Raw genomic sequence first — 72,089 nt, forward strand, 5'->3', positions numbered from 1 at the left:
TCCAAGTTTTCCTCCTAATGATAAACAGGTGATATTGGTGGTCACCTGCCCTGAGCTCCATCTTCATCCTGATGAGACTATACCCATCTCCCTTCACTTCAGTGACTATTAGTGATAGAAATCCCCCACTTTTCCATGCCTAGAGACTCACCGAAGACTCAAACATTTACGTTGTCTAGTATTTTTAATACCTTTTCCTGGATCATGTTTGTTTTCAGCCTCAAAGTACTTAGAGGAATGCTGCTAAACACTCAGAGCACTTGTGGCTCTTTGCAGTGTGGAAGGGTTCCCCCTTACTCTGCAGCTCAGAGGGAGTTAATACCTGTGTCTCTGGGGGATGCTGCCACTGCTGGTACAGCCAGAGCTGTGAAACTGAAGTTCTGCACTATCTGCCTAATACATGTATTACATGTATTCACATTAGTTGTCCTTTAACCTGCCATCTCCTCTGCCTCCATTGTAAACAGTATTATTCTGTGTCTTCCTTTTCTCCTACATCTCCCTGGGTGGTTTTCATTCTGTTTCTTTCTTTTGCTTCCTTAAAACTAAATGGGTCCTGTTTTCCTAGTCACCTAAGTTAGGACACTAATTCTCCAATATATTCACCTATTTATATATACATAATATATATATAAGTATATAATTTATTTTTTTTTAAGGAGAGAATGAGGAAATGAATGATATAATCAACAGAAGAATCTGTTTCACTGTTATCGGGACGGTCACTCTAGCTTTCCATCAAGAATACCCGATGTTATATAGTTAGTGTCACAGAACTGATGAAATGGGACCATTACCTATTTGAGGTCTTCTCAAGTTTTCAAGTTCTAGCACATCTGTAACAACATAAGTCTTAGATTTTTAGATTTTGCTAAGCCTGTATGTTTACTTAACATCATTTTGGTTTTCCTTTGACAAGGAAGTGAGACCAAGGCAAACTGTCCTTGAAATGAACCAAGTAAATGGTGCTGTTGTTCTTTCATGTGAGGTAGAGTAGCAGATTTCTGCTTCATGCTTTGTTTGTTGTAGGAACTCCTGACACAGTCAGATGTTTTCTAAGCAATCACTAATTCAGAGCTAATCTTCTCCCACGGCATTTGCAGGTCCTACTCATCTACTAACAATGTTTGAGCGTCAGTTCCCTTGCCAACTAGAGTCCTCTGTCCCTATTGAAGGAAGAGCAAAATATACCCCTCATTAACTTGCCCAGAATCTTTTGTGATATGAAACATATTTTCTAGTGCTTACAAAAGCTATTTATGAGTTCTCAGGCCTGATTACGTCAAACTATGCCACCGTTTCTGAAATGCTCGGAAGAAGGAAACACAGTGGGACTTATGCAAAAGCATGTTTCTGGCTCCTGACTGTAAAATCACAACAAAAACCCAGAAGATCTACGTCAGAGAAACAGTTCCCAGGAGTCCTGAACTCTTTTGACTTCCATTTTTCCATACCCAGCTATCCGAAATGCAGCACCATCAGGCTAAGAAAAATCACAGTCTTGGCTTGAAAGAAAAAATCAAGATAGGAACAAAAAGGTAACAAACAAAGGCATGATAAGTATTTTATTTGCCTCCTGGATTTGCAAAACTGATGTTTTCATGTCAAGATACTTTTTACTGTCATTCTAGTGATCAGAAATTTAAAATAGGACAAATGTGAATACTGAAGATTTCTGTTTCTGTGGGATTTTGAGGCTTTAAAAAGCAGAACACTTGATCATAGCTATATCAAAGGATATAACGTAGCTGTAACATGGTACTGCATAATACTGTGTAGAAAAATTGCGTCTTTCAGTTTGACCAGGAAAAGGAAGAAAAGAAAATGACTCTAAACAAGAAAGTCCAGTTCTCCACCATGCAGCATCACTCACACAGCATCTGCTTCAGAAATACATCCAATAGCCTACTGCCAGAGAACAAATATCCGTGTTAATCATAAACCACAGATGAGAATTAAGAAATTAGCTGTGGTTTCCAGGGTTGAATTCAAAAGACGTTGCTCAGCCAGGGATTATTGCCAACAAAAACAATTAAGTTCATTACATAGAGCTGGCATGCAAAACTAAAACAGCAACTTTCCAAGGAAGATCATACTGCCTTTGAGGCTCTCTGCAGGATATCTAGTTCTGTTCTCAGAAACTAACAGGATTATGTTAGAGAGAGAGAGAGCAGGCTGCTGTCAACATGACTACTGATACTCAACATTTTGATGTCTGTTTCCCTCTACATATTTCAGGATTAGGAGAATGAGACATTTTCTTTTCCTTTCTTTTTTTTTTTTTTTTTTTTTTTTCCTAAACAGAACATCCTAGGAACACCAAGAAGTTCCCTATGTGTAGGAAATGTACATTCTGTAGTATATAACACATATGATTTTATAGAGTATGTTAAACCTCCTTTATATGCAGATATATAGCTGATGCCAGGGAGAACTGAAGGAGAACCTGACTGAAGCTCTGTGCAATTAATTCATTTCCCAGCTCCATCACAATCATCCATTCACTGCAAAATCAGAATTCACTTTCATAATGTGAGCTACTCGTATTGCTATTCTTAGAAGAAAAGACTGCTGCACTTCCATGTAGGAGCACATAGACGTCCTAGGCTTACAGGTGTCCACTCACTGAGGGGCAGTTGTTTTATACTGCTAACATTAGCATATAGGAGATTTCTTATGTTCAACATATGGTTTGTTATTATAGCTGAGCTGCTGAACTGCTGCTGAAAAGGGCTGTCCTGCTCCTTTGCTGTCTGGTTTTGCACAGTTTGAAGAATACAGCCATAAAAGGGAGTTGGCTGAGTTGGTTGATGTATCAGAAAGTTCTTTTCAAAACTTTGTATCTTTTTTTAAGGATTCATTTTAACAGGACCTACACACGAGCTGACTCTACATGAGGCCAGGGAATCATGGGATTTGAAACAAGAGATGGGCACAGTGTAAGACACAGTGGATCAAGAGAGTGTGACCACCCTTCTTGGCAGCTCCCAGGTACTAAATTGACATGACTGCACTGCCGTATCACCGCTTCAGCATCTTCTGCGAAACAGGTCCTGGTGCAAAACTGGCAATATATGTCCAAAAACTTTTGAGCTCATTATGATTGTTCCATCTGGCCCCAAACCAGCACTGCAATACTCCTTCATCTACATAAGTGATCAATACTTTTATCTCACCTACTGCATATTGGAACCAAGAACTCATTTGATAAGCATCTTTTTGCTACAGATAACATTTCATGAATTTTAAGAGAAAAGTATTTTATAACTCAATTTGTCCTCTTACCAGCCTTAGTGCTCGAAATCAGCCACACAATTTTTTAACTTCTTTGAGCTCAGGCTTTGAACTTTTACTTCATATTGACTCAAAACAGAAACGTCACTATTCCCCAGAGAATTTGTGAAAATATTTTCAGTCTTAATTAAACTTTCAATTGCAGTAAGACTGAATGGCCTTGTTTTTACTCTTGTCTGAATTTAAACACTCTGATTTTCCAACTGTATTAAATTGCAATGTGATCTAAAATGCGACGTGGTAAAGGCTAAATAAAACCTGCTTAACATTATTTTCAAGAGAAGTGATGTGATAACTTCTCCCAGGTAATCCCACGGAAACTATTTTTTTCTCAAAAGTTCTATTCTCAAGTCAGCAAAAGACGTTAAAGACTTTTCAGTGATGTAGCACTTTTTGCCAGGGACACTTCTAAATTATCATCTTCTTTTACATGACATGGACAATAACTATGCATGAAAGCCTTGCTCCATTTTTATGCTACCTGCCTACACACCTTTTTGTACTGATATACTTTTCCATATAAAGAACTAGCTCTGTTACAAAACAACACAAAGAATGCCTCCACAGCCAAAATGAGGATTCCAGTCTTCCATAGCCCTCTTCCTAAAGAGCTGTTGATTAGCTTCATGAAAATACACCAGGTCAAGGTTTTAAACAAAAGTCTTTTCTTTCCTGAGATAATGGGAAATGAAAAAGAAGATGGTAAAAGATAATCATTAACTCAAATATTCCTAAACAGAAAAGTTACAGACTACTCCTAAACACCAAGACCAGGGAAATTAGATGGCTCAAAATTATGCTGCTTGGACCTCACCTTTCTCACACATCCTTGCCTTAGAGAGAATCAAGGAGTGAAATAACAAGTGAGTACTGTGAAAGATGAAAATTCCAACTGATGATCTCTCCCTGGTTCAACTTTGTTTAGAGGCATAAAATTAAAAGTTGAGAACGTTACCTCCTTTTGTACAGAGAAGATATTTGTGAAAGTTTTTATCTTATTTTTGCAGTGAAAGGCTCCAATCATGCCTTTTCCATTGTCTCACTGACACATGCAAGATCTAGATGTCAAAACCAGAAAGAGAAGATCAGAATTCCTCCATGCATACAGGCAGCAAATAAGGGTGCAGATCAGATAAGTGACAACATAATGATCATCCTCGAAGTAGTATGGATATGGAAAAACGAGAAAGACTTCAGTCTCCTTTCTACATTAATATAACATTAGGGCAAGGGCAGCTTGGTTGCTGCTAGCCCTGCCTGTTCCAACATTATTTGTGAGCCCTTCTGCACATCAGATAGAACAACACCAAGGGCTGAACTGGAATACAAATCACTCTTTGGGGACATACCCAAGTTAATGGGAGAAAGATGGCACAGGTATTCTTGCTTTTTGTTCAGTTTCATGATTTAATGTAATCAAATGTTTCCTTGTTATTGTCTTCCTCTATAGTCTCCAGTGTGAAAACAAGAGCTCAGGTTTGTCTCCTGATGTTATTTCTTTGCATTTCAGTTCTTCTGAGAACACTGTTTTCTTTCCTCAATTTCTTTAACAGAGTCTGCTTTGCCCTTTGGAGTGTTGTTAATTGACTACATGTTTAGCCTTCCTTTTTAATTTTGGAGACCTCCTCCACCAACCTTACCTGGCCCTAACCTTCAAAATACATAAAGAATAAGCTAACATCTTTATCAAGCAAGAATTTTCCCAGAAACTATAGACATAGTAAAGTGGTTTATTTTGAGCAGATGCATCTATGCATTTTGCTACTTTTGGAATTGGTGGTCATTTAATAGAAATACTGAATACCCAGTGCTCACTGCAGTCACTACGACTTTGAAAAGTCCTACCAGTTTGTTGACAATGCCAATCCTTTAAGGACCCAGACATCCTGCAAGGCAACGTGCTGTTGATAGTATTTAAGCAAGGAGGAAAGGCCACATGCACACAGTTACAACCAAGCAGGTACGTAAGGGATGGCTGGATTACAGCTTCACAACACAAAGCTGAAAACAACTCAAGGGTAGCGAGCACAGAACAAGAGTACTCTCGGCAAATAAAACAATATTAAAATCATTAAAAATATTCAAAATAAGCAGAGCAAACTCCAAGCCTTCTAACCCTTTACTGACACGGGCAAAGTTGCTTGACTTCAATCCTTGCCTAAGGATCTCCATAGTAACTGCCATTAGGGATTTTCAAAACATTTTATGATTTATGATTTATACATGATTGTTTACTTTACAGCGTATCTTCCTCAAGGGTTTTACTGAGCATCATTTCCTTGATTTTATTAATAGAGAAACGGTGTGCTTATGTGCCTTGTTCAAAGTACTTATACAAAGTCCCTGAGGACTATGAATATCGCTGCTCAAAGTCTAGAAATCTGTCCTCTTCTCCCAGAGATACTCTTCAAGTGAATGGGTGCAGCAAAGCAACTGGTACGGCACAGAGGTGGAGGACTGGTATGCTGGAATTTCAAACACTTGGGACACTTTCTGTGCCCCTCAAGGAAACTTAAATCACTTAAATATATGTGGTTAAACAAAGTACGGATATATAAATCCCCTTGGTTTATTTCATCGACATGAGTGCAGACAGGGTAAGTTGGTGAGAAGTGTATGTAGAAACTCTCACTGTGGGTAAGTGAACGGAGTCTGAGAAACTTTAGGAATAACATTTTAAGTCTCTTGCTAGGTTTTGAGAAGAAAGCCTTGCCACTTCCTTGTGATGTCTATGTTACACTCATAGTGCGAAATGGCTGAATTACTTAAAGTTTTGCGCATTTCTTTACATGACTGCCAGCATAAACATTCTATTACAAGAATCTTTCCTCTCCGGCACTTTATGTAAGATCAGGCTGGCATTTCTTCTAGAACTGGTATGAACCATGGCTCTTCAGGCATCTGGCTATCCTAGTAGCAGACAAGAATTCTTCAGTGGACATTTCAGTCAGGACCCCACCATTTCTTACTGATGCAATTATCAGATTATGCCAGATGACATCAAAACAAAGCCAGCAGCTGCCATACGTGCTCTGCCCCTGCACAGAGAGCCCATTCACCTACATGTCTGCCATCAGCTCACTTTCAGCTGTCTTCTGAAAGGTAATGATAACATGGGACTAAAACGAGATCTCCTGGCCCTCAGAAAACACTTACTCAATCTTGGATTGCTGTTATCTTTCTCTTCATTTAGCAACTTTCTGGCATTCTCCACCAAGGAAAGTAGAAAAAAAAATATACAGATATTGATGGCAGACCCCTCTTACTTCTTTCCTGATTTTGTCTGGAAATAAAGCTTGGAAATTGTCTTTCCTGACAAGCTTTCCTTGAAGAACCACTTGAAGTTCCAAAAGTGATAACTGAGAATCACTTCACTGGTTTGTGCATCCTGAGCCAGGGCAATGCCACAGGCCCTGGATGTTTGAGGAGCACTGTCCTTTGGTCACACAACAGAAACTCGCATGAGGATCTTCGTGGCTGTTTGCATACATGGTGACATTTATCTCTATATTCAAACTGTCAGTCTGGACAACATACTCCCTTGCTATGAACCCACTAAATTGTACCAGTAAGCAGCAATGACAGCATATTGCAGAAGGCTCAGGATATTACTCTGGCCTTACTGTAGAAGTTTTCAGTGAAGTGCATTGCAGACACCTCAGCTCACCTTGCCCTGTAGCAAGTCATTTCAAATCAGTGTGACTATAATGCTTACTTCTTCCACTATCAATTTTTACAGTGAAATCTTGTCAGGGAAGGGACAGTCACATCCTGCAGAGGGTCAGCATCAAGCACAGTGACTCTACAGCCAACCCAGCCTCCCTGATCTTGATTAAGACAAATTAATAAAAATGTTTGTTTAGCGTTTCCATCAACCCTTTCTTCTAGTTAAGTTGAAGAGATGAAGGAAGTGTGAACTCAGCCTCAAGAATCGAAACCAGGCTGAACAAACCAGATGATTCCGAATCAGCCTTGCCTCTGGCTGCTGGCTGAGAGCTCTCTGTTCAGCTCTGCTGGGGAACAAGAGGAAGTAAAGGCACACTGGTGGGTGAGGAGAAGAGAATGGGAAGCAGGCCAAGGAAGGGACCTTTCCTCTGTTGTGTAATCCAGAATGCATGCTGTAGTGCTAATAGTGAGATGAGAAGTGCCTTCCAGCCTCCAATCATCCTGTTGGTGACTTAAACAGCGCGTGAGTAAGATTTATGGGGAAAGATTTATATACAAGCGTAAAGAAAAGTACACAGCCAGAATGCTTAAACAAATACAATAATACAAGTAACCTTGAAACATACAGCCTTATGGGTTTCTTGTTTAACTTTGTTGGTTTAGTGAGAATATTTTTATAAACCTAACTCCACCTATGCAACTATATAAAATTAACTTACAGTTGTTAGAATCAGCACTTGTTCAATAAGGAAAAAAAGAAGCGCAAGTTCTCATCTTATCATTGTGGCTCTGGTTTTTTTTTTTTTCTCCAGAACATTCTTTTGTGCTTGCTCCTGGAGCTGAGGTGTAAGTGCCTAATAGCACAGTGTGACACCAGAATTGTTAAGGGTTTTTTCTATCATCCATCGTTACTATGGTGGCATGCTGCAGCAAACTGCACTCTGCTGGCACCAGACACATGAGGCCTGAGACCACACTGCCTAAGAGGAAGTTTGGGAAGAAACCAAGGCTCACTCACGTCCCAGCTCCTTCAAGCACAAGGGGGTAGATCTTCAGTAGGGTCAAAGCATGTTCAGGATGACCTGTGCTCTCTAGTGAGTGGAAGAGAAAGACCAAGAGTCTGCCTCCATCCCTTCCTAAGCACTACGAGAAACAAGTCAACAGGCTAAAAGCACTATGATAGGAAAAACATCCCAAAGCTATGTCAAGTGCTAAATGTCTTAGCTCTAGTTATATTATAAACACTGTTTTTGTATCTGATGTTCAGACATTAAAACACATCCTTCCTCTCCCAAAAAGCTTGCTCTGCAAAGCCACTTCTCATTGCTACACATGTAGGTAGGAAATTGTGCTCTGAGTTACTGTCACAGTTGTTTGCAGGATTCAGGTAACCAGATCAACTCACAGAACCAGCAGGTCTCACGGAAAGCTGGGAAAAACCATTGGCTTAAGTAAGCAGCACAGCCAGCCTCCACAAGGCAAGGCTGAAAAAGGCACTCAGTGGGCTGAGCATTTAGGAGTGAGCTCTGCAACCCTCTGAAATGGAAGTCTGTAGGCCAGAAATAAAGTGACCTGAGCTGACACAATCGTACACAAGCTTCAGCACTTGCCTTATAAGTCTCAGACCTGTGTAGCAACCTCTCGTACTGAGCAAAAGCCTCACTGGAAACAGAGAAAGAGCAAAACTTCCACTACAGTGCACTACAGGTTTGCAGATACCTTTGCTGAACACTCACCTAGCTTCAGTGTTCTGGAGCAACTTGATCAATATTTTATCCCCTTCACCCTCACGTATCACCAATCTTTTAAATGTGGATTCTCTAGAAGAGTCACCTGATACTTTGTGCCTAGACTATACCTCTACCTTCTATAAATATTGCTTTTGAGAGCAGTGGATTGTAGTACGCTATTGTTACTGCTCTACCTCAATGAGTTACATACAGAAGGCGGGTAAAAAGGGAGTCTGGGCTGCCCCGGATAAACACCTTTGAGCTGCCAAAACTCCAGAACATATGTGTAAGGCTCCTCTTCAAAAACAGCAAGAAATAAGAGTCCAAGATCAGATGCACCTTAGTCCTTGGAACATGGGGCCTCACCTCGAGCACAGCTCAGTTTGGGGCATCTCAGTACAGAAAGGACATCAAGGTGTTGGAGAAGGTCCAAAGAAGGGCAACAAGGCTTGTGAAGGGGAACTGGGACTGTTTAGTCTGGGGAAAAGGAGGCTGAGGGGAGACCTTATTGTTCTCTTCAAATACCTGAAAGGTGATTGCAGTGAGTGGGGTTGGTTTCTTCTCATGGTGACAGGATAAGAGGAAATGGCCTCAAGTTGTGTCGGGGAGGTTTAGGTTGGATATCAGGAAACACTTCTTTACAGAAAGGGTTGTTAAGCACTGGAATAGGCTCCCCAGGGAGGTGGTTGAGTCACCATCCCTGGATGTATTTAAAAAGTGTTTGGATGTGGTGCTCAGGGACATGATTTAGCGGAGGGTTGTTAGGGTAGTTTGGTTAGGTTGTGGTTGGACTTGATGATCTTTAAGGTCTTTTCCAACCTGAGCTATTCTATAATTCTATGATTAATGGAGAAAATCCCCCTGGATTAAAGCTGTCCGGGAATAACACATTCACACATGATTCCAGGTTACTTTCCCCATAGCTCTGCAAGCAGTGCTTTGGCTTGGGTGCTATAGGTAAGGAAAGATGGAAACCATGTCCTTCTGTGCTGCTAAAGACGTTGGCCTTATCTGCGCTTTGTGCTTGTACTGGCAAATGAAGTCAGCTCAATGTATTCCTTTTTTAACAAAGAGAGATATATTCTTGGATAGTCTACAATGCAAGTGTGGTTAGATCAACTTGAAGGTGTCTGAAGTTGGAAAAGCTACTGTCCTTTACCATGCAGCTCACTAATTCCGGTATGAATGCATCCTCTATGGGGGATGTCTACTATCACCACTTCAAAATAAACAAATGTAACAGCACCAGTCTATAAAAAAGGGCATTTTCGTTTTGAGACAGCAGGGAGCCCTAGGAGGTGTATTCACTGTCAAAAGTTTTGGGAGATGTGTGATTGCTACTCAGAAATGACTATCAGACCTCTACTGTTTTCCGGGCACCATCACTCTCTAAAAACAAGTTTTTTATGAGATTTGCACCCATGTCCTTCCTCTTTCCCTCTTCCCCGATGTTTACTCTGTGACCAACAGGAGACTGGAAGCCATGCCTATTCCCACAGAGAGCAAATAAGAAGAGCTATCAAGAGCACAAAGATTAGGTATGACCCAGAAAAAAAAAAAGAAAAAAAAAAAAAAAGTGGTCTATTTTTCTGGATTAGTCAGTACATGCATGGGTTGAACTTATAAATATGTGCTCATATTTCTTCATTTGTTCTGAAACTGTCTATTTGATTTGGTATTTTAAAATAGACAGATTAATCCACACTGGCACTGCTTAGCCCACGACTATTTGTATTTCTACTTACAAATTTTTCCTTCACAGGATGATTATCTGCCCATAACTATAGACAGGCTTCTCATTTTAACTTGTTTCATCTGTACTAGCACCAGGAAGCAACAATTTCCCAAGCCATATTTGACTCATGCTGCTTGGAATTAGCGCTTACTAATCCTGCTCGTACTCCAGAAGTTCAGAGAGGGGTATAAAAACTTATTTTCTGTTTTGAAAAGCATGCTTTCTTTCTTAGGTTAGTTTTCTCTCTGATAAATTATTAATTCAGTCACATGCTGTCCTAGGGTCCTATAAAGGACCCATTCTTCTGCCACAAAGACTAAGATTTGGCTCATTTTGGTTGGCTGCCCAAACATCTAAAAGTCCCCAAAGTTGCTGCTCCTTCCTCCAAGTAAGGAAAGCCTTTACTTCTCCAAACTTCTTTCTGTGAAAGAACAATACCACTGGGCATTTCTTGTGGAATTTACCACCCAGACTGTGGTCATTTGCCACCATGGGTGGTCCATTTGGCAGGTGCAGCAAATTTACCTCAAAAACTCCAGCCCTGCCGTAAGTTCACTAGTGTAGTTTTTCCAAGATATTTTCAGCCAAACTGTTGTTGGAAGATCTTTGAACCAGGAATTAAAAAAAAAAATAAAAATTCAGTAGTGATGCAACCACCCTGCAGGATACCTAAGAGAGATAAATGCAAGTTTTAATCGAGTGATAGTTTCCCCCTTACCTTCTAGCTGAACAAAACTGGAAAAAACCAGCAGGTGTAGGACAGAGCTAACAGCTCAGCTAATCTTGATGCTGGCTGACTAATACTTCTGCTCCACTTGTTCTCTTAACCAGAGCGATTTCTTGTGAAAAAAGAGACAGTTAACAGCTTTGCCGCTTATTTATTTATCAGTGGAGAAGTGGAACTATAAAATTGACTCGTTCTGTCATGTCTAAAGGTCAGTGACAAATAAATGTTTTATTGTCTATAAATTATAATACATGCTCATATACATATGTGGATACCAAAATCCAGAGAAATAAAATATCAGATGCATCAGACCTCAAACCCTCTTTAACACAGGGCACAGAGAGAGCACAGGCAGATGAGCAGGAGATACACCTGACAGCGCAGCAGATGCAAACCTATCTGAAGGAAGTCCCACACTGCCCACGCCCACCAGAATGTGGCCCTTTGTTTCCACTGGAGGTCATACTATGTGCAACAGTAATGCATTCCCTCTCCAGCACCATCCCAGATGACCACAGATGCTCAAATTGTGCTACCTGGCTGCAGAAAGGGAAGAGTTATTTGGGTGGCTTAAAGATGTAGAACAGGGTCTGTATTACAGAAACTATTTATGTAAGAAGCAGCATAGAAATGACTCAGTAATCAGCTCTGTAAAGAAGGCTTGGATCTGTATAGTATTATATAGAACCTGCTGCTGGCCAAAGGCAAAATAAATAGATAGATAGATAGATAGATAGATAGATAGATAGATAGATAGAAAGATAGAAAGATATAACAGGCATTGGGTATTTATAAGACAAAAGCACACAAGAGCAACAAATAGCAAACAACTAAACTATGATATCTGTTGCTACATGAAGAAGTCTGGAAAGCTGGGAAGGAATGACTTCCTTTCTGAGGTCTAAACCACAGACCTTAAAGATGAGGAAGAAGAGGCAGCTGGGGAGGAAGCTCTTTATTTGATTTGTGTGCAACTCCTGTATTGCACGTGGATTGTCTATTGATGATATGGTTTCTGTGCATGGTTCCATAAATCCCTTTGACAGCAAAAGGCACATATCTAGAATACACATATATCCATGACACAAGAGAATATGGCATATGCATTGCAGCAATAAACACATGCTGCCAAGATATTTCAAGTCATTAAGCTTTATCTGCAAAGAAGATACTCCTTGGAGTAGTTTATATTAGAAATATTTAATATGTTCACAGTACAAAAAACAATTTTTGTTCACTGGTAAAGAATGTGATGATAACCCATTTCTTAGTATCTATATCTAGCATCCATTGAGTGCTGTATAAAGCTCATATGAGCTATACAGGAATTTGTATGCAGGGGCTGAGCATTTCCTGGGGTTAATTAATTATTATTAATTAATTATTGTTAATACAAAGCTTTTGAGAATGCTCACAACATCCTTGTCAGCAACAGTGTTGAAGGCAATTGATGCTAGTATTGACAATCTTCTTCTGTATCCTTTAGGACTGATTAGCAAATTTCTCATTAGGAGTGGGCCCATTTTTCCAAGCCATACAAAGACACAGCAGACAGCCCCATACTTAGCAGTATGAGGATTCTTCCCTACTCAGCTCCAGTGTGATGCTTAGACAGTGTGACACTGTCACCTTGGACATCACAGTGTGATGTCCAAGGTGACAGTGTTAGAAATGCAAAGATCAACTCTTCCTACAAAAGTTTAGTTTTCAGTAGTAAATATCAAAGTTTCAAAGTACTTTGGATTATTAATGGTTTGGCATTTTCAGTGTAGCAGATAACAGGAATAATGTGCCAAGCCAGTAGAAAACTCTCACATCAGAACACAATACATTTATTTTTGATTCTGAGCAATTTTCAGCTCCTGCTGGAGGAAAAAAAAACAGTAGGACAAAATTACGTGGAAGGGCAATAGCATAACAGCCTTTTCCCCACACATAACACATAGCTGGCTTATCTTACTGCACGTGGTTTCATAATTACAGAACCCGGAAAATAGAAGTATTACATAGTCAGATAGGAATTAGGTGTAACAAATAAAGTTTAGAGCTTGTTCCTGGTGATATGAAGCAGAAGTTTAGATGTCTTCCATACCCACCTATCTCATCTGAAAGCATTTATCCTGCTAATGCTCTAACAGCCCCACCAAGCTTTAACTGCAGATTTGGGCCAATCATAGAATCGCTTGAGTTGGAAGGGATCCTTGAAGGCCATCTAGTCCAATTCCCCTGCAACAAACAGGGACATCTACAGCTCAGTATGGCCTTAAAGTCCTTCAGTAGAGTACCTTGCAAGTGGGATAAGATATGGTGATGAGAACCATCATCACTATCTCCTCTTCTTTTGGCTACTTTCTGCTAAAAGCAAAATGGCCAGATGAGGTGCTAACCTCACATAAAGACTCCGGAGTCTGCATGCTGCATGGACAGAGGATCCTCATACAAAGCAGTAACCCAGTCAAGCTGTAGCATTCACATCAGTTTCCTCATACTGTTTGTCTGTGGGCTGAAGGCAGATCAGCTTCTTTCAGTCTCCTCCAGAAGGGCTACAGAGGGGCTTAAGACCTATCAGAGCAGTAGGGAGGGACTTATCCCACATTATAACTCTCTCATATGGGCAGGCACAGCCCTAACAGCCTGCAGGGCTCGTGGTGGAGCAGAGGATTGAAAGGAGAAACCCTTCTGTCAAGCAGGATCACTACTGAGCTCTGAAACTGCCCCCACCATTCCTACAGGCCTGGGCATCTTCCCATCCTTGCCCTTCACTCCCCTGCAGCAGGCTCCATGGTGGAGCAGGCTGGCTGTGCATAAACTGCCCAGGGTTAGGACTCAGCAGGGAAACCAGCTCCTGATACCATGTCTGGCTTTACTCCATCAAAATGCTAACAGCAGTTGAAGAAACAAATTTTGGAGCAGGTACTAAAAAAAAACCAACCTAGAAATTACTAAATAGAAATCTTCCCAAAGAGGCCATGTAGCCTCCAGTGGTCAGTATTAAGGAATTGCAAAAGAGGTATATTATATTATCTTCAGTAGTACTGTCTCATAAAAGAAATCAAAGAATCATAGAATCACAGAATCATAGGGGTTAGAAGGGACCTTTGGGGATTATCAAGTCCAGCCCCCTGCTCAAGCAGAATATTGGACCATGATCACAACCTGGACAAGCTATCACACTGGCTTTGGCTTCCATAGAAGTCAAAATAGAGTTAGATGTTATTTTCAGGGAAAAGACAGAACTTTACAATGTGGTACTTCCCATACACCTGTAAGACAACAAATGTTTATTCCTTCTGTTTAGGAATAAGATGTCACAGCTGAAGCCACACTGAGGAGAGCGGAGTCAAGTAGATGCTGGCAAACTCATGAAACAGGCAGTGCTATCTATAATCTCATGAGAAAAAGTGATTTTTAAATGGGCTGTGTCGTGCAGCCTTGAACTATATTAGCTGAGCATCTTCTAGGACGTAATCGAAACAGCTTAAGAAGGCAATCAGGTCTTGCTCAACTGTTACTCCTGACTTTTGCCTTATTGAAAAAGATGAGAGCTGTGGGGTTTGGTTTGGCTCTGTGCTGTGCAAAAGCTGTTCCTTAAAAATTGTAAAAGTTGGATAAGGCTATTCATATGTAGCACTCAGTAGTGAGAGAGCCTCTCAGGGTTGGCACTAGAACAAACACAAGACCCTTCTATCTATATGTGCTGGTAATAGCTGTATTTGTTGAAATACACTGTGGAATTCACTGTGAAATACACTGAAATTCACTGTGGTGAAGCACCTCCTTCATCCTTTCAAATCGCCAGATGCTAAAGCAATTAATAAATGCAAGCACCATTTGGCCTCCCATTGATGTGAGCATTTCATATCAAAGCTCTAGGCAGTGTGAAGGGCAAAGCCAGACACTCCCTGAGTGGATTAGAAGAGTTTAAACACTAGTGAGCATAAGCTGTGAAGAACTCACACTGCCAATATTGCTGTGAGCTGCCAGCACATTCCCAAGGATATGGTGATACTGGAAAAGTTTGACCCAAGGGAAAATTTTTACCTGTCTCTGTTAGAAAGGCTTTTTTTTTTCTTGGCATGTAGAGGGCACCATCAGAATTGTGAAATGAGCAAGATTTTTTGGTACTTTGAATGTATATTCTCTGTACAATCACACTATTCCTGAACAGTCAAAATCCAGTCTGTCACAAACCCAAACAAGAATAAAGCTGGGTTGATACGTTTACTACCTGTTTTCATTCCTTGTAGTTAACAAAACCAGTTACTAGGCAGCAGTGCACATATACCCTAACTGTCCCAATGCTTTTATAGCTTTGGTTACAGGAAGGGCTGAGCACCAGAGGTTTTAAAGTATGAGTGGGTATTTCTGGATCCACTACAAGCACTACACCAGTGATTTATTAGTGACATTTTGTTACAGGAGCTATATTGGAACTTCATCATTTTGGCCCATTACTGCTTTTCTCCATGCCATCTCCAAATGTTCAAGTTTTTCTCATTTCGCCTTTTATATTTGCATTTGTGATTGCTTACAGCATGCATATCATTGTGACTCCATTTGTATTAAGTCTCTAAAACTTTTCTTTCTGTGAGTTTCAGAGGAAAAAAATTCCTTTTGTTGGGGAAAAAAAAAAAAGCCCTGAAAGCCCTAGGCTGAAGTCATCTGCCAGCACTGGGAGAGAGCAAAGAGAGGAAAAGTCTGCCAAGAAATTGAGCAGCTTTGAAAGGTAGCACCTCTATAATGACGATACTACTCAGCTGTATATTTGCTACAAGCCCCGCAGTTCAGGCCCCAAGACAGTGCAGAGCAGACCAAAGCAGCCATTAGGTGGCTCCGTGCTCTAGGCTTTTCCATTAGACTGTAGCAACATTGTATTTTTAGTTCAATTGCGATTAAAGATTGTCAGCTCCTCTAACTTGTTTCCTTCCTCAGCCTACAAGAAAACTTTCCGAACAAGCGTTAAGAAGTCCTCTCTTTTATGTTTTAATGGGCAAGGAAATTTTCCAGTTACCTCAGCTATTTCCCAAACCCAGAGGGACCAAAGTTTGGCAACTTCATAATATCAGAGAAAAGAATAATGATACATGTTTTGCATCAGGTGCCAGCATTATGGTGTTCTCAGGGAATAATGGGGACAACGAGCACACGTACCACTGATCTAAAGTGGCTCTTAGGAAACAATGTTAGAGGTCAAAGCTAAATCTTCAGATTTTACTTTCATACATTTTTTTAACCTCTGTCTCAAATAATTATCTAGAGAGATATTAACAGAAAAGGTGGGCAGCAGGAGACTGGAAAGGGCGGAGTCAATGCTACTCTACCGCAAGAGTTCTTTTTGGTTGCAGAGCTGCTTATGTGGTAAAACCACCCGGTCACTGCTATGAAGGACTGACCACAGTGTCTAAAATGATCCTTCCAAGGCACTCAGGCCTTTTCTAAGCAGCAGACGACATGAAATAAGCAGGTACGGAGGGACCACACTGCACCTTGTATGTACTACCTCCATCAAACAACCTGTTCTGTGCCTCAGCATGAGAAGGAGACACAAGGGGACACAGCAACAAGAAAGTAATGACCGCTGGAAGAAAGCAGACAGAAAAAAATGATGAATAAAGAAAAGCAGCAGCTGTACAACACCTATGGACAGATGAGAGAGGAAGTGCTGTGCTCTTCCCTGCTTTTCTAGAACCCTCAGAGACAGTAGATTCAAACTGGATCAACACATTACTAGATTTCTGTCATAGGGCTGTGAGTGATGAATACTCCTGGTCATCTTCATTGCAAAGCATGGAACTGAAAATATGTTTCTTCTTTGCAACCTTCAAGAAATAGACCCTTAATAAGTATATGCAAGGTGTATGCTTTTGGTTCTTGGTAGTTGCAGACCAATGGATAAGGACACGTGTTGTGTTTTGAGTGGTCTCAATACTGTACTGACATTTGAGTAGCTCTTCAGAAGATGCTGCATCCACACAGTATGTACCTTAATACCTGCAACTAATACATTAGAGGAAAAAATAACAGTACAAAACCCAACAATAGGGTATGAGAGTGCTTTTATTAAGACACTACAATACAGTTATTCAGATAGTCACAATATCAGTTTCTGCTGGGCCTGCATGGTATCAAAAAGAAGCAACTGCTCAGCTTCCATCAAAGGTATAGCTCTGCTGAAATCAATAGGCAAATCTCTAGCCCTGCCACAAGAAGAGGCTTAGGACTGTACACACCACAAACTATAAAAATATTTTTAATAAAATAGATTGAACTTTCACTGTGTACAGAAAACAAACCTATATTTGACAGCAAACAGCAAAAGTGAGGAGACACCTACATCATAAAAAGTTAACAATTGTGTTTATCAGACTTTAAAATCACAAAGGTAAGTTGCAGTTTCATTAATGAATTGTAATCAAATCAATTTTTTTTTAATCAGGAGCTGAGAACTGATATTTCAGCAACAAAAAGACAAGTCCAAGATTTTTACTTCTTACAGATCCACTTGAATCAAAACAGAATATATAACATATACCTAAAATTAATTTATGGATCTTTAAGCTGTGTGTAACCTCTAAGATCAACCAGTCTGACCTTTCACAAAACACAAGCCAAATCTTTTACCCAGCAGTCTTAGTACCTAACAGTATTTGGATAGAGGGACTAGAAAAGCAGAATTTCAGTGCTATTCTGTACCAGCACCTAAATGCTATGGCTGGTATGAGCAGTTGTGAGTAGTTGTGAGTTCAAACTAACGGCCAATTTCCACTAGAGAGCTGTGTATAATAGTGTTCATTTCACTTAATAAGGAATTATCTTGTTCAGTGCAAATGTCTGCATTACTGCGATGTCAACCCAACAGCCTCCAACACTGGCCAGGAGGTGTGTAGCAATTGGAACCCAGCAGTGGTAGAGATGAGTTACCACACTCTCCATCTTCCAAAACACTCACTGAAAAGTCCTGCAAGGGCTACTTCATGTGTCAAAAATGTTTTTGTTCCAGTTTATCCAGCTGAACAGATTGTTGTGGTATTCACTGAAGCACGAAAACTAAACCTCTGCTGCTGTAGTAATGGTAGGGTCTTGCAGCGCAGCCAAAATATGGGTCAAGTTTATACCTACTGTGTGCAGTTGGAGCGCTCTCACTTTGCTGGGCAGCACACTGTACCTCAACTGCAAAATCACTCTGGTCTAATTAAACAGAGCAGGTAGGTAGCAATGGAACTGTATGGAAATTTATGGATTAGTAGCAAAACTTACTTCTTTCATTTTTTCACCAAGCCCTTCTCAATTAAAGAATTTACAGTCGAACCTCAAGACTCACGTCAAAGAATACGCCATGCAGGTTGAGTCACAGACTCATTGCGCATTTTCTTTATTTGGTGATAAATCAAGTACTTGTTCTCCAGCTTCTGTATACTTAAGGCGTAGCACAGTTAGGTCTTCAGCGTTGCTGCATCTCAAGGTTTCAACCTCACCTTAAGTATACAGTGAATAACAAAATGAAAATGAAATCTCTAATGCTCTAACGTTTTCCTGATTTACTTCCTGAAATATGTAGAGAAACATGTAACTTGTGTAATGGTACAAATTATGCTAAGAGGGGAAAACTGCGGTGTGGCACAGTGGGACAACCCAGTCTCGAAACATGAACAGAGAACCATGAACCATGAAGTCTTTCCTTTTTCTCTTGCACTTTTTTCCATGTAAAACTGCTGAAGAAGTTGACTTCAACTTGGAGCTGCAGACACAAATAGCTCTTTGAACATTAGGAAAAAGCCAAATTGCTACCAAAACAAAACAAGGGATATGGAAGTCTTTTACTTGTGATGTTAAGAGCCAGTGTTGGAATCATTGGTGGACACCTTCATGAAGCGTAATGAAAGCCTGTAGTACTCTGTGATGAGGCACAGTCCAACTAGAAAAGAAAAAGAAAAAATCATAAGAAATGCAATGAAAGGGAAATGAAAAGGGAAGAAGAGCTGAGTTGTTTCAGCATCTAAAAGGAGGCACTGCCTGAAATTCCAACATGCTTATTATATATAAATTTGTGGTCCTGAAAATATCCTTCATGCTACAGTGTCATTGTACAACTCTGTAACTGCCAAGTGCCAAGTGTATCAAGTGTTGCAATCATTCACGACCACTCAAGAGAGCAGAACGAGTAAAGGCTCAGAGTCTTCAAATGCACCTTTTAATTTAATAGGCCTAGATATGTTTTTATGCTGGGTTATGGGACATGTGTCTTTGATGGAACTGTACAGCTGCTGGAAGAAAAATTACCTTCCCAGTGAGCTCCAGACTGGACAGACTACCCAGACTTTGGGAAGCAATCAGAATATCGCCATCACCTACAGAGGCCTCACAAAAGCTGCCGTATCTGACTATGGAAGGTGGACTTTGTAACATAAGTTTAGGGGAAATTGAGCTTATAGTGAATGTTCAAGGTTCTATAAGCAGATAGCTTGGGTACAGTCTTCCCTTTTCTTTCTTTGTCTTCTAGGTGAGAAATTCTGCACTCAGTGAAGCAAATTACATTATCTGCAAATACCATCATGATGAATCTAGCAAATTTGCTGTGGTCATGGCAGCTGCATTCTTGTGCGTGAAGCCTCCATCAGGAAGGAGTTCTTAACTGTGGTAACAATGCCAGATAAGCCCCTGCCCAAGAATAAAATGCAATCAGATCCACAGTAAACAGCCATGAATTATGAAGCAATGTTGGGCATTATTTCTCAACACCTCTCTTTTCTGTTCTTAAAGGCACAAACATAAAAAGGGGTGTGAGCATCTAGATTTTACAGATAAAAAAGTGCTGAATCCTATACTGAATCTGTTCCTGAATCTGGAAAAGCATTAAATTTCAAAATTGCAGAAGCAGCACTTGTTACAGTGATGAACACTCTTCAGAGCAGTCTATACAGACTCTCTGCGGACTCTTGCAAGAACTACTTTAGCATTATCAACATTTCAGTTTTTTATGTCTTGTCTAATATTCCACCATTTTTTTTTTTTTTTAATAGCCCCCGCTGAGAAATAAAGTGAAACCCAAGCATTTTCAAAATGGGACAACTTCTGAATCAAACTAACTTCTGCAGTAGCCCTGCCTGTGGCAGGGGGGTTGGAACTTAATGATCCTTGCGGTCCCTTCCAACCCAAGCCATTCTATGGTTCCGTGATTCTATGAGTTAGAGGGGCAGTTTCCCTCTTTTATTTTACTAATCTGTGGTCTAAAACTAAAAAAGGTATACTTTCTGTGGAAGTGGTCATTGGTGCACTTTAAAGGTGACTGAGACTAAAGAGATGAAGGAAGATGAGGAAAAGGAGGCTATCATCCTCCTCCACATTCTGCAGCGAAGGCAAGAATTGTAAGAATTTCATATTTCTATTATCTTCACCCACAGCAAACAGGCTAGGAGGTTTAATACCCTTACATAGAGAATGTTCACCTGCAAGTATTTAACCATTTCATGAAGAGCTGAATAGTTAAAGAAAGTAACTTACCACGATTCAGTACTTACATTTGGTAACGTGGAAGTCATTAATCATAGAACACTTGGTAGCTGAAGTTGTCAGACTTGATTCTGAAGTTGTATCTTCCCATCTTTCGCTTGCACTGGAAAATGACAAGGCTCACAACTGCCACCACAAAGCCAAATACAGCAACAACAATGAGGATGATATATCCAACTCCCACACCACGCTCCTTCTCTCTCTTTGAATCAGATGCTAAAAGAAAAAAAAAAAAAAAAAGAGGTGAAAGACAAAAGCTTTGTAATTCCTAAATCTTTTTCTTGGGTACAAAGCTAGTCAAGCAGTATAACCTTGCCTACAGATTAGCCAATAGAACTGTGATATCACATTGATACAACATTTTAAAGAAGGTGATTCTCATGGAGAAGTCCAAGTTCTCTTTTTTATGTAAAGTGCAGTGTCCCTACAGACATTATTAGTATGGTATACCTTGGGAATTTGACTCTACAATATTATGAAAAAATAAGAGTTAAAGGATGAGGATTGGTGACTTTGAAATGCTATCTTACTTTTGTAATGCCCCCAGAGATGAGGTCTTCTTCCATCTTAATCCTGCCTCCATCCATCTATAGTTATTAAAAATGTTGATTTGCTTTTACCTACCCATGTAATCCTTCTTTAAACACAAAACATTTAAGGAAAGATTATCCATGCGTGCATGGTCTCTAGGCAGCAGAGATCTGGCCACTGCAGTCAATGGAGCCACACTGAAGGAGTCACCCAACTCTGTAGCCTGGACATTTAGTGACACCTGAGAAGCCCGAGGGTCTCTACAATATCTGCACACATTTACCTGATTCACATATAGGCACTTCCTCATCATTGTTCAAATTTGCAAGCAGATTCCCCTCTCCTATAACACTATGTCTCTATTTATGTTTGTGTCTATGCTCTTTTACGCTTCTGATTCATTCTTGTGTTTGATGTACGTACAAAAAAATTTCTGTTTTCATATGCTTCCAGGATAACTCTCATCTACCCATGCTCCTGCACAGTACATAGGGTGTGCAGAAAACAAGGAATGATACATACGTGTCAGTAATTAGAAATAGGATCTAAGGCAGAGGATAACAGTCTAAGTGACGCAACATCCAGGACATCATTCTAAGACAGACCAAGGCAGTATTGCACAATACATTTATTTTTAGTTAGAATGTTGGTACGTAAAAAAAAAAAAAGACAGGCAGTGGAAATGGTACCTTGTAGCCCAACACAGACAAAACAGGACTTCCTGCATCAGTGGCCTTTTCTATGTGGAAGTATTATAGGTAGATGTACAGATAAATTATTTCATGTTTCACTGCAGCGGATTACCTGCCACAATAGCTCATATTCCACTTCAACACAGAGCAGAAAATCATTGCCTGTAGAATCATGGAATCTCTAGAGTTGGAAGGAACCTTTAAAAGCCATCTAGTCCAACTCCTCTGCAGTGAACAGGGACATCCACAGCTAAATCAGGTTGCTCAGGGACTTGATACAGCCTTGCCTTGAAAGTGCCAAGGGGTCAAGGCATCCACTGTATCTCTGGGCAGTCTGTTCCAGTGCCTCATCACACCTCATTGTAAAATACTTTTGCTAATATCTAACCTAAATCTACCCTCTTTGAGCTTGAAAACATTTTCCCTTGATCCATCACAACAGACCATGCTAAAGACTCTGTCCCCTTCTTTCCTTTAGCTCCCCTTTAGATGCTGAAAGGGCTCTATGAGGTCACTTCAGAGCCTTCTCCAGGCTGAACAGCCCCAGCTCTTTCAGCCTGTATGTCTGGCCTCATATTTAAAATGCAATGTGAATATCCAGTATGGAAATATAAGACAATATCTTGTAGCACCAGGCTGCAACAGCTTTGTCTAGGAACTGATAACATGCAAGCCAAACAAAACTCCCATCTCTGCAGGTCCTTTTGTGCAATGGCTGCTTTGCTATATTAGAAGTGTTTCGGTGTCTCCAGTGCAAACGGGAGTGAGCCTTACATGATGCAAATGCTGTACAAAGCTGTATTCATTGATAAGTTTTAAAAAAAGAACTATTGAGAAATGAACACTGAAGGCCTACTCTAACAGACTCCTACCTATACATAGAGGAAGAAAAATTAAATGTGCTGAATCAGAGTCAGTTTCAAATTCCAAACAAATATTGTGGCCATCACAGTATAGGAGAAAAAAATACCCCAAATCCATTACCAGCCCACAGTCAGAAGAGCATGAAGCAATTGCAAAACAGGCAATCAGTGAGAATGGAGGATGACCTCTGTCTATTCCCAGTAGCCATGCATTAAAACTATGGTGTTGGTGTGTACAAATACTCTCAGTGAGTGCTTTGTGCCAATACATTATGAATACAAATGGCTGGAGGAGGCCAAATAATTGCAAAAGTTAACAGCAGCGGTTGCCCTTTAACACAACTCAGGATAAATGCAGAAAAGGCAGAAGCATAACAGATTGCTTGTATGCAGAACTGGCGTTGACCGTCTGTTAACCTATGCTGCACCACTCTTCCAGGTTGACTAAAGTGCCATGCGTCGGCAAGGCTCTCCACCTTCCCTCGCAGTAATAATGAAGTCAACATCAGGAAGTTTAAGGAAACACAGCAACGCAATCTCTGACATCCTTTGATTTAGAAATTCAGAGCTCAATATAATTGTGACCTAAGTACAATGTAAACACTAGAAAAACTGATTGCAATCTAAGTCACAAACCACTTTCGCACTCTGCTAGTTTAATTGCTGCTTGATTTCATGGCTGTTGTACTTGCTGCCCTGTGAAATAGCTACACGTTTTTCCTCTCCTTTTCATTCCCTTGACAATTTGATAGTCTCTTTGCCAGAAGGCACACACTTTTTCATGATGCCACAGGGCTTCAGCGAGAACTGTTCCTCAGAAAAATATGTCGAGGATTTTGTTTCATAGGTTTTCAGGTTCCTTTGCAATGAAAAAGAGTCTTAAGATGGTGGTTACTCTCTGTACCCCTTTCTGCAAACATCTATTCGTAACTCACCGGCAGATTTACACAGAGGACCCCAGGATGTTCTGTGGGTAGCGACGATTTCACCGATTTTCAGGGATCGAGCTGCATGGCATCTCTGCAACAATCAATTCAGCAAGTCGTGACTAACGGATAACACAAAACCTTTTGGAGAGTCTGTGAAAGCCCAGTGCTATTCTGACCCACAGAAGTTTGTGTTTCTTAGTGTTACGCTTTGTTTCACTGAAGCCAGTAAATCAAAGTTCAAAGGAAATGGCACTAGGGAAATACTGGTTTAAAATCTGCAGTTAGATAGACTGGAAGACATGGCTGTGAACAGATTTCTCATAGATAGTCTCTTTCTTTCTGTTAACTCTCTGTTTTGGAGAAACTTTACAGGGGAATAAAGCTTCTCACTCTGTCTATGTGTGCAACACACAGCACACTCCTCTTCTGCACATCTCCTTGGCAGTGCCCTTCAGTTTGTTTGCTGTCCTGTAAGACACAATCTAAAAGTCTGTACTGGGAACAGCAGACTGCTGAGGTTATTCAGAAGATACTGTGGCTTTCCCAGAAATGCATATAAATACAGAGAAACATAAGAAAACAAGGAAGTGCAAGGGTGTCTCACCAAGCTTGACTGCACAAGAATGTCTCACCAATGTTACCAGCCTGGTTACCCTGAGGCACCTCTATAATCCACTGCCAGTAAGTGTCCATAGCCAGGCCAGCCCACCAAAAAATACCCCTGTAGGTGTAACTTTGGTCTATTCTTGAGCAGCTTTCCCATTCAGACAGATCCACAGCTAGACAATACGCTCACACAGCTATTCCCTGGTGTCAGTGGTTCCGTGGTTCCTGCTGGTGGTGAAGCAGCCTTGTTCCACCAAGTGCATGGGTGGTGGCAGCACAGCTTTCTTCTTCCCATCCAAAGTCATGTTTGCTACTCATTTCTTACCACCATACTCCCTAATTTTTTAGAGCACCTTACTCTCTTCTCCAAGAAAACAAGGAATAAAGAGTAAATAAGATTACACAGAGCAAGTAAGTCTACTACTCAACTCAAACCCAAGCAGCTAAACTGCTCTATCAGCAAACCTACCAGAAATGCAACTGTTTGATTCCTCACAGAAGCAATACCAGCCAGTTCAGATCCTGTCCTGCCCATCCCTCTTCTTCCCTTGCCTCTCACCTTCTTCCACATCCTTTCTCAGCTCTGCAGGACACTGCTTGTGCAACTGTTCCACGAACCTGGGGAAGGATCCAGCTCCCCACAGTGGGGCATAGCCTGGGGGTTGCTCATACACTGATACTTGATGCTCTAAATCAGCTGTGAAACCATCTTTCCATCTGTCAAATTTCTCAACCCTACTTATTTTATTTTTATCTTTTTTTTTTTTTTAAATCTGGGGGAAGCTTTATAGCTTGAGGAAGGAAACTAGTATCTTCAGCTTGCCGTTTTTAATCTTATAGGAAGAGATCATTTACTTTATAATGAGCTTAAGCTGAGTTATTTAGAATAGAGGAAGGTGTTAAACAATGGAGGAGTACCAAACTCTTAATGAAAACATCCTCAGTGGGAGAAAAATAAAAAAAAAGAAACAGGAAAGTTGGCAGACAGGAGGGAGAACTCCTGTGTAAAGGGCATAAAGGGGAAGAAAAAATAAAAAGAGAGGAAAAAAAGTTATCAGCAAAGCCTGATTATTATTATTATTTCATTTTCATGGTATCAACACATTTTTGGATTAAGCAGTGTGTAATCTTCATGCAGAATTAAAAGGAAACGATGCTTTGAAGCACTGGAGGAAGACAGTTAGGAAGTGAACTTTTTATGAAAACACTGTATGATTTACTACTCATAAAAGCAGCAGAGTTTTTAAAAGCCCTGTTAAAATCTATTCGATTCACAGCCCTAGAAACTTAATGTCGTGGTGCTTCCTCTCCTAGCACCTAAACCCTGACCTGAAGGAACAAATCTCATGGGGAAGAAGAAAGGACAGAAAGGCATCCCAAATCCATTTGCTTAGACATTCTCACTGAAACTGCCAATATGGGTGGTAACTGTTTGTGACATGCCTATGTGATCTGACACATTTCTGAACAGCCTCTCTCGCAGTAACTTCTGCTCATTGCCTTCCAGCCACCCCTAGGATGAGGTGAAAGGTTCAGTCCCCAAGTCCCCCAGCCTTTTAGCACCCATTGCTGTGCACAATCCACGCTTCTAACTACAAGGATTTGAAATAGGAAGAAAGGGGAGACACTTCCATATGGCTGTAGTTCTTTCCCATTCCCCCCTGCTCTCGGTAGAGGATGAAGGAGATATTTTAAACCCAGTTTGGAAACACGTTTCCTTCAGTTACATAGAAGGACCACACAAGGCACATCAGAGAATAACAGCACATAGTAAAACCCTTACTGTCCTGCAGGTGCTTCCCCGTGTCTCCATGCAGATACGAATTTTGCAGTGTAGGTAAACTACAGAGTTGTTGACAAAGGAAAAAATCTTCATCTTAAACTGTGCTTTGCTTGAATTTCCATTCTCTAGAAGCGTGGTGTATGTATTTGGAATAGGACAGCTGAAAAGGAGGAGAAAATTACACATAGCAGCTATAGAAGTCACAGAATGGCCAGGGTTGGAAGGGACCTCAAGGATCATGAATCTCCAACCCCCCTGCCACATGCAGGGCCACCGACCTTCACATTTAATACTAGACCAGGCTGCCCAGGGCTCCATCCAACCTGGCCTTGAACATCTCCAGGGATGGGACATCCACAACCTCTTTGGACAGCCTGTGCCAGCACCTCACCACTCTCTCTGTAAAGAACTTGAGTCATGTTGTGGATATAGCATAGGAAGGATAAGGAACTATTGCTGCTTTACTATCACAGACAGCAAATAGAATAGGAGATACAAGAGGTAGTTGTGGGGATGGAAAAGAAGAGAAAGAGTGCCAGAGAGCACTTAAGTTGGCTTCACCAAACACAAAGTGAAACCAACAACTTATTAATGGGAATACGTTTTGTTGCTAAGAAAAATGACCATCCTGAGTTTTCAGATGGAAAGTGAACATAGGGAACATGATGTCAAGGTGAATTTGGAGATCCAGACAGGAAAAAGCATTCTCCTTTACCAGAGGCTGCATTAATATTGTCTGTGTCAATCAACCTACACCTTTTGTGATGAGAGTTACATAAGATCTTGTTAATATCTCAACCATAGAGACATGGGTAAAGCACACATTTCAAATATTCCTTCACTGTTGTCCGTGAAAATCATCTATTCCTTCCAGTCATAGGTACAATGCCTTTACGAAACAATGGGGAAGATAACCAAACTCTAAAAATGACCACATTGCACTTTAAAAAAAACTTCTCTTCATACTTTGTTCTAATGTTTGACCAGTTGAACATTAAGGGATAGTGTATATAAATGCAGAAAACACACAGAAAAGATATTTTAAATAAAACACATTTACAGTTAACGCCATTGGAAGATTCAAGATAGGGCACGTATTATTTCCAAGTGACATTTGCTTTACCTGTTCTTGATAAAAGCAAACGAGAGGGGATCCACTGAATTGTTGGTCGGAGTTGCCCAGCAGTCAGTGAGGACCACTTTCAGCTTGCTGTCATCTCTCTGAATCCCCACTTCAATCAGGACATCATCACTGGCAGAGATACTGAAATTTTTTGGTATTGGGGAGTTTCCAATAAATAACTGCATTTCTGTTCTGAAGCGTCCAGATCCATGTAAATCCTCAAAAATAGTGTAAATTCTGAAACAACAATTTGATTATTTTTATTTTAAAGACCACAGGTTCAACTGCTTCAGTAAGTCATAAAATCGTGCCTCAAACTCTTGTGCATTTAAGTAGTGAAAAGTTATCTGCAATCTAGGATAATAGGGAAATGTTTAAGAGAAAAGGGGGAAGATGCATCAAGTTTTCTGCTGGAGTGTTAGGAAGCACGGAAATGCAAGAGGAAGAACTCAAGTGTAGAATGTCATGGCAATACAAATAGAGCAGATAGATATTTGAGTAGTCTTGAAGGGCTACAAGACTATGATCTGTCTTAAAGGCCCAAATAAGGTCAGTAAAAGCTCAGCACAGAAGGTAAGAGAGGAAAAGAAACACATTTGAACAGTGTGTGAAAGACATTAGAAAATTAGACAGCTTAGAGAGAAGGGACTGGAGAAGAATTTGTACAAAGGGAGAACATTGACCAGCAGAGCAAAGCTTGAACTTGTGCCTTTGCTGAGAGCATAAACAGTAGATTTGATTCCGTGTTAGTATGCTGCTACTACTTATGGCTACATGTGATTGCCCAGGAAGGCAAAGGGCAGGAATCCTGTCTCCCAGAGATGCACCAGTAGCTCCCAAAATTTTATTTTCATCTATGGCTTGTCCAGATAATGGTCATGCAGTACGCCAGCATTTCAAAGCACAGATACTCCTTACCCTTCTGCAGTGTATCCAGAGGAAGTCAAGAGATTGTTTTGAAACACACAATGAATAGGACTGGCAACTTTTAAGTGGTGGATTACTCCCTGAGCAGAATCATCATTCCGTAGCATGGTTTTCACTATGGTGTTAGTCACATTCTGGAACACAGAAAAAGAGAAAGCATAACTTGATCACTGCTCCACAAGGCAATTTCTGTACATGCAATTTGGCATGGTCTGAGTGAAAAATTTGTTTTGGGATCCATAGAGGCATCTACAGCTTCTAATTACTGGGAGGAACTGAGGTGTTTTCTAAGTATGATACTGAAATTTCTCTTAAGAAAAAAGAAGATTCTGGCAGCTGCAGAGGAAGCCCAGAGAGGTAGAAAAAGGGGATTTTGGCTTGGAGAGGCTCTTGAGCTTTCCTGCTGAACGTCAGAGATGCTCTTTCTTGCTTGCCCTCTGCCCCAAACACATGGGCAACTTTCTACTCACATTAAAGGGTTTTCTTCTTCCAAAGACATTTATTTGCCCAACACTTCAGCAATGAACAGACTGTACCCCTAGATGGGCAACTGCCATTGCCCCTTTCAGAGAGGGAAAGTGAGTGCTCTGGGTCTTCTTGGCTTTCCCTAGCTCAGGGTACTTACGGTCTCAACTTCCGTGCCACACTCGCTCCAGCCAGCCTGCAGCACAGCATGAGTGCCATTGCTGATGCTCACGTTGCAAAGAGGCTCCCCCAGGTACAGAGAGGATTCAGGGATGGATTCCTGAAGTAAAAATCCCTTTTGGATGGCAAGAATGGTCTTCTCAATTTCACAGAACACTGTCACTGCATCTTTGATGGAAACCTCCTGGGCAGACTTAATGAGAGGGGCAGGAGATGCTCGAGGAGGAACACTGTAGGCTGACTCAGAATCCATGGTAAGAACAGGTAGTGTCACACTGGAGAATGGGGTGTCTTCCAAAGCTTTGTTTTGAGTAGCAGATAAGTTCAATGAAGCAATAGAGGAAATATAAGTTGAAGTCTCCAAAGATGCAACAGGTAAAACTGGGCTGGGTACAGGCTTCCTGTCCACCACAGTTCCCTCCTGGCTCATAGGAAATGCTGAAGAGTAACAAAAATAAAGGTACTAAAGTAATTTACAGATTCAGATTGATTTGATAACATAAAAGCAAACCTATCTGAGGAAACTCACAGTTACTGGCAGAAAGATAGGAAATACAGAAGTAGCCTTTTTAACCAGCTATACGTACTGCCACAGCTTTCTTTTTTTTATTTTTGGCTTTTTTAAAAAAATTTTTATGTTTTTTAAGAAATAACCCATACAGCACTTGTGAGAAAAGCCAAAGTGTTTTATCTCATGAGAGCTGCAATAACTAGTATGCTTGAGCAAAGCACATATACACAGCTTTTGGATGATCAGGACTTGCAGGAGATCCTCAATTGCAAGCGTCTGAGCAAGTGTTCAAAACTTTTTGCCTAGTTCCATGGCACACCTCTGGCTATGGGATATAAACAGGAGCAGAATTTGTTTAAAATTCTGGTCCCCTTTTGGGCAATTTTATCCAGAAAATATTATACTGAGTGCTTTGGAAACACCACTTATGAGGGACATGCAGGACAAACTTTATGCAGCAGGTCCATCTTGCACACATTTGCCTGGAGAGATACAGTTGGCAGTTAAAGAAGACACTGGTTGGAATCTGTTATGATTCTAGGAAGAAGGCAAGCAGGGGAAAAGGAAAAGCAGAGATTGAGATCAGCATGTATGTCAAACACACTGCTTTCAGCACAGACTCTAGGGTTACCCCATGGCACTTTGGTACTAGAAATAACCTTTGTGTCTGACTTAGAATCAGAGAATGGTATGAGTTGGAAGGGACCCTAATAGGCTATCTGGTCCACTCCCCTGCAGTGAACAGGGACACCTACAGTACATCAAGTTGCTCAAAGCCCTGTCCAGCCTGTCCTTGAATGTCTTCAGGGATGAGGCATCCACCACCTCTCAGGTCAACCTGTGCCAGTACTTCACCAAAGACTTAGAGAGCATCTATATAATAAACTTAGTTTGCAGTGCAACAGGATGTGTCTCATGGCACAAAAATTCTCTTAAGCAGTTTTTAATTGACTGCAAATGCAAATGACGTTTTTTTTTCCCAAGCAACATAGATGTATATATATGCACACATCCTCTGGAGCTTTCCAGTTTTCAGGAGTGTCCCAAATTGAAAAGTTGTGGATTTGAATGTAAGCGGAATTTGAAGTTTGTACTCTTTCCAAGCAGAATTTCCCAAAAGCTTGTTATCATAATAAATGTGATGGTTCAACAAAACAGAGCAAAAGTTGGTATCAGCTCACAGATCCTTGTAACTTCTTCAGCCAATGAGTAGCTTATCACTATGGTTGCAAAAACAAGCACAAATTACAGAAGAAGCCTAAAAGGATTTAGAAGCTCAAAAACTGATTATATGTCAGCTTACAAATGATTCAAGGAAAGACAGAAGAAGCTAGATGAATCAGCTAATACAAAATAGTCATTTATCATACTGTACTAACTTTTCATCCTTGAGGCAATGCAGAGATCATACCGTGCAACTGCTTTCTACTATCTTACTGCCAATGAAAATAACATACTTCTAATGGCAAAAATGAGAAAACAGAACTAATAGAAGACTCTTACAAAGATAGCATTAAACATTAATATAATCAAACAAGAGATTATTGCAGTCAGAAATACATAAACACCACTGCAAGTCTTTCTCCATTAGCATGCATACAGCAAATCAAATTCAACCTCGGCAAAATTTCAGGGCCTGAGGCAAGAATGACCTTGATCCAACAGTGCTCAGAGTTCAGTTAGCTATTAGATAGTAAGAAAAAATTGCCTGCACAGTTTCTTCCAGGTCTTTCTGGATGCACATCGGCAAATCCGTCATTGCAACTACAGTGGTAAAATCCAAGTGTGTTATAACATGATGCATCTGGGGAGCAGTCATCTTCTTCGCTCTTGCACTCATCATAATCTGTTGGGTATATTTAAGCAAAAGGCAAAGATGAAGAGTGTATAAATGGAAACATGGTATTTCTGAAGCAGATTCAAGGCGTAGGCACCCCACAAAGCACTACCATGAGTTAGCCATGATCTTAGAAATTAACCTGAGGTGCAACTTCCCAGATTCACCATTGCAAGGATAACAGGCAACAGGAATGTACAGAGCAGGCCACGTACTTGCTTTTGATGTCATTTTGCCTGAGATTTTAATTGGCAGCTTGTAACAATAACATTTGGACAAACTTATCACATTCAGGATATATAACTTGATATTGCTTTCAAAGATGACACATCAGTTTGTGGAACAGGATTCAACAGTAGTTAGTCAGGAGACTACTGTTTATTGTTACTGACTTAGATCTCATAAAGAAAAAGAGATTCAACAATAAGCCATTGTGCTCATCTTGACAAACTGTTTACTTTAATCCGAACTCCCGGCCCGCAGGTGAGCAAAGGAAATGCATACTCCCAGTGCAGGAATTTTCATTTATTTGAGCCTTGCATTTCTATCTTATTCAAAATTATCAGTGCAATGCAGAGAGTAATGTGTTTCAGGATAATTTTAAATGAAGTCAACTATGTCTGTGTACAATGACACGTTTCCACTGATGGCTAATAAAACCCTCAGTTTGTTACAGTTTCTAATAACTCCATATCTTCCTTCTCTATAAAATTATTGCTAGCTAGAGACAAAGAGACAAGTTTGTTCTGATCAGGTGAAACCTCTCTTCTTATCTTTTGATGTTTTCTGAAAAAGCTTATTGGATGGATAATTAGAAGCAATATAAAACAGAGAATGGTTTCTCATCCATTTGTTTTACAGATATTTTCACGTAAAAAGAAACCATAATAATAATAGGCTTTATGATCTTTCTAGTTCTGAAGAACAATTGGGCTGTAAGCAGCTCCTTACCATTTATGGAGAGACTGTTCTTGTCAACTGTGAAATAGGAGCTGTGTTCAATTGCATCACGAAAAGTGGTGATGATGTAGTAGATATCCACATCTTCTGCAATCAGTAAATGGAAACTTACCACAGTGCTCCCATTAGTAATATCAGTTATCAACACTTTAATCAGACCAGCATCCACCTGCTGAAGGACATCAAGGGGCAGAGATTTATGTACCTGGAATGAAAACAAAGTACACAATTTTAATGTGTAGATAGAATTTTAATGAGTAGATAGAAGCAATTATACTTTAGGCATTGTACATTGCCCAGAAAAGAATATTGTGCATTACGATTGTGCTTCATACTCTGGAAGGAAACAACATTAAAAATTACTCTTTGCTTTATAATATTTTCACTCTATAGTAGCTGAAGGATAGGGCATATATTTAACTGTGAGCATTAAAGAAGTGATTAAGATACTTCATCTGTCATTTGGCACAACTCCTTGCAAAGGCTTCTGATAACAGCAGGGGAGAGAAGAAATTGCAGGAATGCAGAATCGTAAAATCACTTAGGTTGGAAAAACCTTTAAGATCAAGTCCAATCATCACATAACACTATATCTACCCCACCACTAAACCACATCCCTAAGCAACATATCTACATATATCTTAAGTACTTTCAGGAATGGGAACACCATCACTTCACTGGGCAGCCCTTCCCAATGCCTCACCAGTCCTTCTGTGAAGACATTCTTCCTGACATCCAATTTAAGCCTCTCCTGATACAACTTGAGGCCACTTACTCAGGTGACAGGTGATAGGATGCAAGAATAGAAACTGGCAGCCAGCTCGCTATCATCTCCTTGCAGATGATTGTAGAGAGTGATGAGGTCTGCGCTCAAAATCCTCCAGACTGAAAAGCCACAGTTCCCTCAGCCATTTCTCATGTGTCATTTTCTCATCCCTTTACCAGATTCACTGCTCTTCTCTGAACATGTTCCAATAAGTCAGTGGCCTTCTTGTAGTGATGGGTCCAAAACTTAGCACACTGCTTGAGGTACAGTGTCAGTGGTGCTGCACAAGGGGACAATCATTTCCCTAGTCCTGCTGGCCATGCCATTTCTGATGCAGGCCAGGATGCCATTGGCTTTCTTGGCCACCTAGGCTCACTGCTGACTCATGCTGACCAGTGCCCCTGGGACCTTTTCTGTCAGGCAGCTTCCCAGCCACTCTTCCCCAAAGCCATGCTTCAAAGAGTTGTCATGACCCAAGTGTAGCACACAACATTTAGCCTTCTTGAACACCATACAAGGTGAATCACAAATCCTCCCTGAGCATCCAAGAGCCAGGCTAAGGAATGGCTCCACAACACTTTGAATGGGGACAGTCTCCCTCAAAGCAATGCAGTGCTAAGCCTCGACTGAGCTGAGGGCATCCTGGAGAAGTCAGTAAAGTTTACAGTATTGTATACAGTCACCTTGCAACTCACTAGCAGCCAAAGAGAGAAAACATCACCTGTGCCAAAACACACTGGGCCTCAGCTTTGGACAGCCTAGAAACAGCCTTGAGAGTCCACTAGAGAGCAGGACAGTCAGCTTTCTACAGGACAGTACCACATAGCTCTGCTTGAGGTTTTGCATCTGTTGGGCTACTCAGCTTCTTCATCTCTCATTCAGAGAATAGAAATTAGAGAGCTGAAGAGACTGGAGATGTAGATTTGACCTTCTCTTCCAGTTTTCACAGAATCACAGAATCATTGAGGTTGGAAAAAGCTTCTAAATCATCTCATCCACCTACCAATGTCTCCACCGTGCCCACTCATGTCCCTCAGTGACAGATCCACATGATCCTTGAATACTTCCACCACCTCCCTGGGCAACGCATTTCAGTGCCTCATCATTTTTCTGAAAAGAAATTCTTCCTAATATCCAACCTGAACTGCCCCTTTTGGTACCTATGCAGGGCAGCCATCCATAGGAACATCTCCTCCTGTATTAGAGTGGCAATGGGACAAGTCTGTCAGGCACACATAAGAGCCCAGGGACAAACATCAATTTTGGCATTTGCAGTACCATTGCCCTCCATCTCCAGGCTCAGCACCAGTCAGAGGAAGAACAGACACAGGCCAGATGGCATTGTCTAGCAGGACCAAGCTAAGATGAGACAGAAGGCTGATAATTAGAGTACAGCTGTAAAGAGTATGTTGAGAAATCATTTTACACAGAAGGACAGACTTGTCTCAGAGAAACTGGAAAACATCCACAAGTCTTCCCTTAATTGTTTTAATCTGATTGCCCACACAGGACTGAACAGGATTCCCTTCCTACCTGCAGAGGTCCCCAAGGGGACACAGAGAACACACACACACACAGGCTTGCACACCTGTCTGGCACCAGCGTCCAACCACACTGCACGCAGAGTGCAGTGCACATCTGAAGGCCAGGTGCCAGGGTAGGCACAGACTCTGTGATACCACCCAACACCGTGACTTTTTCCATTAGGTCTTGGGGATGCTCACAGATCCCCTCTGTTTCATAACATCTTTTCCCCACACATCTGGGAGGTCTTACTGCATTCTTTCACACTTACAACTAAAAGGTGCAGCAAAAGAAAGAGTGGATCATCACTTCCAAGCCTGAATCAGGTGGTCCTGAGCCATCAGTATTATAATCGTGCTTAGAAACTGCCAACAGAAATGCAACAGTAAACTGGCAGCTCACATCCCTGCTCTACTCTAAGACCATCTCTTCAGGATACAACAGGCACTTCCTTCCCTTGCTCAGCTTCCTAGAGCATTAAGGGGGTGGGTGGGGACTGTGCTGTGATCACCTCCAACCCCTTCTTCCTCTATACATCTCCTGCAGGAAATATCTGCAGCAGAAGGGCTGGAGCTCAGCCATGAGGTCAGACAGAGCTGGTGTCAGTGGAGCAATGCTCAGGGCATAGGCCATGACTGCTGCCAGAGAAAGCCTAGGAAGAGTCAATAGGGCAGCTGTGGGAGCTGACAAGACAACTGTCAGAATCCTCATTTCTCTCACACCTGTGCACATAGCCCATGTGCAGGTTTTTGGGTTTTTTTGTTTGTTTGTTTTTTTCCTGGATTGTCCCAGGTGACTACAACTCTATGTGTCAAAGCAGATGCATCTGTCCACTGTGTATTATCCAGCCAAGCAGACCAAGCTCTGCAGGCATGCTGTAGCCCTTTTTTGAGTTGCTGGAATTAATTGCATTGTATGGAGCAAACCTTCTGCTTTCACCCACAAAAGGGCTCCCACATACCAATAAGCCCTATGCAACAAAGCTTGCAGTGCCCCATGTGGGTGTGCAGGCAGAGCTGGGAGAATGCAAGGGGCAACCTCACTGGGAAAGCCTGGGCAGCCCCAAAATCCCTGTTCCCCTAAGCCACAGGGCTTCAGGACACAGTCCCTTCTCCCTTTCTGCCCTTTCACAACAATTTCATAGAATCATTAAGGTTGGAATGACCTCTACGATCTCCCAACCCAACTACCAGCTTACTCCCACCATGCCCACTGCCCACGTCCCTCAGTGCCACATCCACACGTTTCTTGAGCACCTCCACAGAGATGGTGACTCCACCACCTCCTTGGGCAGCCTGTGCTACTGCCTCACCTTTTCCTGAGAAGAAATTTCTGCCAATATCCATACTGAATTGTTGGTGGTAAGCTCTAAGACTTTGTATTTTAATCTTTTTTCTTTTTTTTTTTTCCTGAACTTCTGGACACTCGCTGATTTCAGAGAGAACTCAGTTCATTCCCAATCTCAACTCTATTTCCTTCTCAGCTTTCTCCTGAAGTTTTTTTGTTTTGTTTTATTGGTGCTTCCCTGTGACTTAGTTTTGGGATGCTTGGTTGGTCGCTTGCTTTTTGTTTGTTTGTTTGTTTCTGCCCTTATCCGCATTTTTCGTTACAGAGGACTCAGAGCTCAAAAAGCATCACTGTGAGATTCATCTGTACTTGTATTTAGCCACTAGGTGACACTGCAAAACCCTTTATTCGGAAGACTGCCGGACTTCACTATATGCACCACACCCTGGGCTACCAACATAATTGTTGATGAAGCAGGGCTTAAAAAGACTGAGAAGAGAAATTTTTAAAAGAAACTTCCATTTTTCTCACTAGAAAAATGAAATATCTTGTATCTGTTGTTGCTACTATTTCTGCAGCACACACAAAACACAGCAGAACCAAACCAGGAGAAATAGATGTGCCAGAAGAGAACCCCAGGAGAGCAAGGCAGTACCAAGCGAAGGGAATGACCCTAATAAAATAAGACAACTACACTCTAATTGTGTAGATGCCTTAATCCCTGTATCAAATTTCATTGCACACTCAGATAGCTTTGAATGCAATTATTTTAAGTACATTAAGCTATATAAAATGAAGGCTGTGTCAGTTTCAAATGAGAGGTCACCTTGACAAGGCATTGCCAGTTATTAGTTTCCCACTGTGTGTCAGACAGTATTTAAGACACTAGAATTCAAACCAACCTTTTGCATTTAGGAATTTAATACACATCAGTGAGCGCATTCTCAATTCACACTTTTCGTATTCCTCACTCATTTTCTTGAGGGCAAGCCCTAGTTGTCATGATTTTCTTCTTGGCTGTAGCAAAGAAGACTAAAACACTTTCTTACCCTTAGCTACGTTGTTCTTCAGGTGCAATACAAGTAGGATGATGGAGCTAGTCTGGACAATGACAGTGCAAATTGTCACATCAAGTTATTACCTTGCTTTCATCTACACATTATTTAAGGAACAGCACTTCTTTTTGCTGCGCTGCCAGTTTCACCACGTGGCATTTAAGTGCTAGGGCAGCTCTACACAGAAGACCATTATACACATTAAGGCTTATAAATCCTCTCAATTGTAGATGGTAACTCCAAAGAGGTTTAAGTAAAATCTTCAGCAAAATTTATTTAACTGGAATTTGAGAATGCTTTTAAAATCTCTGAAACGTTCCCTTCATACTTTAAAAGAATCAATTTCTGGCCCTTGCAATCTGGACAAGGAATATGCTGACCTTTTTTTTCCTGAACTTCCCTTACTTTGGTGTCAAACAACATTTGTAATAAAACACTCATGGCACGTTTTGATGAAGTTTATAGAATCACAACATCACTAAGGTTGGAAAAGACCACTAAGATCACCTAGTTCAATCATCAGCCCATCTCCACTATGCCCACTAACCTTGTTCCTCAGTGCCATATCCACACAGTTCCCTGGGCAGCCTTTCCAGTATCTTACCACTCCTTCTGAGAAGAAATCCTTCCTAATATCCAACCTGAATCTCCTCTGAGGTTGTTAGAGCTATAGGCAGTGGCACAGAGGTAGATAGAATCATTAACACAGCTCACCAGTAGTTGGTCCACAGAATTGGAGTGCTAGAAAAAGGAGAGTGTGCCTTATAATCACAAGTATTCTTTTTCCAACTGAAACTTTGAGAACTGGGTAAAACCCACACAAAACCTACTCTGGTTCTTTTATATAATCATGTTACAGATTCTCCATACCAACTTGGATCCGTGACTTGCTGAATTAAGGCATCCGAATGAGCAGCTCACAAAGAAAATACATTCATTTTAGCCCTTTTTAATAACGTGCTATTGCAAAATAGCCTCAGGCAGCAAGTGATGCTAAATGGAAGTGAGGTCAATGGAGAGCTGCTCCCTCTTCACTTTGCTAATCACATCCCTTTCACTCTGTGGCTGCTTTTCTGATGTGACAGCTTGGGGCTGAAACAACACAGAGAAAGCTGTGGTGTGCTAACACATCTAGAAAGATGCAAACCAGTAACAACCAGTGGGAAACCTATATGACATCTGAGAAAACACCATGCTCGGCTAAACAGAGCACACAATTTCCTTCTTAGAGTGTTCTCCAATTTCGTGTTGGCCTGACCTCTGCCTGACTACCAAGAGTTGCCAGTAAGTGTCCTGCAGAAGGTGCATTTGCTGTCAGACTGCAGGTCTGACCGCAGTGAGAGGCTGAGGAGACCTCTGCAGTGTTTGAAGAGGCAAACAATGGTCAGTATTGGATCTATCATCCAAGAAGGCAATAAAGCAGCCCAGCATAACCAGAGGTTTTCCAAGCACAGATGTGTTTGAGCAAACATCAGCAGGAACACACTTCTGATAAAATTAACCAAGAAATGATAAGAGCAGTGCTGTCAGAGGCAATATCCTGGCATTAAGAGTGTGCTGAAGGAGGAACTGACATGGCTGTGTGCTTTGATGTCCTGTGCCCTAATTAGAGGCGAGGGCAGAGGTGACTTCACAAGAAACCACACCCTTTGCAGATACAGGGTTACAACAAAGGATGATTGGAAGGAACGTCAGCCTGTGACAAAGGGTAATAATGATCACAACGTTCATTAATACAGTGATGCACAGGGTAAGGTTAATGCAGCACTGTGCAAATATTCATTAACATTTCAGTGTATCCCTGGAGGAAATAAATAAACCTGTATAACCAGACACAGGAAGCAGAGGAAACAGAGGCTCCAGAGAATCCCAGATCCTTGTCTCAGCCTAAAACACTGCTGCAGGCTCACTCAATGGGAGTCAGATCTCATAGGTGCATTGAGGGATGCTTATGTGGCATATACCCTTCATGGAAAAAAGATTACACACGTCATCACATCCTTTTTAGCCACTTACCTCATCAATAAAGAGCTGTGCAAAGTTCTGATATTCCTCACTGCTTGCATTGCTAAAGCCTGGTGAGTATTTCACATTTGTTATCCGCACCATTCCATTAAGTTTCTGGAAAGCTGCAGAGTAAAAAAGAAGTCAATTGTATTACATATTCCATGGTTTGTTGACAGTCCCAAGCATGCCTGGCCACATGAGTACACACAACTGCCAAAGACCAGCTATCTAAAACATAGCTTCAGCACAGGTGTCCAGTAGCAGAGTCTACTTTTTCTGGCTTCTGGATACCTCTCAAGAAGGACAGACTTCCCATATGACTTGGAGCTGTCAACTCTACTTCACATGCTCTGGGACTTCTGGAATGTTTCTCTATGGCAGTGCTTGGGCACTGAACTTCTCTTCCAACCTCAGCTCCTATCTCAACTCTATTTGTATTGGGAACACACCAGCCCCTCTGGAGGGCAAACCTTTCCAAGTCCTTCCCTCCAGCCTCACAGGAAGGCTTGCCAGCTGCCTGGGATTAGACTTCGACATTTTAGACAGTGTAAAATAAGATTAATCCAAGAGAGTAAACATCTCCTCTCTGAAGCTGTGTGTGCTGAATCACATTAACATGATCTCAAATATTTTAGGTCATTTTTGATATCACTATTTTTGGCATTATTACCACAGGCACTGAAGGTGATCACAGGCAGAAGAGAAAGCATTTCTGAAGACATGGTTCATACCTCTAGCATCTTTTTATTGGCTGACCAGACAAGCTGACTGATATCACCCAATCCCATAACCATCATCACCCAATTACCTTCACATCTGCTAACAAATCATTCTTAGATTTAGCAAGTTCTAACACAATAATGTCATTTATGAATATGGGATAGTTTTTACCAAAGACTCCAAGAATGCAACCACCTAGCTAAGGATTCACCTTAAAATTATTTCTGAATCAAGTTACCAGTTTTGCTTTCTTTTGTACCATCTTACTTTCCTCCCTATATATTTCTGTCCTGATTTCAAGAGTGCATAAGACATTAATTTCCAGCCCTGATACTGTCAGACTCCTACACTGAGCCTTACTCTCCACATTAACTGTGTTTTCTGATGGAACAATAATGGAAAAGCAGGGCTCTGCATAGACTGTATGGATCACACTGCATCAAAGTCTGTCCTAGTCATACTGGATACAATCTTTTGAGCTGGGACAAGTGCTGGAAGAAGCAAGTGAAGCATCAAGAGAAGCACTGCAGAGGAGAGGAAAGTCATGCCTCCTTAAAGAAGCCACAAAAAAAGGCTTCCTTTGTCCCAGTATACTTCTTAACCCCAAAGGAACCCTAACAACAACCACCACCATCACCACAAGCACGATCAAAGACTTGGGGTTTGCTTTGTGCTGTGGATTGTGCTGCACTGTAAGCATAGGTATTTCATAGGTATTTAGGATATAAACTGCTTTTATCTGATAGAGAGAAGGGAAAATGTTCTGAACAATTTTCAAATGGCTATATACAGATATATACGTATATAAATACATATATATATAGGTGTTTAAAAGACATGAATAGACTACGAAGGGTTGGCTGTTAATCTTCCAGGTCAGAGATGTTGCCACAAGGAGGAGCTCTATGTTAAATTTCACTAAATGTGGGGCTTTGCCCTCTCAATTTCCTGCCTCCAGCTGGTGAGACACTGCTGTGGTGCTCCTCTTGGTCCTCAGGAACAAGAAAAAAAGAAAAACTAAAAAACTTAAGCAGTAAATGGAGATTTTCAATTGAGGTCAATATGTTGAATTCAAAATTATTCTTTCTCCCATTTGGTCAGCAAGCTCCCAAACAGGTTACATGCCTGGCTCTGTTCCTCGGTCTTGCCAATGCTGGGCAACAAAGGATGCAACAAGAGAGAAGGCAAGAGAAGAAAAGAGAAACTGGCATAGCTGCTGTCCAGGACAGCAGGATGGGATATGTGGACTCTGTGGCACCAGTGATCAGGCCTGGTGATGTGCTGGTGGCATAAGAGAAGTTGGAGAAGTAACAGATCTGGATCCGCATGGCCAAAAAACAGAGTTTCCAAGGAGAAAAGAACACAGAAATCAGAAGTGGGGCTGGGTCAATGGAGGCCTTCAGGAACAGGAGATTGTAGGGAAGGGAAAAGAACAGAGGAGTATGGTTTGGGGTCAGGGAGATGTTGGAAGGCATGATGGAAAGAGCAAGGATAAGCTGAAACAAAACATAAATAGATACTAATAGCTAATGCACTAAAGAAAAAATATTTTCAGTGATGAGCAGACATGGTAGCATTCCTATAGCAAAAAAAAAAAAAAAAAAAAAAAGAGATAACTGTGGGCTGCTGCTATAAAGCAAGCAGTGGCAGAGCAAGTAGTATATATTTCCATGAGCCACACTTAGAACACCGTATGATTTGCTTCATCTGCTTTGGGAAGAGGAAGTGTAACATTGATAAAACTATCACCTGAAAGTGAAATTATTATGACATATCAATTTAGAAAAGAGTACCAGTTCCTGCAGGGAAATAATTCTGACATAGACAGATTAATTTCAGCCACCTTCACCCCAGATCACTGAGAAAATTGTGCATCTTCCTGGACTCTGGGTGAAGTTTTCCTTCTCATGCAGTCATACTGCCATGCGTGCATGCCCAGCTGAATGCATACTCACTGTGGTCCATGGCTGGGCTTGGAATTGATCTGGGAGGCAAGGAGAAGCCTGGCAGAGCTGGTGACCCCAAGGCTGTGGTGTGATTCTCAGCCCAAGAGCTGTTCTCTCTTTGTGTCTGTGTGTGTGTGTTGAGAGTGGCACCGAGAATGGAAGCTCCTGCATCTCCTGTGGCTGATAGAGCTGTGACGGGGCCATCTTGAGAGTGGACTTGAGGCTCTTCAAAAGCTGCATGACTTCCAGAGATATCGAAGACTGTCTGGTTTGATAACCTTGGCAATGGAGAACTATGTTGCTCTTGCTTGTCTATGCCAGTGGATGCATTTGTGAGAGTGGCTACTTGCTGCGATGTACAAGGGGAAGACTCAGCCAATGAGCTCTGCTGTGATGGATTCATGGTGGTCTGCTGCTCTGCAGTCACAGCTGTGGGGCTATTGTCTCTGGCCATGTGTGGAGTCAGGCTTTTATTCCAAGTGGCTGGAGGAGTGCTGGTGGTGGAATGGTGGGGGTGTGCTTGCCTCTCACTCAGTGGCAGCACAGCAAGGTGGTGTGTGATGGTGCTCATCTCAGAGCCTGCAGTGATGGTGGGGAAGGCAGAGGCTGCAGAGCTTGCTTCAGGAGCAAGCTGTGTGCTGCTTGCTACTTCAAGGGCCGTTCTTTCAGTCAGAGGGCTCACGATCTCACCTGCAACACAATAGATGTAGCATTGGAACCTCAAACCAGACAAGGAGGCATCAGAGCATGCTGTGTCTGGCCTGCAAATTGGGCTGAAACCACACAGCTGCATGCAATAGCTTTACAGAAACATTCAATATTTCATAAATGCATTGTAGCCCATGTGATTTTTGTGGCATTGAACCTGTTTACCTGCATACACAAAAAAGCAGATTTGAGTCCTGAATCTCTTCTGGTTAGCAGGCCATGGGTAAATGCAGGGGAAGAAATTAGCCACAAAGAGACAAAAATGATATTTATCTGCAGTCGGTCTTTAGGCTAATCAAGGAGAAGTTCAGAGAGACTACATGCAAAGATACAAAGGCAGCTCCAAAACAAATGTCTCATATTTTATTATGGTGGCCCATGACTTCAGAGGAGGACGTTGTGGAAAAGGCAGTAGAGGCTGAATCTTCCTGCCAATATCCCATTACATGTTGTTGCCATGTGACAGATGGCAGTAAGGGTCTGACATGGAAGGCCATATGAAGCAAAGGTGTGTCACTGAATTCCTCTATGCAGAAAAAATGGCACCCACTGACATTCATTGATGCTTGCTGACCAAACAGTGAATGTGAGCACAGTGAGTGTTGGTGGCGAGTTTCAGCAGTAGTGACAGTGACAGTGTGTCACCTCTGCTGGTTCATACTGTTATGAGCGCAACATGTGGGCTCTTGTTAATTGCTGGCAAAAATGAGAGCTAATGTCAATGACTGTGTTGACAAATAATGTTCTGTAGCTGAGAATTTGCTCTATCAAACAGTGTTATTGTGCTGTTTGTGTATGTTATAATTTCTTGGAAATAAATAGGAGGCATTACTTTCAGAATAACCAATGTGCGAGTCCTACTTTCACGTATAGAGAGGTTCTTCTTTGGCCAGAGACTCCAAAGGTGCATCTCTACACATTTTGTGAGCTATATAAAAAGTTGCAATAAAAGCACAGGTAGAAAATTATAACTTATTTCAACTTTCGATGGCAAAGGGAAATGACATGGTAGTCTTCTGCTCACCCTCACAGTTTCTTCCAGGCCGGGATGGATTGGTGTCCATGGTTGTCTTGCATCTGCAGAGATATGAGCCCATCAGATTGATACAATGTGCAAACATGGAGCAGTCATTGTCGGTGGGAGAAGCACATTCATCCCAGTCTGTAAGATAAAAATGAGAAGATCAGTGAGATAGCCCCCTATCTGCATTGAGCTAGAAATCATCACAAGAAGTCCTTTATTCAGCATTTGAATTTAAGAATGTGATCGGTCATTTGCCTGACAGACAAGCTCTAAGTGATGCAGAACGCTAACAGCGTTGCTGTCCTGTCACATAAAAATCAACCTTTGTCCTTGTACACTTAAAAATATCTTCTCCAGGTACTGATTTTTTTCAGACTTTTTTTGTTGTTCTAGAATTAAACGCTTACTTGTAGTGAGAAAAATTCTGTGTGTCTGTACCAGGGCTACCTCATAAATACACAGTTCTGCATAGCATACCTCCATTAGTAATGAATAGTTCTGTTACCACTAGCTATCATGAGCTAGAATAGTAAATAGGAACTGAATCCAAATCATTTTCTGCTTCAAATAAAAGGTAAATGCAAATAGTAAGCACTCTTCATCTCTTAACAGAGGAAGTGCTAGGGGAAAAAAAACTCTTTTTATAAATAATTTATTTTCACAGGTAACACTAAACAGACGTGATTCCCTCTGGGACAGTCTCAGAAAAAAACATCCTAGCTCATCAAGGCATCAATATGCTATAAGGGTGTTCCTTAAGTCTGATTTCCACCACTGTGAATGCATTAGAGATGCTTCTCCCATAGGGTCACAGATCAGTTTTATGGCTGAGTGCCTTCACTCCTGAAGAATTTTGCTCTGGAGTCTCATACCACCACTTGCACACTGTTCCAGTACACAGGCAAAGGATGAGTTAACGCTTTGCATATGAACAATCCCACTGAATTCCATGTGACCACTCCCTGTGTGCACTCACTTGTGCATATACATACACTGCCTCTGAGCAGAGAGTGAAGGAGAGCAGAAAACTAGTCTGAGTGCCATCTCTTGGGTTAAATAATTTTGATCAGAGGCTCGAAAATTGTTCTGAACAATGTGTTATTGCAAGTATTACTTGTTCTGCAAATATGCAGAGATTAGTCACAGAGATTAATTCTCAGAAACAAAGGAAAGCCCCAGTCTAGAAAGAGAAAGCACAGAGCATGAGTGCATGCACATACAGGCGTGCATCTTTTTGCTTGCACGCAGGCTTCCCCTTTCCTCCCAGTTCATATTTCAGTTCTTTTCTCTTTCTTCCTCATTAGATAATTGGTGTATCCATGATTGTTTCCATTAGGTAATTCCATGTGACTGTGGCCAGCATCTGGGTATTAATTTACAGCCTGAGCCACTCAGGGGGAATGCAAGAGCACACAGGACTGACTCCAACACCGGCAGTGGAAGTGCTCTCCCTCATGACTTATTGTGCCATGAGGTAAATGTGACTCCTAATGGCTTCAGACACCATCAGAGAGATGCTCAAATACTAATGCCAAGTAAGTTACATTCACTGGTTCCATTGGCTCAGAGGGTTTTCTTTCCCATTACCTAGCAGGGCTTTTTAAGCAGACGTCACTTCTGAAACCACATTCAACTACACATCAGGCCAAACACTGATATTGTCTTCTCTGTCCTCCATAGTGCTAGCACATGCACTTGTATACATGCACACACACACATGCACAGACACACACAGACTTCCTGCACCTGCCATATTGTTTCACTTCTCTGGGAATTGGCTCCTGGTGCTACCCAGGATATGATATTGCTATACTGACCTTGGGCATGACTCCACACGTCCCCTTCTCTTTCCTTGTCGTGCCTCATACAACAGACAGCCTCTTCAGTGTCTCAATTAATCTTGGCAGAAAGTTTCATAATTGTATGAGACTAGAAAGAGGGATGCAAAACTACGCCACTCCCTGAAGTTGTTCTGTCCCTTCTGACTTTTCATCTTTGCGGTTCCAAAGCAAACTCCCCGCTCTGCCACTGTCACTAAGCCAAGCACACCAGCCTACTGGTGGCCAGGCTCCACAGAGGTCCAGGTGGCACTGCTCTACATATGTAAGAGGAACACTGTGTGGTCTTACTACTAGAGGGCACACTCCAGGATTCTCAGAAGTAAGGAAATGATAAAGCCTTGAGATCTTCCAATATCTCTTTGGAGATCTTCAGCAGCCGCTTGGACATGGCTCAGGGCACCCTGCTCTGGGTATCCCTGTTGGAGCAGGGGATGGGCCAGGTAGACCCAGAGGTCCTTTCCAACCTCAGCCATTGTGTGATTCTATGTTTTCCTCAAGCACTCCTACTCCTACTGCACTCCTTGGTCTTATTTTCCACATTTGACTTTAAGAAACTCATGTCAAACAAGTGCTTCTTTGGGCAGAGCTAGGAAATAGATACCTTTACGGTAGTCCTAGGGAGGATAAAGGAGAGTGGAGAATTTGGCTGCAGTCATGGATTAGAGTGCTGCTACTGGAAGCCATCTGGCTTTCTGCAATTAAAAAACATCCCCAAAATATTGCCTTCTTCTCCACTCCTGCACACTCCACACTCAGACTTCGTGTGCAGCCAGGAGAATATCAATAATATTTGTAAGGGATGTTGGCACACATCTGCATCTTGCAATTCAGTTCCTGCTGGTGCTGTGATATTTGTAGGCTTCAGGTGCAATTTCTCTTCTGTTTTTTCCTGTCATCCATATGCTCTGCAACTCCAAAGGGAGTTTTCCCTGATCACAGCAAATAAGCTTTTAAGTGCTCAGTGCACCAAGAGAGAAGAATAGCCCATTCTGTTGACTTTGGCAACTCTCTAAGCTCTGGCTGGCTCTGCCAGCTGGGAAACCTGAAGCCAGAAACGAGTCTTTTGTAGATAAAAATGGTGATTACTGAAGATCAAACAAAGGCCCAATTTAACTAAATTCCATACGTGTTTCTTCAGTCCTATTCACTGAGAGGACATTTGGGAATTTCTTCAGCTAGATTTCCTAAACCCTGGCCCAAGTTCAGCTCTGCAGCCTTGAAGTGCGAAACTGCCTAGGAGGCATGAGTATCTAAAGGCTTCAAATACTCCAAAGTAATCCTGTCCTCACTTCAGGGCAAAGAAGATACGGCAAAATTCCCCCAGCTGACAGAGGGGAGAAGAGAGGAAAATCAATGGGGAAACAATAGAATCCTCTGCTCCTTGAGCATTGTGGAGGGTAGTGTTGCCTGCAGATACCTGAGGACAGCTGATGCTTCTTCTTGTCTTCCCCTCCAACAAACCATGATTAGCTCTGCACACTTTGTCTCCCTATTTTCAGGTAGAATGCTGGTGATGCTGCACACAATCAAAATATCAAACACTGTTCTGCTATTAAAATAATAATAATTTTAAAATTACCTTCTACTGTAGAGTTCTGCCGATCCACCAAAAGTACGGAGTCGTTGTACAAGTATGAAAGCATTGGAGCAAAGGAGGAGGCATTCACTGGAAACCCAGGATCCTGCACTGCAATTCTGAGTCTCACAATGACGCTCCCAGCTCGCAGGGATTCAATCTGCACTTTCAGTTTCCCAGATTTGTATAAAGCAGAAATGTTGGGTGGAAAGGAATTCCCAATCTGAGTTGAGTTAGAGAAGCATTGGCAATTAGGAACTCAGCAGCAATAGCTGCTTTTTAAAACTGAGCTATGGTGGTACCATTTCTCAAGACTTACATTCCTAAACATTAGTAGGAAATGTGGTAAAAAGAAAAATTTTCAAAGTGTTTCAGTTATTATTTAGGTACATAGGAGTGTGTAGCTCCTTGATGCACTCTTGAAAATGATATATATCTTACCTCTTATCTTACAAACCAAACTCTTTTCTGGTTCAAATAAGCAGAATTCCTTCTGCCCCAGCTAATCACGCTTTACAAGATAAGCTTGCACGCATTACACCCTTCAAGTTAGCTCTGCAGGTCACACAAGCTCTCAAGTCCCAAGACTCTCCTATATCCGGCTACATAGGAAATGAGGGAGAGCTCCCAGGAGCTGGAATTCGGTGATTTTGGCATCTGGCGGCTACAGTCCCTCAGGCAATATTCAGGTAGACTTTGGCACTTAGCGCAGGCCAGGGGCTTTTCCCAGTAGGCAATCTGAATGCGACCACCGTACACTAGAAGACCCAACTGCAAGATGTAGGCTGAGTGTGTGTTTGAGCTTTTCATTCCTATCTCCAGCTCAAAGCATGCCTTTGAGTGTGCAAAGTAGCACTATAAATCAACCCAGCTTCGGTCCCATTCAGCCAGTTTGCTCAAAAAAAATCCTACAAACAAGCTATTTAAGTGGTCCACATTCAAATCTGGGCAAGGATACAAAAAAAAAAGAAGGAAAAAAAAAAAAAAAAAAAAAAAAAAGAGGAGAAAGGAAAGAGGGAAGGTGATACCATGCTCCCAGTGCAGGAAAAACAACATAGACAGACATTATTGCCTTTCCTTCCCAACTGTGCAATTCTGATTATGTGATTATGTCTGAGTCAGCCTCAGAAGAGATGCCTTAAAAAAAAATGCTCCTGTGCAACAAAAACAAGCACTATGGAAAATAAAACTACTTCAAGAGATTAGACTTGAAATTTCTAATGAGTAAACACCTCTTCTGGACTGTCTTTGGAAATACAGCTCCACTGTTGATGCTCTTTTTTTCCCCCCAGATTTATATTGACATATGTTTATGGCTTGGGAAGCTGAGCACTGGAAACAGAGCTGATGACTGAGGCTTCCTTGGTGGCTGACTATACCTGAGAGTTGACATTGGCTGCATGTGCACATACAGTGAATGAGGCTGGAGAAGAAAGCCTGACTCGGTCACTTTTCCTTAAAGAAAACTTTGCAAGCAGCCCAACACTTACTGAGAAGACAGCACTGAAACAAATGCCAGAGCTGTCATTTCAGTAATCCATTAGAAAGCCTCAAGTCAATTTAGTGAGAGTTTACTGCTAAAGATCCAAGAAAAGGAGTCCTTGTGACACACCTGGATTTTTAATTCCTTTACTCTTCTGTAAGGGAAAATTCTTGTCTCCATTGCTAATAAGACCAAGGATTTGATCTCTTTCGTCAGTTGGATTTTGTGTTAATTACAAAGAAAGATCATAGGAAACAATATTATGGTTTCCAAGGGTTATTTCAGCTGGGCACAAAATCCTTCATTACCTTAAATAAATTCTAAATTGAAGAAAAATATTTTACCCAGAGATATTTTAACATTACCTCTGTAAGCAGCAGCCTTGAAAATTCTTCATATGCTGAGCTGCTGGGATCATGGAGATCTTCGGTGAAGTTGTAGTTGAGAATCCTCACAGTAGCACCAAATATCTTAGCCTCTGTGGTACACAACATCAAAACGCATAACGACAAATCAGGGAAGATGATTCAGTCAAAATGGATGCACCCAAACCAAAATACGAAATGTAGAGAGTCCACAAGAACATGGTGTCAGTCAGCACACCTGATTCTGGCATGGACTGGGTAAAATGATTAAATCTGGAAGTGAATTTCAGGCATTTTTTAGTCCCAAATATATACCTGAATGTGCAGGTATATATTAAGAGAAATATAGCTGGATGAAAAATAATAGTATTCAAAAGAAGTTCATTCACCTCCTTATATTTTGTTTGCTTTGTTGGGAAGAGAGAGTTTGGGATTGAACCAAGAAAATAAAGCCAATATTCTGCTATAGCCTCCCATGCACTTACATCAGGCCCATAAAGATATATTTAAGGATCTATTTACCTGTTTTAACATTTTGATGGGAGAGGATGGATTTTCCACAACTTTTGTAGCTGATCTCTATTGAATACATCACACCTGCTTCCAGTCCAGATACACTCATTTTCACTTCATCCGTTCTCATGTTTTTTACAATCTCTTTGTCCCTGAACACTTGGACTTGGAAAGTATGGTTTAGAGTAGATGCAACATGCCAGGACATTTCAAAGCTGTTGCTGGTAACGCTGAAGATTCGATGGTTTGTAATTGCAGAGGGATCTATCTCAGGAAGAGTCAACACATTCAAAAATGACATTTAATCGTTAAAACACCGCTATCCTAAATCCATTATACACAAGCACTTTTACAGTCAATAGGGGAAGCTCCTCTTTACATCACGTCAAGACAGATTTATCCCTTTTACAGTACAAAGTTCGCTCATCCATGAGCCATCTCACTAGAGTGAATAATTGCTGGATGTTTGTTGTTTTTATTTCCCTTCACCATACATATATCTGTTGAATCAATAGTAACACTAATAATCAGGCAGACTGCTGCAGGTTCCGGCAGAAGAAACAAGTTTGTAAGAGTGAATCTGTGTACTCTACGTGAGTTTACATCTGCTTTGCTTGTCACTTAAATCATCAAATTGCACCCCTTCAGGCAAAGGCTCTCTTGATTTATGCCTGGAAAAACACCACTGTCTGCAACTTTTACAAGCTGGGAGTGAAGTGGGGGCATGTATTTTACCTGTTTATGTCATGCTGGTCCAATGCTATCATCATCATGTCAAGGGGAAGAGACTGCCCTTCAGAGGTGATTCCTCTCCTTGAAGTAGTAGGAGGTATCTAAATGGGGCAGGGTGAACTGCCCTCTAGCAGAGCCCTTCCACCTCCACTAACTAGAGGGAGAGCTGAGATGACAGTGTTAGACTGGACACATTTCCCATAAACAGACAGGGTCAGGTTGGTCAAATATCAGCCCACACACTAAACTGGAGACCACAGTATGCTGCTTCCACAGCATCTGTTCCTTTGTGCTAATGGTTGCCTTAAGGAAAATGGGTTGTTTTCCTCAGCTATTATAATGCGACATCACTGTTGTCAGGTCTCTGAGTAAGGGGGCTGCCAAAAACCCACAAGGTGATGCCTCCCTCCTCTAGAGGGACTTCAGTCAAACTTCTTTAGCTACATCTCAGATCAGAAGCTGCAGAGATGAAGATCAAGAAAACATGGCCTGTCTCTGTGAGCTAGGCAAAGAACTACTGACAGCTATTTCCTCCCGCAAGAAGAACAGGATGTTGTTAAAAAAAGATTGTGACCACTCTCATTTGAAAGGACCCAAGTCACTGATATAAAATAAATCTTTCAGGCTTTGCTTCCATCACAGTCCCCCAGACAGCTGTAATGCATAGCGGGGAGTATTCACAAAGGTTAATTCCAACATAATGTGGATGTGGAGAGCTTCCCTGACCCATCTCCATGGACTGTGTCCCAGAGTCTTTGGCCAGGAGGAACTTCTGCACTGGTAGCAGGACAAGTGCCTCCATCCTGCACCTCTATACAGTATAAGCTCAGGACATGCATTCAGTAGGGCCCAGCGATAAGTGGTGCCAGCCTTCCACTGCCTTTGCTGGTATGCTTCCTCACGCTGCAGGATTTGGATTACCCAGACCAAGTCCCATGATGGGTCCTGCCATTGGACAGCTTGCCAAGCATCAGTGGCTCAATGAGCTCAGCGTGATCACCTCCTCTTCCAAAACTACCACCATTTTTGTGAACGCCCTCCTGTAACTCAACCAGCTCCAGAAAAAAAGGGATCACAGAGTGCCTGAGTTAAAGCAAGGCAATGTTCATTCAAATCCAAAGTCACTTACAGCATCCAGCATCGGTAGATTGGTTAGTCGTGGACAAGAGACTTGAATTACTTATAGATGGAGAGCTACTGCTGATGTTAATGGGATCCAACTCTGAGCTTGGAGTGGATGCTGCCATGCCTAAGGGGGAAACAGCATTATCAAAGGGTTAATGTATTCCTAACAAAGCAAATCTAAAGTAATATCATTTGCACTTCCAGCAGCTGAAAAGCAGCAATAGAAGTATTATAAATAGAAATTAAAATAAACATATTTTCATATCACGTAAGGATAAATCAATACATTATCTTAATTTTTGAAAGGATTGCAAAATTGTTTTCTAACAAAATCGTTGAATCTGCAAATGCTTACTTATTCCAGTATCTTTAAGCCTGTTAGCAGGCCTATTGGTGTCTGAGCATGCCTATGTATTTTTCTGGAAAGAATTATTTCTCATGTTGCCCAACTCCAGCTGCTTCCAGCAAAGGACTCAGCAACAGAGCAGCAGCTGAAGATGGGGTTGTACCATGCCAGAGTCCAGGCCGCAGTCACAAAAAATGGGAAGGAGACTTCAAGTGCAAGTAAAGTCACTAATCATAGCTGCCCATGGCACTGGGGAGGTGTACTGACAATGAATGACACATTGTCAGGGCCTGAAGCCAGACACTTTGTCAGGTGAGAAAGGACAGCTGAGGGTGAGGCATGACAAACAGCCTGGATCTAGGAAATAAGTACACTGCATTTCATCAGACATAGCCAGCAAGATGGCTCATGCAGCACCTCCTGCCAACAAGAAGTGGTCCTGTGAGATCCAGAAGCAGGTGGTTCCTGCAGAAGCATTCTCAGTATTTCCCAAGGTGAGACCTACTTTTCTTACCATCTTTTCTTGTGCTCAGCTGGAGAGGGCTGACATATGCTTCTTGGTGCTCAGGGCTGCAGCTGTAATAACCCTCCATATTTACACAGGAATTTTGCTCAGGGCAAGCATTGAATTCTGCATAGGAACATTCATCAACATCTAGGAAGAAGAATACAGCTTATACAGATACTGATAGCAGCATCAAGGCTGATCTGCTCTGACTAGGACAAATTCAGTGTAAATCTGTAGTAACTGCTGATACAAATTCAGATTTATATCTGCAATTAAATATGAATTTGAGGGACATGGTCAGTGGGCATGTTGGAGACGGGCTGATGATTGGACTAGATGATCTTCATGGTCTTTTCCAACTTTAATGATTCTATGAAATCAGAATGCTGTCTTTTCCTGAAACCAGTCCCCATTCACTTATAAGCCCACCACTTTTTACTCAGCATGTTTGGATTAAGATGACAGTTGGCAGTTCTTTCTCATAGTTCCAGGGTGTCATTCAAACCGGAGTGAAGTCAGTGATGGAGGAAGAAAATCTGCCCGGAGATCAGACTGAATGCTGACTGAGTCAGCAAATACAGAATAAGAACTAATGACAAACAGTATTTATGGATGCGTGTCAGGGGTGAAGATGTTCAGATAATTATGCAATAATAAAACACATTTAAATACTTATGTAATGCTCAAAGAAGTAGATTAATAAACAGCAGTAATTAGCAGACTACAAATACTCCTTATTTAATAGAGTATATCTGCTTCCCAAGAACAATGCAAACACTTAAGAGACTGCTTAATACAACTAATGTTTGTGCTACAAACATGACTACTTGAATACCTAGTAAGAGGGGAAAAAAAACAACAACTGAGGAAGCATGATCATGCCTTCGAAACTATTCACTCCAAAATTAACTACAAGTCTATCTTCACCCTGTAATATGTGGTTTCAGTAATCTTTGCAAAATTTACAAGATTCAGTATGACTATAAACCCATGGATTCAGGTTGGATATTAGGAAAATGTTTTCTCGGAAAGAGCAGTGATGCAGTGGCACAGGCTGCCCTGGGAGCTGGTGGAATCACTGTCCCTGAATGTGCTCAAGAGCCGTGTGGATGTAGCACTGAGGGACACGAGCAGTGGGCACGGTAAGGATGGGCTGATGGTTGGACTAGGTGATCTTAGTGATCTTTTCCAACCTTAATAATTCTGTGATTCTATAACTGATAGTCATACAGATAAAGTCCCAAGTGAAATGAAACTCCTTGAAAAGGCTTCCCCCAGGGCCAGGATTATAATAAATAACCTTTCACATCTGTGTCAATCATTTCATATATGCGCTTAACCATGTTCTTCAAGGAAGAAGAAACCTCTGCTAGTGGAGCTCGCTGATGCAGTCCAATCAGAACTTGAGAGGCCACTGTCCCAGCATACATTTCTGCATAGTTACTCTGGATATGGTGCACAGAGGTATTCAAGGGCTGTAATGCACCAGTAATCTGGAAAATAGGTGAACAAACCTTCATCAGTACAGATGTATGCCAATAAGGCGTAACTTATGCAATGACCATCATCAGAAACTGAGTGTAAAAAGCACCAGTTCAGTAAATTCAGGAAAGCAGCAATATTTAGGTCTGTATTTGAGCAACGTGAGCTCTTCTTATTATCACATTTTACAAAAGTATCTTGCCCCTGCAGATCATGAAATCCAGAACCAGTCTGTCATAAGCCCAAAGCTAAGCTGAGCTGGAGCTGCAGCACACACTGCTTAGACAGGAAGAAAACTCTGTTTCAGAACATGAAAGCTTTCTCTGCTCCTTGGCAAAGACCAGAAAAATTTACTTAAGGAGCTACTAGATCAATTTTACTTAAGCTCCATGAGGATGAGGCTGACATTCACCAATTAGGAATACATTTGGCCCAAACTACATGAGGAGCAGCTGGCCAAGCAGTGTCCAGCTCGTGGGACCATGGGTTCCCTCCTAGACTGAAGTAAGTGGTAATCAGTGAGTAACAAATGTGTGGACACGATGAGCAACACATGAGATCTCTTGTATTCATACGTACCATGGAATGCAAAAGGCGTGAATGATTCAGAAGGTGGGAATCCACTCTAATTAATTCATTAAAATCCATTTTCACCAGGACTGTCACGTTGTACCAGAACATCCTTTCTGAAGTGTACAAAACAAAAGAGCCAAGTCATCCAAGGTGTGATGCCATAGAAAGCTACAGAGCTGTAGGAAGGCTCTGAGAAACCAAAGCAAGCTTTAACTTTGAGATTACCAAGGGTCCACATGCAGCCATTGGCTTCTGCTCCAGTACACTGCAGGCAACAGTGCCAGCTGAGGAGGAGAAGCCATGCAAAGTCCAATGGACTCATAGCACACCCTGTTCAGCCCCACCGGCACAAGCACAGAAACCAAATTTCCTGGAGTTGACCCAAGGCAGATTCCCATGTTTGCTTTATAAAGAACTATGGTAACAGTTGTTCTGCCCACTCCCACCCTCAGAAGGAAAAATTAAGCACATTTCTATTAGAAGCAGTCTTGAATTTATCAGTAACATACCCTCTGGCTTTGGATTCACACAGACTGCTCCCTTGGATGAGCTGCAGCATTTTTTCAGCCCTGGACATTCAGCATCGAACGTGCAAGAATAATCAGATGTTTCCATATTCTCCATTGGACAAATACCAGGTCTTGAGGCAAATACACTGGATCTGTTGAGCGCTAAGGAACAAAAACACTTCTGAGGACAAAAATATAGAAAATTATTTCCATAAAACTGCTGTTTAAATTACAGCAAACGTCCTTTCACATTTTAGAAATGTGTCCGTCTGTTAAGAGATTTTCATGAGGAAAAAACAGCAGTCTAAATGCCATTATTTCCTTTAAAGGACGTAAAAATATTCAGAATTTTTGAACTGATAATTTTCCATTAATGATAATGTATAGACAGACAGACAGAAAGATAGATTCTAATTGTGGAGAAATTGGAGCACTACATGACAGAAAACATACTCAGTGCCAGCTATGACTAATCCAAATAATACATAATGATCAAAGTGAACAGGTAGTGTCTATGCTAGAAATCTGGAGTTTTCATTTAACCATTTCCGTTCGTTTGGCTCTAACAAATTTGTGATCCTACAAACTCTTGATTAATTTATCAGGTAATTAAAGTCAGCTTGGAGAAAAATGAGAACTATTCTTACTGTAGGAGAAGGCTGCAGTTCAGGAAAACCATTTTTGAAATAGTAAAGTCCACAGTAAATGAAAGGTCTATAGCAAATTACAGACCCATCATGGATGCCATTTCTGTGGGCTTTCAATTTGTCATCTGAAGGCTCTGAATAAAGCTAAATCTGAGGTTTCCAAGAAGTAGAAGGGAATACTGAATCTATGTCTTATGGCCTCAGCAAAGTAAGCTTCTTAAATAAGCAAATGATGTTGACTTGCTGCTATGTGCACATGCCAGGTTCCCTTCTCAGCACAGACTAAAGCCTATTGCATACGGAGAGCTTTGACTCTGTAGTCCACTCCAGAACAATCTCATTTTTAGCACTCCAAATCCCCAGTTCAATCTCCAGTCATGGGATAAAGCTCAAAACACACCACACAAAATTCAACATGTATAATTTTCAGCCATTTCTGCAATAGGGCTTCTAGTTGTATTTGCATAAATAGTCCATTATAACCAATGATTTTAATCTGTGCTTTTTGGGGGTCCCATAATATGCTTCTCAAGGATAATTAAGAAAAACAAATATCATTTAATGACAAGAATCCACACTTCTGAGGAAAAACCTGCCAAAGCCCACAAGCTGAGAAAAGTCTAGGCACTGAGCAGAGATCCTTTGGAAGTTCAGAGGATAAGTGAATGTGTATCTTAAAGATTTGTATGCAGCATATATGGGAAAGCACCTTTCCACACCTTTATATTGCATGTGTATACTTTGCGTGCACACCATCAGGGAACACAGATTTACTGGGGCGGTGAGTAGCGTTTAAGTAGAGCTAGTGTTTGATCCCCAACATCATCAGACAGCAGTTAAGGAAATCCTATCCTGTGCAATCTGACCCAAGATTCTTCTGTGTCCAGCAAGTTTAGTAGTCCTATTCTACTTCCCAGGATCTTCTGCTGACTCTGGGACTGATTCCACATGCTTTTCCCCCAGGAGGATCCTACTGCTAGAAAGCCTCCTCCTGATTTCAGCTGTAGTTTGAACAGGTTTGAGGTTCAAAGCAGCTTCTTCCACCCAGGTCCTCTTCTGCAATATTGAATCACGGTATAAACCATGGGTGTCCAACAGTTTGGCTTGCTTGGGCTGCATTGAGTGAAAGGGAATTATCTTGGGCCACATGTAAAATATATAATATAGTTAATGTAAATAGTAACAATAGTTATTTTTAAAATATATATTCTATATATTTCTTAAAACATTAAAAAAAAAGGCAATAAACACATAAAACTAACGGGTTGGACATGTACGGTGCAAGCAATCTAGTGGGTCACATGCAATTTCAGAAATCACTGCTGAGTTCTGGCTGGGTGCCACTCAAGCCATTTATCTAAAATCTAAAGGCCATCATTTTCGCATCAGTGAAAACAAGGACGGATTCACTTCACATTTCCACCTAATTGCAACTAACTCACTTTGCAAATTTGATTTACACTTTCCCTTCAATCAGCTCAGGGCTGGTCACCCAGAGCTATGCAATCCACTAAGCTAGGGAGCAAGCTGGCCAAATGGCCCATCAGTCAGAAAACAGATAGTCTTTCCTCCCTCATTTTCTCCATAAACATGCAGAGAAAGAGACAGAGCATCCAAGGTTCAGCAACTGAAATCACCAGTCTGTGCCCAGGAGAGCTGCAGGTATGTCCCAGGCAGTGTGGGTGCTGAGTGACACTGCTGGCTCAGCCATAGCCTCCATCTAGTCCTCTTTCCACACAGGTGTCACTCAGAGGGCTGGGCACCAAAACACTGCATTCCTCTCAGGCATCAAAGGGGGGAGACAGATATATGATGTTCCAGAAGAAGCTCACTGTCACCATCAAGGTCAGCAGGCTTCACACTCCATACTGTGCTGAAGGCAGCACCAAGTGCTCTGGGGATAAAAATAATTAAGTGAAAAAGAGGAGTCACATACTGAGTGTCTCAGGGTGGGCACAAAATGATGAGATCCAAGCCTTGCTGCATCTGCAAAAAGCAGATAACGTCCTTCCCTTCCTACTGCAGTGTGAAAATAAAGTGCTGTCTGGGCATCACCCTGGGATTCACCTCAGGAGGTGATAAATAATTCTCTGCTCAGAAAGAGGCTTAGCAAAGCACTGAACCACACAATGAACCAAGAGCACTGCTGGGATACTCTTTAGGGGGATTCTGCTGCCCTTGGAAATATGGTCCTCAGGGCAAGGCAGCAGGTCATGGAACGAAGAGGGTTATTTGTCTGCATGCACAGGCAAAAGGAGAGGAAACAATGGCTGTTTTCATCTAATTCTAATTTTAGAATTCTAGCACTTCCTCGCTTTTAGAGACTTGGTTTTAGAAATAAATGAAGCAGTTTCTTTGTATGCATGCCAATGTCTAATACTATCCTAACAGACTGATGGGCAATTGAAGAGAATTACCAGACCGACTTGAGTAATGATTAAGTTATTTTTGCCCCAAAAGTAAAAAAATAAGAAAGCAAAGCCTGCCATATCCCAGGCAGGAGTAAATGTTTCCTTCTGGAAAGAAAATGCTGGGGACAGCCAGAACCAGATGACTATGAAAGGTGGTGCAGCCTCTTCAGCTCCTGCTAGGATGGGGAGCATGCCAGTGTGGATAACATCAAGAAGAAAGTGACAGAAGTTCAGCAGAATGCTGTGCAGTAATTTCAGCAGTCATAGTTTCTCTTTTCATCATTTATTTAAGACTATGTCTAGACAGTGCATTACCATTCACTGAATATATATATGACTAATGCCCTGAAAAGCAAAGATACTGGAATAATTTGAACAGAGAAATCACCTAGAGGCCAGACAACTCCTTTTATGTTCTAAAATATTCCAAAATTAACTTTGACAGGAAAAGAGTCAAGGTGACCACAGTGCTTCACAGGCAAACCTGCCCGGAGCGTATATCCACAGTGTGGCAGATTGGAAATCTTGCAGCTAAACTTTACAGGAAATTTACAGTTTTGTTAAAGTTACAGGAAATAAACTCACTGACACCTCTCAGGCCTACAGTTTCTGAGGACATGCTTTTAAAAGGCATGTAATTATTGGGGGGAAAATATTTAAAGTGTTAACCAAGATGACTTTTTATCCAACCAGGAAGATTTCCAGAGGTTCTGAAACACTTTGAAAATCACAGTTCCTCAAGGGGTTTCTTGTGTGAATAGAGACAACCAGAACTAGCCAGTCACTCTCCAACATCTGGCTGACACAGTTATTTCCTTGCACTAGGGAATTAGAAAGCAGTTTTCTCCAACTGCTTCTCAACCTTGTCATTGGGTTAATTTATTTACTCTACACATGTGCACACATGCGTGCACATGTGTGTATATAGAAAGGGCCTTACTGAAGTGATTATTCAATACTAATTAGACATACTAGAGACTTCCTCAAGCCTGGAACTGCTGTTTGGAAAATACGCATTATTTTAGGTGAGTCCTTTGCTTGTCAAACAAGATTGCCTGGAAATACCATAACCTGTAGGTCACATTTTGCCCTGGCTGACACTCCACCACAGTCACTGAGACAAAAAAAACTGCAGGATACAATAGCGAGGGGTGATGTATGCCTTATTATGATTTTCTTCTTCTTTAGCAAACTGTTTAAAGAATAAAACACAATGACCACTTCTGTCTTCTGGGTCAGAAAGGTCCGGTCTTTCTGTTGAAAGCATTTTCCTGCTAGATACAATATTCTTCTACCAACTGTTGAGAGAATCTTGTAAAAAAAATGTTGGGAGGTTCATTTTCTAATGATCTGAAGTAATTTTAAGGCAGGATGAACATGTTCTTCTTGACACATCCCATGACAAGACATACAGCTCATAGCCTCGCATGTGTCATTATATGATTCAATGCAGGGACGAGTTCAGGGGCATTCCCATAGAACTCAATCACTTAAATTTGTGACCCAAAAGGAGATCCAGGGCTGCAATAGGACCTTTCCTTTTTGATCTTTTGTCATAGTGATGACATTATGTAAATTCCCATGAAAAGGGGAAACAAAGAAAAAGCAATATCAGGGACAACATTTTTGTAGTTTTGTAGTTTTGTAGAAGTTTTCTGGGTGCTGGAACAGTCTAGTTCTATCCTATCTAATCTGAGATGCCTGTTCAGGTTAAAATCATACAACTTTTAAGAAAAAGCTGCATTTAATTAAATATATATCTATACATATGAGTGTAATTTGAGTCTTCTCAAACAAATACTTACAATCCAGTGCAAAATGCTACCTGAACAAATTTTTTACAAGCATAACTTCAGCTGCATAAGAGAAGTTCTTAAAGAACTTAATATAAATCAAAGTAAATCCCTGCTTTACCAAAAAGGATTAACAAAACATTTTGCTCCATTTTAATGCTATTGGAAACGCATCATGTTACACAAACTTACTTTAGTAGACCAACAAATACTGGGATTTTGTTAGAGGAACCCGTTGGAGATTCTCTAGAAACCCATTTTAATCAAAAAACGCCTTCCAATTCTGAGTCAATTCTTGTTAAAAGTAAAGAATTTCCTGTTGAAATGTGGTAATACTCATGTGGGAAGTGGGAAAAGCTTCCATCTTCGGTCAAAGATGTTTAAGTCCTCTAGAGTAGAGTCTTACTGTAACTCAGAAGTTAGATCAGATCCACTAAAATGGTCACTGTTTTAAACAACAGTCCTAAGTAACCAAGGCAGTACCTGAGAGAATGGATCCTAATATGCTTCTGGTAGGAAAGCAGGTGGTAACATCTTGTCCAAAGCTTCAGGTTGTTTTAAATTAACACCAAAATTGGGTTAGCAGGCAGGAAACTGATAGTGCTCCAAATCAAAGGAAACGCTATCTTAACTGCAACCTAAATTAATTTTAAGAAAAAAAGTTCCTACAGTAAATGCAAGCACGTTGAGAGCGGATACAGCACATTGCAAGCATACATGAGCTGCCCCACTTGGCTGCAGATATTGGCCTGAACTAGGACAAATAATGAGCCCTGTGAATGATAACAAGAAAGTACCTTCTTCTTGCCCACCTGGAATTTTGGTGAATTTGTGAATAAGTGTGGCATTTAGGAAGAACCATGAGCATTTGTGTTTCAGCTCTACTCCTTATCATGTTGGACTAAGTTTACTGTGGATTTTTGCAGACTTACTTCTTTTAGTGAATCTATTGCCAAGAACTGACTTAAGTATTTACATGTTTCAAGTGAATTCTCTTTCGAAAAAAGCATTTATTTTAACAATTAATCTGACTAAAACTTACCTAGAGAGCAGTAGAGCCCAACTTGCTCATATCCTTCACAGCAGTATGTAAAGTTGATGGTCTCAGGGACTTCAACTGTACGATACTGTGTTTTGTAGTACATTCGGGGACATACCATCCATGGTATCCATCCACCACAGGAAGTGTTTTTCTCAAAGGATGTTTGGTAGGCAACCATTTTAAAAACGTTTCTGGTCAGGCTATAGTTGCACAGATGATAGCCTAGCAAAGAGAGGCCTCTTTCTAGGGGAAAACAAAACAGGAAAGAGAGGGATCAGACCTAACTTTTCACATAGTAGCACGTGTTCTCTGCAATTAAATTTTAAAATGGTTAAAAATTAGTTAAATACTTAAAAATAAGTTAAAAATATCAAAAATTATGAGAAAAGATTAAAAGAATCAATATAGATGAATGATTTCCAGATAGGCTGATGTTAGGAAGAACGTCACCTCAGAAAATGGACAGAAGAAAGAATTAGTAGTGACTGCTTGTCACAGCAACCGCTTCAGTCATAAAAGGATGCATATTGGCAAAGAATTCAAAGAGTTCTCAGTGCTTTCAGGAACAACACAGAAAAAGGGCAATTTAACTCAAATAAGTGTAAATTAATATCCATTAATAGAAATGAATTGCGAAACAGAATAAGCAATTCCAGAGCAGAGTCATCCAAGTACTTCAGATGTCCACTTGAGGCTCACGCTGCCCAAGTGTTCATCTAGCTCTGCTTACTATTAATGGAAGGAAGCATGAGCAACTCATGGGCAGACGAGTCACAGGAGATGTCTGGAAAAGACATCCTTCAGACACTGCCCTAGGCTAAAACTGGGTACTCATACATCAGTGGGAAGGACTTTCAGGTATCTGGCACAAAAGGTATTCCTGGAGCTTCTTTGCTGCCTCTCTGCATTTGTTGTAAATAATATTAGATCAGGTCCTTTGAGAGATGTTGCAATTCACTGACTTCAGCATAAATGAAAATTGTGCTAAGTTCATTAGCTACATAATGTCACAAAGGTCTGAGAATGGAACTCCATTTTTGAGGTTCTGAAACCAGGGTGTGTTCTGCTTAAAACTCAAGTACTTGATCAGGAGCAGTAAAAGGAAAACAAAAAACAGAGCTGAATTAGCAGTGAGCAACCTACAGCCATATTACAGACACCAGGCTGTATTTTAATGAGATATTATACAAGCCTTATACTTAGGGCTGACTCACCCTGTGTCCCATTTGGGAAAGAGATGGGATAGAATTAAAAAGGCCTATAACATCCTTTAGTCAAAGCAAAAGAAGCTTTAATAAGGATAAACATGATTTAGCTGAAGAGTATGGTAGGATTGTTTCTGAGAACTCTTAGGGGACCAGAGCCAGACAACAGACTGAAGTTAACACAGTGTGCATAAGCATAAAATTAAAATATGTATAAATTAAAATATTATCTTATTTGTACAGCTTACCTTTTTCCAGAGAAGATGAAAAATGTAAAAAGAAGAAACTAAAGAGGGCTCCTCTGCTTTTATCACATCTAGCTTTCCAGCTAAACAAATGATACAATCTGAATAACTATGGTAAAAGAAGATGATCCATTTGTCATGCAAGAACAGTTTAGAACAATGCATGGGGTAGACACCATAGGTCACAATAGGTCTCCACCAAGGTCTCTCAAGCTGGCTTACTCCACCAAGTGACTTAGCAGGTTTTCCTCCAGGAAGAGGACGGAGAGATCATGAAAGCCCATCTCCATCCATGGACTCTCCAGTTGGTTAAAATTAGGATATCAATCAGGGTGAGGGGAAAAGAGAAAAAAACATTGGTTGTGGATGTATTACCATGGTTAGAGCAATGCAGGAACACAAAGCAAATAATCAGGTAAGGAGAACGCTGGAGATCAGTGTTTTCAGAGCAGAGCTGAGGCTGCAGCAAGGACATAGCACTAGAAAGCTAGAAATTCCAGAGTCAGCTGAGCTGGCTTAGGCTTCACAGCAATGTGCAACATAAATACAGGTATGAAACTGAGAACAAAATGGTATAGAATTAGACACAGTCTATAATTAGAAGCTACAGCTGTCAGTGCAGATATGAAATCATATTTCATACTTAAACACTGATCCTAGGTATGGAATGAGGCTGCTAAAGCCAAGGGAGAAGGTCTGAGACATGGCTATGGTGGTACAGAAAGAGACTAGACTAGAAGGCAGCACCAGTAACCTTACCATCATTTTGATCCAGTTTAAAGTAATTTTGGCACTCATAGAGTTCAATTATTTGCTGACAGCGGTTTCCAGCTGAGCAATGTGACTTAGATCAATTTGTACTCCTTAGTGAATTGGCTGTCAGTTGTTATTACCCCCCATCTATGGGATTAAAGCACTATCAAGCAGAATCAAGTAGCATTGGCTGTTTTTTTTCAGCAGTACAGAGCTGAAGTCAATAGCAAAGCGGAAAGGAATCAGCTGGCATTGGCAATGCTACCTTAGACTTGTCATCTTTGGGTTTCAAGTTTTTATTTTAGCAATCACTAGTTTTCTGCACTGGCAGAGAAAGTATTAATTTTATTATGTTAAACAAGAGGAAAAAACATTAAAGCAATTTCTTTTTTATTAGAAACCAACATTTAGAAGCTGAAAGGAAAGTCAACGTTAGGAGCAGGCTGCTCAGAACTGGAAGCCAAATCCGGAACAGGGTCAGTACCTGAGAGCATGATAAAAAAATCAGCAAAAAAACAAAACAAAACAAAACAAATGAAGTTTGATAACATTTGTGCCATGGACTTGGTCACAGTTCTGGAAGCCTCACAAGAGCTGCTCCAAGGCCAGAAATGCCACCGTGACCTGGAATCTGCCAAACCTCTAGCTGGAGGACAGCAAGAGCCAGGGACAAGTCTCTCTCCTGCCTTGACGTAACCTCAGAAGTAATCTGTTGGAACAGGTTCACAGGGGGCAGAGCCAAATGCAGCACTGTTAAGAAGCAAAGGCTCCAAGACACAGGGAAAAAATGGCTTGAGAACTCAATTTTTTCCGGGTATTCCAAACTGTATTTTTTTTTAAGTCTGTGCCACTGACTTTTAACAGCAGCAAACAGGGTTTTGCTAACCCCTGATCTCTTGCAACAGCTTTTTTAAAAGTGGCTTTGGCAGAATAGCAGAAAAGCCAGCAAGGAATTAAAAATATGGCTTAGATTTTAACTGAGACTTACGAAACCACTTAATTAAAAAATATGTAACAAAACCCAGCCAAAAATCACAGTATTTCTCATTGAAATAAATCAACCTAGAAATTAAGAACACATTAGGATTTAATTTAGCACTTTAAGCCTAGCAATTGGACTCGGTTCTTCCAAATTGCAGCCTACAACATATGTGAAAGTTAAGCATGTCACCTACCATCTCATTTTAGGCATCTCTCAGAACTTGCCAGGTACATTTCCATATATAATTACCTACAAAGATTTCCTTTAATGACAATTTTCATAAAAATTCACACATTTCTGCACATAAGGCAACAATCCTACTCCTTCATCTATGGCACAGAGGAATCACAAGGCCTGGGGACCAGGAGCTGGAGACAAAGCTCTATTTTGGCTTGCTGAGGTTTCGTTCGGTTAATTGTCAACAGCGTTTTCTTAATTGTTCACTGTGACCTTCCCCATTCTCCAGACAGTTTTATTTATTTCACACAAAGACATATCCCACACCTAACACACACTGTCCTAATAAAGGCTGTGGTTCTCTGTGCAGCTTTGCATCACTCACCTGTGATTTCATTCCCCTTTCCATACTGCATGGCTGCCCAGAGGATAAGAACAGACACGAGAGGAGGGATTCTGACCATCTTATTGTCTGACCCAGATGAGCCCTTCTTACTGTTTTGTTTGTATAGCAGTTGAACTCGATCTTCCTCACTTCCAGATGTTAGGATTAAGGGAGGCAGCACAGTTTCTATGCTTGCTGCAGGTGGATGTTAGCTACTGGCAACAGAAACAAAGGGACTCCAGTGGGAATTCTGCTGCTTCTCTCTCCTCCGTGCTCTCTCCAGGGAACCTACCTCTTCTGCCTGCCCAACTTCACACCTCTGCATCACTCTGAAAGCTGAGCATTTAAAAATTCCTGGTTTATTCCATATTTATGCTTCCCAGCACTTATTCTTTCTTCATCCCGAATACCTGACAGCTAGGAGGCAGGTTTATGTACCTCAACTTTCAGGTAGATTTAACATGAATTTTTGCTTCTGTTCACATGTCAGGTAATACTGATTTTAGGTCTTATGACTCTGTACCTTGAATACAAACCCACTTAGAGTACGTCTCTGTCCATAATTTTTACTGGACATATGCTCTTTTACTGGCTGCTCTCACAGTGCTCCTCATTTCGTCACAATTTCAGCATCACATAAACTAGAGCAATACCAGGGCAAACAAGAATCCCTAGTAGTCAGATCATGAATCAGTACATCTGAGACACTAAAATCCCTTTCTTTTTATCACACAAATCATGACAGCAGGTTCCCAGGAGAAATGTGCCTGAGGCTTTACAATGCAGGACAATAAACTTCCATACAAAATCACTTGGCTTATACAATGTAAAGGACTGAACAAAACACGGTATTTTATGAGGAACTGACAGTGAAGTGTGGAAAATCACAGATTTGATTTTTGAGCTGTTGTAATGCGTTCAGACTTGTACTTAAATACAAATAACAATGTCCTAGGCAGTTTTGTGTTTAAGGTAGAAACGGATGTACAGGTGCTGGAACCACAAAGTCTTTCATTTCTCTACATGCAGAATATCACTTCCATTAAACACTACCAGGCAAACACCTTTCCAATACTCACAAGGCCATGGCCTTCAAATGAGAAACACCTTTGGTGAAAATTAGAAAATGGGTATAGGAGAACACTTCAACCAAGTAAACAGATACATACTGGCTTGGAAACATTGCAGCTGTGTCTAAGGAGAACGTACACCAAAGCACCCCTTCTCCTGCCTGCACCAAGCTTCCTGATTGGTTTGCATGTCCCAGGTGCACCATTTATATCTCCTAATAGCATGAAGAGGCAAGCAGGGAGTCTCTGCCTTTAGACTTTACAGAGCATGTAATTTGACTCAATAAATGAATAAATGGTAAAATTTTAAACAAACAACAAAAAAGAAGACTTGCAAAAAGAAATATTTTACTTCATGGCTTTTTTTTTTTTTTTTTCCCAATGGTCAATCTGAATTTTTTTGAAAAAAAAAATCCTGATTGAAAATTTACAGGTAGCACTATCCAAAAATATTTATAGTTCCTAAAAATGACTTTCAGTTTCTGCAAGCATATGTCCTGGTCAAATTCAAATACAGATAGTCCCAAACTGATATCTGAATTGGATTGCATTTCATAGAATCATACAATCATAGAATCAAATAATCATTTGAGCTGGGATGGACCCTTAAAGTTTACCTGGTCCAACTCCCCTGCAATGGACAAGGACACCTGTAGCTATCTCAGGTTGCTCAGAGCCCTCTCCAGCCCAACCTTGAATGTTTCCAAAGATGGGGCATCCACCACCTCTCAGGGCAACTTGTTCCAGTGCCTCACAATCATTATTGTAAAAAAAACTTCTTTCTTTTATCCAGTATGAACCTCCCCTCAGTTTGAAACCATTTCCCCTTGTCCTATCACAACAGACCCTGCTAAAGAATCTGTCCCCTTCTTTCCTACAGCTCCCCTTTAGATACAAAAAGGCAACTCTCAGGTCTCCCCGGAGAGAGGTGTATCCTTGTAGAGGTGGTGTTCTGTGCCTTGGACCATTTTTGTGGCCATCCTTTGGACATACTCCACACTCCATGTCTCTCCTGTACTGAGGACTCCCCATCTGGACACAGTGCTCCAGCTGAGGTCTCACCAATGCAGAGCAGAGGGGCAGCATCACCTCCCTCACCCTGCTGGCCACGCTTCTTTGGATGCAACCCAGGACACGGCTGGCATTCTGGGCTGCAACAGCACATTGCTGGCTCGTGTCCAGATCGCCGTCCACCGTTACCCCCATGTCCTTTGGGTTCTCCATCTTAGAATCTAAATTACTGGATAGGGCTGCCATGTGTCTTAAACAGCTGTTGCTTTCCACAGTTAGCTATGAAACAAATGTCACCCCCTTCACTGCTGAGTACTTCCACGGCTGAAGACAATCCTCCAAAGAGTTATAAGTAGCTTTGTTCTAAAAAATTAAGGTACTTACTCAGTTTAGGACTATTAAAAAGTATGTATATAACTTTCATAACAGTTCAGTCTTATGACTGTCACCTGTAGCAAGCTTATACTCAGGATAAGGCAAACAATAGCGAGTTGCCATTTCATTGCGAGGGTGAATGAAATGGTTCCTAAAAACATATAAAGAAACTCCTTTTCAAACAAAACTGGTGATTGTTTAATCACAGGTCCATAATAAAATCTCAGAAGTGTTTAGATTGGAAGGGACTTCAAATCCCACCCACCCCAACCCCTGCCGTGGGCAGGGCTGCCCCCCCCAGCTAAGGCTGCACAGGGCCCCATCCAACCTAGCCTTGAATGCCTCCAGGGATGGGGCACCACAGCTCCTCTGGGCAGCTGTGCCAGCGCATCACCACTCTCTTGATAAAGAATTTCTTTCTAGTACCTAACCTAAATCTCCTTTATTTTAGTTTAAAACCATTCCCCCTTTGTCCCATCACTGTAAGACTGTGGAAAAAGTCAGTCCCTCCTCTGTTTATAAGCTCTGTTTAAGTACCAGAAAGCCGCAATGAGGTCTCCCCGGAGCCTTCTCTTCTCCAGGCTGAACAAGCCCATTTCCCTTGGCCTTTCTTCACAGGAGAGATGCTTCAGCCCTCTGAGCACCTTCATGCCATCCTCTGAACCCACTCCAACAGCTCCACTCCTTGAGCGGAGTGCCCGAGGCCTGGACACAGTACTCCAGGTGGGGCATCAAAAGGGCAGAGGAGAAGGGGACAATGCCCTCTCTCTCCCTACTGGCAAATCCTCTTTTGGTGCCCAGGAATCTGTTGTCCTTTTAGGCTGCAAGTGCACACTACTGGCTCATGTCCAGCTTTTCATCCTCCAGAATCCCCAATTCTTTCTCTGCAGGGCTGCCCTCAAGTTCTTCTTCTCCTGGACTGTACACATACCTGGGATTGCCCTGACTTGATTGCTGCACCTTACACTTGGCCTTGTTGAATCTCGTTAGGTTCACACAGATGCACTTTTCAAGACAGTCCAGATCCCTCTGGATGGAGTCTTTTCCTTCTCTTCTATCAACTGCACCACTCAGCTTGGTGACACCCACACAGTTACAGAGGGTGCCGTCAAACTCAAGATGTAGTTTGTTGATAAAGATGTTAAAGAGCACTGATCCCAAGATACAGTCCTGAGAGACACTACTCATCACATGCCTCCACCTGGACACAGATCTGGTAACAACACTCTGGCTGCAACCATACAACCAACTCCTTATCCAGTGAATAGTCCACCCTTCAAATCCATCGTTGCAATTTAGGGATAAGAATGTGGTGAAATCTAAATAAGAAATGGATATAAAAGAGTATCCAGGAAGAATCTTGTGATTTTCAAATTCTTTGAGATTCTGATTAACATCTGCACTATTTCTTCAGCACTACAACCATTCAGGCACTCAACAATGTGGTTTTTCAGCCATGCGGATACTGGAAGACAACTCTCAGCCAAATGTACTTACTTTCCTTCTATACCTGTTCAGCCATTTTAAAATCTTCCAGACAAGTTCTTTCACTGAAGTAAGCAACGACAAAAAGTTTAAGATGATGCTCTGCATCCCAGGCAAGTAGCATATGTTCCTCGTATTATTGGTGCTGCTGTTAATGAGTTGTGCTTACTTAATGTAGATAAATACAGAGACTTCTGTAGGAAGCTAGATAGATTTGTCAGTCATTTTAGAAAACTGACCACATGTACACATATGGCTGATCACATAATGATACTTTCAGTAACCATTGGTGTGTTACACAAGTAGAGTTAGTTTTGATCTTTTTCCCTTGTTCCTTTCCACTAAGTATTACCTTAGGAACCCAGTGGAAAATTTGCTCACTTTTGCTTTGGTGTTGAGGAAGGTCAAAGGAGAGGAATGGAGAGATGTTTAGTGGAGTAAAATTTCTGGTTATGTGGTGCTGGTAGCGTGCTGGAGTGCACTCTGGAAGAAGCTCATTAGAGCTCACTTTCTCCTGGCTCTGTTGTTTATATTTTCTGCAATTACTTTTGCAATGTCTGAATTGATCTAAAGTATGCAATTAATACAAGGAAGGGCTAGGCCAATAAAAGCCAGGTAAAATCCACGTGAGAAGCAGATGTTCAAAGACGGAATGCATAGGATTTGACTCTCCTAGACAGTACTATCAGTAATTACAACATTGTGTCTACGGGCAGGCTTTGTCATTATCACACTTCTTACATATTTATTTCTTTAGAGATAGATACTTTTGATTTACATAGTCATTTAAAAGATCCTGATCACAGAAAAGTCACTTGCTGTGACATTATTTTTTGCTTTACATTATTCTGCCTATGAAGTAATCTCTATATCACATGCCCAAAGTGGTTATGATGTTTCAAGACGGATTGGTTTGTGTGCAGGATACAGGACTATGAATTTGAACTCCATGGGAATATAACAAAAGCAGCTCCATTCTCCAGAAGCCATCATGTCTTCATGTACCTCATATGTATTCATAACCTAAAGCTTGAGAACCGTTCAGTCATTCAATCTGACCTTTCAGCATCAGTTGCCAGTAAATTTCTCTGAACCTCTTTCAGTCTGCTATCATTTCAGTCTGATTACATTCTGTCAGCCTGAGAAAGCCCAGACTATGACCACAGCAGATGGCCAGAATAGATGGAAGTGTCACCACTCCTGAGGACTGAAAAGTTCAGCTCTCAGAGTCAAAATGCTGCTTTGGGATTTGAGTTGAGCTCCCTGAAAACAACGTTGCGTGTGGCCACAGGCGTGACCCAACGGCTGAATTTGCCAGTGCAGTGACAGCATAGGGAGGCAGAAAGTACATTTCAGATTCTGTGGAAGCCATGCTTACAATATTTTAAATATACTTTTGCTTCTGTCATCTGGGAAAAAAAAAAAAAAGTAGGGAAAGTACTATTTTACCAGCATATGCTATGTCTGTGTAACAATGGATGATAGCTAACATGGAAGTTTTGAAGGAGTTCTTGTTTCTGTGAGCTTCAAAATAATAATAATAATAATAATAAAGTGGAATATTAACACTTGCATATTTTACAGATATATTTTGAAGACAAATATATTACACACAACTGGATATTCACAAATAATATTAAAAAAATACTCGATGGAACTCCAAGGAGTTAATCAGCTCATCTGTGAAGTCCCTAACTGCATTCAGTGATTTGTTCTGCCTTAACAGCAAACTGTTCCTCAGGAAAATCTTTGGGTTTTGTTTTTCTCTGAACACACACAAACTGTATTAAAGTGACTCATGAGGAAAAAGTTCTTACTGGTAACAGTGGGAAAAACTATGAGTCAGGCGGAAGTCATGCTGAACCTCTGCCTGTCATTGCTCCTCTGACTGAGCAGTGATTGTGCAACCTCAGCACAGAGGAGGTCTTGTTTTCTCCTGTGCTTTGATGATAAGGTCCCACTGCCAACATTGAGTCTGGTATCAGATGCAAGTGCTGGCCACACCTCCTACGTGGTTTAGCAGTGGTGCAGTGAAGTACATCCCATATGAGACATTTCATAGCGTACTTGTGTATAACTCTAGAAGCCGGTGTTTTGAAGTCCTGGTGATGAGAGTCCCTTTTCTTTGGAAGGCCTACTTGAAAGAAAAGTCAGAAGGTCTCATCTGCTCAGTGTAATCCATGGATTACATTGGCCAAGTCTAGAATTATAGAATCACAGAATACCCTGACTTGCAAGGTACCCACAAGGATCATGCAGCCTAGCTCCTGACTCTACACAGGACCACATAACATTCAAACCCTATGTCTGAGAGCATTGTCCAAAACGCTTCTTGAACTCCAGCATTCTGGCCATGATTGCTGCCCCAGGGAGTCTGTTCCAGGGCCCAGTCACCCTCTGGTGAAGAACCTCTTCCTGATACCCAAACTGACCCTCCCCTGGAGCAGCTCCATGCCATTCCCTTCGGTCCTATCAGCCCTGGGTATATGTACAGACTCAAGGACAAGAGGCTGGAGGGCAGTCCTGCACAAGGCGATCTGGAGGGTCTAAATGATGGCAAGTTGAGTCTGAGCCAGCAGTGTACCCTGGAGCCAGAAGGGTCAGCTGTACCCAGGGTGCACCAGGTCTAGCACTGCTGCTGGGCAACGTAAGGGGCTGTCTCCTCTGCTCTGTTCAGCCTCATCTCCAGCACTGGGTGCTGGTTTGGGTGCCACAGTACAAAAAGGCCATAAAGCTATTAGAGAGCATCCAATGGAGGGCTACAACGATGGTGAAGGTCTGGAGCAAGGTGTGTAAGAAGCAGCTGAGGTCCTTTGGTCTGTTCAGCCCAGAGCAGAGGAGCTGAGGGGAAGCCTCATGGCAGCTGCAGCTCCTCAAGAAGAGAACGAGGGGCAGCGCTGAGCTCTGCTCTCTGGTGAAGTCAACCTGGAGGCCCAATGCAGTCAAGACTACTGTGGCTGGTATCATGCAACCAGAGGCTCTCTTCTCTGTCTCACTGGCTGGATTATAGGCTCAATGTAGCAAAGAACCAGGAACAAGATCACAAAACCAATCTCATACTTTCTTGCTGATCCAATGCTATAGGGCTCAAGAACAGCCCTATATGACTTCAAATATACAGCTGCCTTTACTCTTCTTTTGAATGAAAGTACCTGCTGGTCCTCTTGAAAGAAGGTTAACTTCCCAATTCTTACATCTCCCAAGCATGTCTGACTTGCAGCCACAATATGGATGGGAATGACAGAAGAATCGTGCACTCCACTGACAGTTATCCTCATGAATCCATCTCTTGTACACACACTTGCACACACATGCATACACACACGCATACACACACTACCTGCTTTTAAACAGGTCTGAAGCACAGAATAAAACAGACAAAATATACAGTCTCTCATTTTTAGTCAACAAAAGACCTGATCCTTACAGTACACAGAGAACCATGCGTGTTTCATATGGTTTAGTAGCTTGTGGTACTGGGAATGGGAGGGTGGTTGGACTAGATGATCTTGCAGGTCGTTTCCAACCTTGCGATTCTATGATTCTATGATTCTGATGAGAGATTTATCTAAATTTTTGCAGATTCTGTTCTATCATCCAAATCCTAGAAAATCTTTTATATTTGTACAGATCAATAAATGATCTTATATTTAAACACTTACGGGAAACAAGTCACATTGAAGGACCTAAAGAAAAATTGTTTCTGTGTGGTCCTGATCCAGTTCGATTAAAAGCAAAGAAGGACAGGGGGCCTTTTCAAGCAGAAATGCTGGACTAAGGGAAACTATTGTATACGACAGGGCAAACTATGGCATCCCGCTCCTGCTGTGTGAATACTGAGGAAGGACTTCAAGAAAGGTTTGAAAAAAAGCTGCACATTTTAAGCTGGTTAGAAGGTATGAACCCTTGAGTAGGTTTCTTTAGAAGAAGGAATGCAGTGAGTTGTTTGGAGGATGTATATTGTTTCTTTTTTTTTCCTGCTAATTCTTGCAACTGTGACCATCTCAGACAAATTGGATTACTAATTATAAACGAGATAGCAAGGATAGGCTTTTTGGACATGCAGAAAAAAAAAAAACAAAAACACAAAGTAATTTAAAACAGTATGGAATAGAAGCTTCAGTTGCAAGAAAAAGAATAAGAGAGTCAATCTTTGTGCCAAAATGTCCAGACAAGCTATGAATCCAAATCAGTGTCCCTGTGGGAATGTGAACAAATACAAAATTCCCCAGTAGTTTCACAGATCACACTGTATCCAGTGAGGAAATGCTTTTCTCTCTTCTCTATCGCTTTTTTTCCCCCCTAAGAAATTCCTGGAGTTCTGTTAAGTGTAGCTGTTATTTTTGAAA

The 72,089-nt window shown here is 41.4% G+C and overlaps 1 protein-coding gene across 1 annotated transcript; it reads right to left on the reverse strand.

Annotated features, from left to right (window-relative positions):
- Positions 1–20,690: 20,690 nt before the first annotated feature.
- Positions 20,691–60,284, reverse strand: UMODL1 (uromodulin like 1; the record flags this gene model as incomplete). The annotated part of the gene is made up of 20 exons (XM_079549335.1): positions 60,053–60,284; positions 54,160–54,321; positions 53,657–53,763; positions 52,896–53,088; positions 51,602–51,742; positions 50,746–50,865; positions 48,894–49,148; positions 48,372–48,484; positions 46,527–46,746; positions 43,107–43,244; positions 41,384–42,064; positions 38,718–38,830; positions 32,061–32,274; positions 30,981–31,118; positions 28,742–29,199; positions 28,108–28,250; positions 27,190–27,426; positions 26,067–26,226; positions 23,684–23,768; positions 20,691–20,878 (listed from the first exon to the last, which is right to left on the reverse strand). The coding sequence occupies exons 1-20, from the start codon at positions 60,228–60,230 to the stop codon at positions 20,691–20,693; spliced, it is 4,044 nt and encodes a 1,347-aa protein (XP_079405461.1). The 5' UTR covers positions 60,231–60,284.
- Between the last annotated feature and the right edge of the window lie 11,805 nt (positions 60,285–72,089).

This window comes from Tetrao urogallus (genome assembly GCF_951394365.1).
Source record: "Tetrao urogallus genome assembly, chromosome: 1".
Lineage (NCBI taxonomy): Eukaryota > Metazoa > Chordata > Aves > Galliformes > Phasianidae > Tetrao > Tetrao urogallus.